We start from the raw sequence: 72089 nt of genomic DNA on the forward strand, positions 1-72089 counted from the left end.
GCATATCACAGGTTGTTAATTAGTCTTCCTCCAATCCTGACACTGTGTTCTTCTTCATATAGTCCAGCTTCTTGGATTATTTGCTTAGCATTCAGATTGAACAACTATGCTGAAAGGTTATAACCCAGACGCACACCTTTTCTGACTTTAAACCATGTGGTATCCCCTTATTCTGTTTGCACAACTGCCTCTTGGTCTATATACAGGTTCTTCAGGGGCACAATAAAGTGTGCTGGAATTCCCATTCTTCTCAATGTTATCCGTAATTTGTTATGATCCCCACAGTTGAATGCCTTTGCATAGTCAAAAAAAAAAACAAAACACAGGTAAATGTCTTTCTCCTACAATGCTATAGAATTAGGAATTGATGTTAATGGAAGCTCCACTTTGGATAATTTAGATATAATCTACAATGCCTGAGCTAGTGCTGAGCTAGTGGTAGAGATTTCAGACTCATGAGCCATAGGAGTATATGAGCTTGATCACTCAGTGTATGTAAAATGGAAAAAGATCAAAGTTGAGGCTGAGACTTGGGGTACAGAAGGACTAGTCAGCAAAAGAAACTGGGGCAAGGTCAGAGGGAAAGGTGGTAAGCTAGAGGAGACCAGTGAAGGTAATGGTCAAGAGAAGTCAAATAAGTAGTGAAGGTTTATGGGGTTGCAATCAGCATGATCTTACTGATACAGGTTCAGTACCTTGAACAGACAGAACCTATATTTCAGTGTCTTATGACCAAACCAAAGCTGAAGAAGCAGAGGCAAGGAGTGGAAACATTTTTTTTAAAAAAAGCTTTGCTCTGAGACTTGTAGTTCTGGTCAAAAGGAAGAAACAGGAACTGAATTTACCCTCTCATCTGAAACAACTAAAAAAACTGGAAAATATATGCTAAACAATGGCACTCAAGGCACTGGACATCAGGCAACATGGGACAGCTATCTCCTAAAGGAGGGGAACAAATGAGGGGAGTCCTGTAATGGTCCCAGCTTACTGCCTGAAGAAATTTTCCAGGCTGTAGTGCACAAGGGGAGGAATCAACACAAAGAATGGCAGCTCAGTTGAAGAGATGGAGCTAGGAGTCTGGGGAAGCCAGGGCAGCTAGAGCTCTCAGGTAGAATACAGGATTGGAGAGAGCTGCAGAGAGAGAGAACTCTGGAGATCTGCAGAGGGTTCCTCTCTAGTAATCAGTTGATTACAGATCAGATCATACATGGTCGAAAACTACCCAAGACAGGGAAAGAACAAAAGAATTAAAGGAAACAGGGCCCAGTGTTCACACAAGGCCAGGAATAGTGCCTGTTCCAACAGTCAGAGTGGAAAACTGCACCATTCAGGAGGCGACAGTTAAAGTAAGAAAAGTCTTGCCTCAATAATGGGGAACTATTAACCTTGGACTAAATTCAGCTCTGATCCCATCTAACAAAACTTAAAAGGAAGAACCAAATGTGTCAAATTGTTCCCAGGTTTTTAACTGCATCCCAGGACAAAAATTAAGAATATTTGTAGGAATACAAAAATATCCAACAGACAACATGGTAGAATTACAATGTCTGCCTTCGTATAAAAAAATACAAGACATACAAAGAAGGAAAAGTATAAGCTATAATTAGAAGAATTAATAATCAAGTTACTATTAATTTTTATTCAAGAAGCTAGAGAAAAGATCAAGCATACTAAGCAGAGACACGAAAGATACTAAAAAAAAATCCAAATTGAACTTCTAGAGATGAAAACTACATGCTCTGAGGTATAAAATGCACTGGATAAGATCAACACCAATTAGCCATTGCAGAAGAAAAGATTAGTGAACTTAAAGATAGGAATGGAAACTATAAAAAATAAAATACATAGGAAACAAAACAAAGAACAGACAATTTGTGAACTGTGGGGCAACATACCAGCTACAATACGTCCCAGCTATTCCACCCCTAAGTATTTTCCCAAAAGAAATGAAAGAACATACCCATGCACAGACTTGTAAATGAACGTTTATAGCAGCTTTATTCGTAAAAGTGAAAACTGGAAACAACCCAAAGTCTGTGAGCAGGTAAATGGATTAAAAAACAAAACAAAACTGAGGTATAGTCATACAATGGAACACTACCCAGTAATAAAGGAACAAACCATCGATACATGCAACAAAGCGCCCAGTGCCGTCGAGTCGAACATGGGTGGATCTACAATAACGACGCTGAGTGAAAGAAGGCAGCTGCCTCCGACAGAAGAGTACGTACTGTGGGATTATAAAAAACAAAAACCTATATTTATATACAATTCTAGAAAATGAAAATGCATTTATAGTGACAGAAAGCAGATAAGAGGTTGCCTGGAGGAAGGGGTTGGAGAGAGGTTGGAGGGAAGAATTACAAAAGAACCTGCGGAAACTATTGGGGGTGATGCACACGTTCATTATCTTGATGATGATGATGGCTTTATGAACACGCAAAACCCAAACCCATTGCTGTTGAGTTAATTCTGATTCCTGGTGACCACAGTATATGTGTAATATATGTCAGAATTTATAAAATTGAATATTTAAACATTTGTAGCTTATTGCATCCCAACTGTACCTCAATAAGGCTGAATAAATAAATAACATGCAAACATACATACATAAATGCAAGCTTAACTTTGAAACAAAGTAGAGAAATGGTTCAGCAGCTTAAAGGAGATGCTGAGTTGAGAGACAGTTGTTTTTGTTTGTTTGGGGTGGTAGCTTTGCTTTGTTTCTTTTACAGTGTAAACCCAAGCAAATTTTTAAGCTGAAGGAGGTGAAAAGTATAGGAAAGAAAGGAGGCAATTGACGGAACAAGGTCCTAAGAGAGAAGGAGAATATTCAGTGCCCATGGTGGTGAGGGGGTGCGTTTTGGACTGGAGAGAAAGGAATAAAGATGTTTGTAAGATACATGTGGAGCACATCACTTCTTGTTTTTTATTTTCTCAATGCTGCCCCCTGAGAATGGATTCTTATTCTTGGGTGCCAGTGACATTATCTGCAGCTAAATCGTCAAATTTCCCTAGTGCTCCCCACTGAAGGCTGGCACAAATCCTTAGAAGTAATTTCTCCCGAATTCAGTGGCTCCTTCTATGAGGTTTTAAATGATAGGAATTTGTGATACACTCTAAAAATTAGATTATTTTATTGAAAAGTAGATGGTGTCTTTCCTCTTTTCTAGAAAGGGCTCTAAATTAGACAATGTTTTGCTCTTTTACCGAAGATGTTTTCACATGAGCACTCTCTGAGCAAAGCTGAGAGCCCTGATACATGTGTGCTCTGGGCATGTTATTTCTGTAACATGGAAAGAGGAACAAAGTGGAAGGGATATGGGTTTTCGGAATTCATAACCTGCTTATTGATTGCATTTGTGTGTGTGTATTAGGGTTGCTTAAGTAATTGATATTTAATTGAATGCTGTCAAAACATTTTAACAGAATCACTTGTCATTTTGGCATTCAAGCAACTTGTAACTTAACGTTTTTATTCCCTAACGTGCCATTTTAATCAGTAACATTCAGACTTCTAGGCTTATTCATTCAGGGAACTTTAAGATTGCAGTCCACTACATAAAACCCTGATCTTTTAAGAATAGTATGTGGTCTATTTTTCATATACACTCAACAGGTTTAACGCGATGTGCAAATTAATGTTGATCATTTTCTGAAAGCCTGTTTTTATTTCAGTCAGAACACAATTAATTAATTCTCAGCTAATGTTAATTGAACACACGTAACCAAACTAAAACCAAACCCGTTGAGGTAGAGTCGATTCCGACTCACAGTGACCCTATAGTACAGAGTAGAACTGCCCCCAAGGAGCGCCTGGGGGATTCGAACTGCCGACCTTTTGGTTAGCAACCGTAGATCTTAATTACTACCCCACCTGTATACAAAGGGCCAGGAGATAAACGGAGAAACTGCAGTTCTTTTATACCGGCCACCTTGGACCAAACTTTTTTGTTTGATCGCGCTTTAAGGAGTCTTCAGACACTGGAAAGGTGGCACTTTTCCAGCAAATGGTGGAATTGGATTTACCGTATTCCGCCCCTGAAGAGTTTTAGCAGCCACAGTCTTTCAGGTCCTCACCTAGCCGGGCTCGCAGCATTTGGGCAAGTCTTTGGGAAGGGCTAATCTCCCAGAAAAACAAGCTGGGGAAGGGGGCCAAAGCCATGGAAGTCCGTTCTTAGCTCATTAGGGAGCGGTGTTTGTGATTCTCTAGCTGGGTAGGTCCGTCAGCCGCCTCCGACCTGCCGGATAAATGAGGGACAATGTGCGCCAAGTTGCTTCCCTCCGAAAGCGCACAAAGTTGTGCCCGGCGCGGGTCCCGAAGATGCTCCATCCAAGTAGGGGACTCAAGTGTCTCTTACCCCGGCGCCTGCTGGTGGTCCCGAGGACAGGCGACAAAGGTGACCTGGGCTATGTCTTGCCCAAAGATCTTGGCAAAACTAGGCCGGTCGTAAAGGGAAGCGGAGTTGAGGCGCCGCGGGAGCGCAGGGCTAGCTTTGGCGTCCTCTGCGCCCTCGGACCGCGTGCGCTCGCCCAGCTCGCCTTTCCTGGACCTGGCCTGGAGCCGGGGCGTTGGGGCGTGGGCGGCTCCGGAGGCCAACGCTCGTGCGGCTGCGGCTCCAGCCCCCTCCTTCCGCGACTCGAAGTCGGCGGCGGGGGGGGGGGGGGGAGTGGCGGAGTGGGAGTCACTGGAGCGTGATTGCCCGAGGCCCCTCCTGCCGCGACGAGGGAGTGCCATAAAAGCCCTGTTGCGACCCGCTCTCGACACCCCACCAGACAGCTCTCATCCCGCGGAGAGGCGAGCCCGACTGCAGAGCACTCACCGCCTGGCCACGCCCGACCGCCCGCCAGCCCGCCACCGTGAGTACCACCACCTGCTCGGCCCGCACCCGAGGGTAGAGAGCGCGGGCGAACTTGTCCGGGGTGCGCTCTCAACCTCCGCGATCCCTGGAGTCCTGGGAGGGTCGCGCCCGGGTCCCCAGCTCTGCGCGCCGCGCTCTGCCCTCTCCGCGCCGCTCTCGGCGGCTAAACTCCACTTGCTCCTCTTCTGGGTCCCCTGTGATTGTCCATCCTCCCTTCTTCCGGGCCCTTCAGGCTGGGTGGTCCCTCTGGGTTAGTTTTTGGAGAAAACGGAGAACACAGGACCCCCAACCCAGAGCAGCCGGCGGTCTGCTCCAGGGTCGCCTCGTGGAAGCCCAGAGGGTGGTTCGCGAGAGGGAGGTTTGCTGGGTAGCGCCCTAACAGAGGAATCCCGGGCACTGGGGAGCCCTTTCACCCCCGGGACCCTCGGGATCCGAATTGAGACCTGCTGTGCCAGCCAGTGGTTAAGAACTCGGCTGCTAACCAAAAAGGTCGGCAGTTGGAAACCATCTGGGCTCCTTGGAAACCCTACGGGGCAGTTCTACTCTATCCTGTAGGGTCGCTTTGAGTCGAAATCGACTTGAAGGCAATGACTTTGGTGCCAGCAAGCAATTCTCTCCCTTCCACCCCCACCATTTACCAAAACAAAAACAAAAACAAAAACCCTGCCTCCCCATGGTGATCTCAGCCACCACTGTCGAGGACGCCTCCTGCAGACCAAAAGTTAGAGAAAAGAAAGTTTTCTCCGACAGAGATTTGGAGTAGTAGAGGGTAGGAAAATGATAGTTTTTCACCTAGCAGGGAGAACTTTTCTTTCTGTTTAAAAGCGTCTAACGGGCACGGGGGGCCCTCCAACTTACTTCTCTCGCCACACGACTCGTCGCCCTGCGCTTTGCGGCTAAGTTGCGCGGAGTTTTCGGACGGAGTAGAGGGGCCAGGCCAGGGCAGATTGTTCTCTGAGCCGGCAGGGTGGTGCTCGCCACGCTCGGGTTCCCTCTGCGGGGCTGGGTCGAGGAGGAATTGCGGGTCGCAGTTGCTAGCAGCGGGAGGTGCGGGAAGGCAGAGGAAGGAGGTGCTGTGGATAGTGTCCCCCAGTTCTGAAGCCCCTCCCCCGCACCTTCTGTGCCCGCAGATGCTGGGTAGCAAGCGACTGGGGCTGTCCGGACTGACCCTTGCCCTGTCCTTGCTCGTGTGCCTGGGCGCGCTGGTCGAGGCGTACCCCTCCAAGCCGGACAACCCCGGCGAGGACGCGCCGGCGGAGGACTTGGCCAGATACTACTCGGCTCTGCGGCACTACATCAACCTCATCACCAGGCAGAGGTGGGTGAGCTCGACGGGACCCGACTCGGGGCCTGCCCGGTCTGTATTCCTGGGACCCTGGAGATCTTAAGGGACAGGGACCGTTTCTTTTACCTCGCAGCGTACTAAGGCCAGGGCAGTATCAGACAAATCCTCAGCGCTCAGTAAATGTTTGTGCAGGAAACTGGGTACTTCCAGGCTGCAACTACAGTCACAGATTCATTACCCACAGATTCCAGTTCCCCAGGCTGTGTGGCTGGCGGTCTCCTCCCACCCACTCCCTCGTCTTTTATTGTTCTTAGAGCCGTTGGGGGTCTGTCTAGAAACCTGGATGGGAAAATGACCCGTGAAAGGAGGCAGGAGTGCTCTAGGGAAGTGCGGAAGGGAGAGGGTGACCAGAGTGGGTGACCAGAGTGTCTAGAAAGCAGCAAACACATGAACAAACAAATAAAGCACAAGGATACAGCTTGCTGCCAAAGACACTCCCTGATGTTCCGACCTGCCTGGGCCAAATTGAATGACAATACTTAGGAAAGGACCAAGAGAGGTATCATTTTTTCCTTCTGTACAGTGTTTTTTTGCAGTCTCAGATCCTTACTTGAGCATTTCAGTCCCTATAACTAGAGATTTAGCATATAACCAGTGGATCTGAGGTGCAGAAACTTTGCTTATTTTACAGCAGGTGACTTCTGTAAAGAACGTGCTCACCTGATAGTTTATTAAGGAGAAACTTACATAGATCTACTCACTCTAGGATGAATCCGGGTTTCCAAGGAATCTGAGAAATCCTAAGATTTTCCTAAGAACCCCCAGAAAGCCAAAATTGAATACCACCTTTTCACTCTCAGCATTGAATATTAAGCAAGATGGCAAAGCCAAACTATTTTACAGATAATATACCAAAACCAAACCCACTGCCCTCGAGGTGATTGCGACTCATCTTCACACTATAGGACAGAGTAGAACTGCCCCATAGGGTTTCCAAGGCTGTAATCTTCACGGAAGCAGACTGCGTGGGACATCTTTCTCCCACAGAGCAGCTGGTGGAAACCCATTGACCTTTTGGTTAACTGCTGAACACTTTAACCAGTGGGCCACCAGGGTTCCTACAGATAATATAGAATTTAAAAATTGTTTCCACAATTGGTACCCCTTACAGATAAATCGTTTAATATCTTATTTTAACGCCTTAATAAGCTATGTGGGATAAACCCTTCAAAGCATTAGTGTTACTTAATATGTTTAGATTATGTTTTATAAAGTTTTTTTTTTTTAACTTTCGGTACCAAAATTTCACTGTTTACAAATCAGGGAATATTTGGAAAGGATCCAAACGGGGGAGAATTTATTTTATTTAAATAAAAATTTCTTTTCTTCTGTTTCATCAAAAAGGAGTATGACATCCCAAAAAGGTTTAGAAAAAGCTTTATATATTTATATAGTTATTAGGAATACACAGAAATGCCAGAATTAAATAGTGTTGGTTTGTGACCTGTTGAAATCTGATCATTTTAATCAGGGAAAAGCAATAACATTGTGTACCCTAATAGACTTTCCAGAAAAGCTCCTTGCTTCAAATTCTTGCTTATGCTATCATACAAAACAAACTTTGACAAATAACAAGATTTGTCTTTTAAATCACTGCCTTATTTTTTTCTAGGCTAAACCTTTATTGGTTATTTCAGCTACCGCACTATATACAATGGAACTTATTTTTTCCAAGGTGATGCCCATTTCCCATTGTTTAAAGCTCTACCATTTCAAAATATTTTCTTAGGCATTATCTCATTTAGTTTTTACCCAGAACTTTGAGGTGTGTATAATTATGTCCATTTTACAGATCATGAAACTAAGGGCATTTCATGACTGCTTTTGCTTTAGGGGTGATGGAACTGGAGCCATCCTATTAATTTTCCTTGAATATTGTCATCACCATCAATGATGTGATCTCTTCAACACCTTTGATAAGGAAAAAATAAGGAGAAAGGAACTTGAGTTTCACGGGAAGGGATGCAGGTTAGATGGGAACAAGTCCCCCCTACCCCCTCCCCGAGGCAGTTTCCTGTCTAGAGTGCCTTCACCCAGAGCAAATGTTAGGTTGCGAATAGATAGTGTACCATGTTCCCTTTGTTTCCTCCAGGAAATTAGATGATGGTTTCTTTATGTACAGCCCCACCAGAAAGTGGAGGGCTGGCCTCAGGAATTTCTTGATTTATTTTTTTCCTAATGTCACACACAAAAATACCCCTCACTTAGCAGAGATGTGTGGGCTTAACTGTCTCATTGTCCTTATAAGTTCCTTCTTAAAACCCGTGAGATGCTCACAGTCTGTACCCTTCCTTTCCTTTCTGCGCTTTCAGTGCCTTCGAATCACAGACACCCACTCAACGTGTTTGGCGTATATTCTTGAGTATGTATGTGCTGTGGAAAATTACTGTGTCACTTTGTGAATATATGTTTTAATTTGGTAAAAAACTCTCGTAAGATGTCATTTCCCTTCTTCCTTTTCTCTACTTAATAATTATTTTAAGCTATATTCATTGGCTGCCTATACCACTGATTTTCTAGAGTGTGAATCTACCATATTTTGCGTACACGTTCCTCAAAAAACCAGGAGCCATGAAGCCATAGAGTTGACTTCTACTCATGGTGACCCCATGTATTTCAGAGTAGAACTGTGCTCTCTAGGGTTTTCCATGTCTGATTTTTTGGAATTAGATTGCCAGGCCTTTCTTCCAAGGTGTCTCTGAGTGGATTTGAATTTGCAACCTTTTGGTCAGCAACTGAGCATTTTTAACCATTTGCACCACCCAGGGACTCCTACACAGTCCTATAGATCAGTTTTTCTCAACCAGGGGCAATTTTACCACTCCTCTGGGGGTGGGGGCATTTAGTATTGTCTGGAGACATTTCTGCTTGTCACACCTGGAGGGGTACTATTGACATGTAGTGGGTAGAGGGGAGGGATGCTACAGTGCACAGGACAGCTGCCTACAGCAAAGAATTATGTGGCCCAAAATGTCAGTAGGGCCAAAGTTGAGAAACCCTGCCCTTGATGAGTGTTTCTCCACCCTGGCTGAACGTTAGAATCACCTGGGGAGCTTTTAAAATATACTGATGCTGGGCTCCACCCCTGATGAATTAAGTCAGAATCGCTAGGGGGTGGGCTGAGCTTTGGCAATTTTTAAAAAAGCTCCCCAGGCGATTCTAACGTGCAGTCAGGTTGAGAATCATTGTCCTTGAGACTCAATCTTTGAAAGTTAGAGCATAGTGGAGAAACAGGGCAATCCAGAATTAGAGAAGGAGGAATAGTGAACGCTGCTCTGGATGCTACTTGTTTTATGATTGAGCAAATCTTGCTATTATAGATTTAGTTTCTTGACTGGTAAATTGGAGATAATATTTGCCACTTCTTTCACTTACTGGAGCACAATGAAGATAAATGAGTTAAGGGTGCCCAAGATTTTAATTGAAACCCTCATGGCGTAGTGGTTAAGTGCTACGGCTGCTAACCAAAAGGCTGGCAGTTCGAATCCACCAGGTGCTCCTTGGAGACTTTATGGGGCAGTTCTACCCTGTCCTATAGGCTCACTATGAGTCGGAATCAACGCAACGGGTTTTTCTTTTTAAGATTTTAATATTAGTAAAATCAACTGGGCAGAGTAAGTATAAGCAGCTGCTTACAGTTTGATATCACAACCCCAGAAAACCTTTGAGAAAATCTTACAAATGATGGGGTGCCAGCAGAGTTTGTTTTGCTTTTGCTTTCCACGAGCCTCAGCAAAGGAGCAAGAACAGGAAAATGCTTACCAAAAATTTAGAGTTAACTGTGTTGGTTATGCAGTTAGAGTGCACCTCCTGTCAGCTTTGTGCAGCTATTTTGCCTGTTAATCTGTCCCTGCTAGGCTAGTTTTTCATCTGTGAAAGGTCCTGCTGCTGGTGACCAATGCCTTTTTAGGGAATGGGGGGAAAAAAACCTCTTCAAAAAGTGCAGCTTGGTAAAGAAGGGTCAACCTTTAGCAATCCATATGTGTTTGTGTGTGTGTGTGCGCATGCGTGTATGTGTGTATGTGTGTATGTGTGTGCATGTGTGCATATCTGCACGTGAGAGAGAGAGAGAGAGATTGAGACTGAGATAGAAAAACCAGTTACTCACCTGGAACGGAGCATGTAGCATACACCAGCAGGGTAGGTAAACATAACCTTGCATTCCTTTATTCTATCCATATCTTGCCACAGGAGAAAAAGATCAAGCATATTTCCATGGACCAGTAAGATTCTTTTATATTTACAGGACAGGTGAAAACCACAGATAGTATCAGAGAATGCTCTTAGCTTTGCGAACCCCAAATAAACATGGAATATAGGAGACCCAGAATCTCTAAGATTCCGTAACAATGGATGCATGTCAACGGTAGTAGCTTGCATCTGTGTATCACTTTATCATTTTCAAAGCATTGTGACACACATTTCTTATTGGGTCTTCCCAAAACCCTGATTTAAGCAGGAATTATGATTTTGTTTTTACAAATGAGGACCCTGAGATTTAGAGACACAGGTGCCTCTAGAGAGAGCGTCAGTCTGCTGATTTCCTTTTTAGCGCTGATTCTAAAACCCCACCTGATCTCTTCATTAAGATTTAAACTGCTCTGTGAACCAGGACTGTGTCTAATTTACTTATAGTAGAAATTTAAAAAATCATACTCAGATGCATTTTTATTTCCTGCCACTTAGTTATGAAATTACATCTGTATGTGTTTATGATAATGTATGTTCCATATACCTAGTAGATTATTTGTTGGCAAAGATCACCTGAAAATAAATTTTAGGTTTAATAATCCAGATGGGAAACTCCTTTTTTCTATAGATTTTAATGGCTATTCCAAATTTGCTTTAACAGACTTTTCTTCCCCTTAATTTTAAGGTACGGAAAACGATCTAGCCCTGATACACTGATTTCAGACCTCTTGATGAGGGAGAGCACAGAAAACGTCCCCAGAACTAGGTAAGCAAAAGCTTGTGATGCAGACATTAGTGCAGATCCTGAGTTGCTAAGCGAAGGGAAATTAGAGATACCGTCACAGTGGGGAGGCATTGGGATGGCGTCTCAAGACTAGGTAGGATTTGGGCAGGCAGAAATGGGGAACTGGAGTGGGGAGGACCTGTCTTTTCATGTACTCACTTGTGATTCTCTAAACATCTGTGGGGAGATGTTTTCAAGCCAAATTATTAGGTGCCCTTTTGAAAATGTTAAATTTGAGCAACTTTTGTCTCAGAAATTACTCTTTATAGCATTTCTAACTTTGTTAGAATTGGAGGAGTCCCTAACTCTTAAACTGAAATGACAAATTGTCCAGCTTTAGCTGGAATCATCTTTTTTTATACTCTGAGCTGAATGTCTAGATGTCTTAGGAAGTGTCCCTGATGGGTCTTCCTCCAGTCTCCGTGGCTGTACCTGAAACTGTAGATGAATCATGGGGTGCTCTTGTTTACGTTTTGACTTATATTTTAGCTCAGTTGATTTCATACAGTAATATATTGCATTCAATGAATGCATGTTGAATGAAGTATTATCCTTAGGAGCTTGTCTGTAACCTTGGGGCTTTCTTCGGAGTGTGGCACTATCTTAGCAAGAGGTACTTGCCAGTATCTAAGCGTTACGCGTTGGGCTAGGATTCGCTGGTGCCTCCTGGATAAAGAGTACTGCTCAAAAGGAGCGTGCTTCTCCTCAATTTTCATAACCCTCCTGGGTCCTCTGTCCTCTGCCCCTGGCAAGGTCACACTGCACATGGTCTGTCCACTTCTGTGGTAGCTTGCCTGCCTTTAACTCAAAGCTCTACAACGTGAAGGACCAAGTTCCCCAGAAGAGGTCACTAGAACACTTGCTCACTGACTGTGACTTGGGTGTCACTCTTCATTGGGGTCTTCCCTAGAGAATACTAGGACCCACTGAGCCATCTGCCTTCCATCCTACCCACCCTCCCTCAGTACTCGAATGAAATGGTCAGCTTGGGAAAAGGATGCAAGTGTAGAGTTCTCTGATGTTTTCTCTGAGGGAAATTATGATTTAGACTGGAGTAAAACTCCAGTACTCTTGCCCCTGGAGGTACCAGCCTAGACTTAAATGGCAAATGTTTACAGATTCTTGGACTACAACAAAGTACAAGAGAAACAGGTGGAAAATTCATAAGGGTTGTTTTTAAACACTGAAACAATAATTGACATGCATATCATGTTTGTCACAGTAAAAAGTTTAGGTTCAGCTATATCTACTCAGGCTTAGGAGAATAACAATCCAGCCCTACTTAGAACCTCGCTGGTTTTTGTTTTATGGCTTTAAATCACATGGCTAGTTCATGAAATAAAGTTAATTGCACTTTGATTGACAGCCTCAACTATGTACAGTTAGAATGAGACAAAACTTGACAAGCTTGAAGTTGCCTGTGAATGCTATTTTATTAAAAAGGGTTCTTTATAAATAAATAGCATCTTACTACATAAAAAGGCTCATGGCAAAACAAGGCAGTGTATTCAAAGGATGGAGTAACAAGAACTTTCTTGTTACAGTTTTGAGTTATTCCTGTAGTTTTGGTCTTCAGAAAGATTACAGAGTTCTTTGCCTTGTTTGATACATACAAAGCCTTTTTAAATGCTCCCTCAGAGATTTGCCTGAGACTGATTTATGTAGTGAAACTACACATGCTATGCCCCCGTCTCACATCTTGACATTCTAACGGCCTCCTGTTTAGAACGCCCACCTGCTGCACAGCTGTCGAGTCCATTCCCACTCATAGTAACTGTGTAGGACAGAATACAGCTGCCCCATAGGGTTTCCAAGGCTGTAATCTTTACGGAAGCAGACTGCCACATCTCTCTCCCATGGAGCAGCTGGTGGGTTCTAACCATTGACCTTTTGGTTAGCAGTTGAGCACTTAACCATTGCACCACCAGGGCTCCTATTTAGAATGCCAACAGGAGCTTTATCAACACCTTCTGGTCATCTTTCAGTTCAGAACTGAATGTCTCACTCTTGCTAGCCTCCCTGGAGGTTGGGAAGCCTCTCTTACATGTTTTGCTTCTTATGTTTTACAGGCTTGAAGATCCTTCTATGTGGTGATGGGAAGTGAAACTTGCTCTCTGGTCTTTTCTTCTTTTGCAACCCATATTTCATACTATGAAACCAGAGTCTGCCCACCCTACCAATGCATGCAGCCACTGTGCTGAACTCTGCAGCATTTTCCTTTGTCAACATTGTATATATGTGTGTTTAAATAAAGTACCATGCAGTCAAAAGTGTATCCTCCTTGGTGGAAAATCTGTCATTGCAATAGTGAACACCGTTTGAAGTTAGTCATTAAGTTACAGTCACCTTCAAGTGGCAGATTCAGGATTCGTTTCACCAATATTAAGGCAGTCGCTATGAAAGATATAAAGATATGATTATTTCTCATGACCAAGACTCAGCTGTGTGTGTGTGTGTTTGTGTATGTGTGTGTGTAAGATATAGAAGTATTTAGAAACAGAGCAAGAGAATGCTAATTTGGGAAATTTTTCTGAACTCTTTTCCCCTGCACATGGAATCCTTCTTAACCTTGTTGACCTATGCTAACAAGAGAAGGAATTGCTGTCTAATAGAACTTTCTGCAAAACGTCCCATATCTGCTCTGTCCAATATAGTAGCCACTGGCCACATGTGGCTTTTCAGCATGTGAAATGTGGCTAGTGCAAGTGTAAAGCTGAGTTTTATATTTTATTTCATTTTAATTAATTTAAATACAAATAGCCACATGTGGCTAGTGGCTACCGTATCTGACAGCACAGGTCTATACATCTGTTTAGGCCACTACTCTTAGAACCTGCATCATACACAGAAATACACCAAGCAGGATGATTACCTTTCACACAACATGGGGCATATTAATTAATTTTGCTAAAGGTTATTAAACTTCTTCATCCTTCAAGTACCTATTTGCATGTGCTTAAATAAAATTAATGTTATTAGATACATGTAAGTTCTAAATCAAAATGGGTCTCATCCCACATTGGTACTTTAAATCACATTGTAAAAAACATGTATGAGTATTTTTATATGACATTTTAAAACTGCTTACAAAAAACCATAAATAATATACATCATGGCTTACAAAATTTTATAGTATATAAAATACATTGTTTAAATTCTAGTGTATCTTCGGCCAGTGATGTCAATAATGCTACAAAATACACCTACTCCTCACTTATCAACTATCTAGTTATCTGACATTTCTCGTTTATGACAATGGTAAAAAAATCTGTTGTTAGGTGCTGTCAAGTGGTTCTGAGTCATAGTGACCCTATGTACAACAGAATGAAACACTGCTCAGTCCTGCACCTTCCTCGCAATCTTTTGAGCCCATTGTTGTAGTCACTGTGCCAATCCATCTCATTGAGAGTGTTACTCTTTTTTGCTAACTCTTTACTTTACCAACCATGATGTCCTTCTCCAGGGACTCACTGATCCCTCCTGATAACATGTCCAAAGTGCATAGGATGAAGTCTTGCCAGCCTCAGTTCTAAGGAGCATTCTGGCTGTACTTCGAAGACAGATTTGTTCGTCTTTCTGGCAGTCCATGGTATATTCAGTATTCTTTGTCAACACCATAATTCAAAGATGTCAGTTCTTTGGTCGTCCTTATTCATTATCCAGCTTTCTCATGCATGTAAAACCCAAGCCCAGCCCGTTGTCCTTGAGTCTAATCCGACTCATAGTGACCCTAAAGGACGGAGTAGAACTGCCCCATTGGGTTTCCAAGGAGCGCCTGCCGATTTGAAATGCTGACCTTTTGGTTAGCAGTCATAGCTTTTCACCACTATGCCACCAGGGTTTCCCATGCATGTAAGGCGATTGAAAACACCATAGCTTGGGTCAGGCACAACTTAGTCCTCAAAGTGACATCTTTGCTTTTTAACACTTTAAAGAGATCTTTCGCAGCAGATTTGCCCAATACAATGTATTGTTTGATTTCTTGAATGCTGCTTCCATGGGCATTGATTGTGGATTCAAGTAAAATGAAATCCTTGATAACTTCAATCTTTTCTCCATTTATCGTGATGTTGCTTATTGGTCCAGTTGTGAGGATTTTTGTTTTCTTTATGTTGAGGTGTAATCCGTACTGAAGGCTGTGGTCTTTGGTCTTCATCAGTAAGTGCTTCAAGTCCTCTTCACTTTCAGCAAGCAAGGTTGTGTCATCTGCTTGTCACAGGTTGTTAATGATTCTTCCTCCAACCAGGCTGCGCCACTTAGTCCAGCATCTCAGATTATGTGCTCAGCATACAGGTTAATAAGTATAGTGAAAGGATACAACCCTAACGCACACTTTTCCTGACTTTAAACCATGCACTATCCCCTTGTTCTGTTCTAACGACTGCCTCTTGGTCTAGGTACAGGTTCCTTAGGGGTACAATGAAGTGTTCTGGAATTCCCATCCTTTGCAATCTTATCCACAATTTGTTATGATCTACACAGTTGAATGCCTTTGCATAGTCAATATAACAAACGTCTTTCTGGTATTCTCTGCTTTCAGCCAAGGTACATCTGACATCAGCAATGACATCCCTCATTCCACATCCTCTTCTGAGTCCATCTTGAATTTCAGGCAGTTCCTTGTCGATGTATTGCTACAACCGGTTTTGAAAGATCTTCAGCAAAATTTTACTTGTGTGAGATATTAATGATATTGTTTAATAATTTCCTCATTCTGTTGGATCACCTTTCTTTGGAATGGGCACAAATATGAATCACTTCCACTTGGTTGGCCAGGTAGCTGTCTTCCAAATTTCCTGGCATAGATAAGTGAGTGTTTCCAGTGTTGCGTTCATTTCTTGAACCATCTCAATTGGTATTCCATCAATTCCAGGAGCCTTGTTTATTCCCAGTGTCTTTGGTGAAGGTTGGACTTTTTCCTTCAGTACCATTGGTTCTTGATCATATGCTTCCTCCCGAAATGGTTGAAAGTCAACCAGTTCTTTTTGGTGCTGTGACTCTGTATATTCCTTACATCTTTTTTTGATGCTTACTCTGTCCTTCCACGTTTTGCCCATAGAATCCTTCAATATTGCATCTCAAGGACTGAATTTTTTTCTTCAGTTCATTCAGCTTGAGAAATGCTGACCGTGTTCTTCCCTTTTGGTTTTCTAACTCCAGTTCTTTGTGCACTTCATTATAAGACTTTACTTTGTCTTCTCAAGCTGCCTTTTGAAATCTGTTCAGCTCTTCTATGTCATCATTTCTTCCATTTGCTTTAACGACTTTATGTTCAAGAGAAAGTTTTAGAGTCCCTTCTGACGTCCATTTTAATCTTTTCTTTTTAATGTCTTTTGCTTTCTTCAGGTACGAAGTCCTTGATATCATTCCGCAACTCATCTGGTCTCCTGTTTTTAGTATTAAGTGTATCAAATCTGTTCTTGAAAGGGTGTTTAAATTCAGGTGGAATATACTCAAGGCTGTACTTTGGCTCTTGTGGACTTGTTTTAATTTTCTTCAGTTTCAACTTGCTCTTGCATATGAGCAATTGATGGTCTGTTCTGCGGTTGGCCCCTGGCCTTGTTCTGACCGATGATGTTGAGCTTATCCATTATCTCCTTCCACTGATGTAGTCAATTTGATTCTTGTATATTCCATCTGGTGAGGTCCATGTGTATAGTTACTGTTTATGTTGTTGAAAAAGGTATTTCCAATGAATGGATCTTTGGTCTTGCAAAATTCTATCATGCAGTCTCTGGTATCATTTCTATCATCAAGGCCATCTTTTCCAACCACCAAGCCTTCTTCTTTGTTGCCAACTTTAGCATTCCAATCACCGGTAGTTACCAATCCATCTTGATAGCATATTTGATCAATTTCAGACTGCAAAAACCATTGCTGTTGAGTTGATTCTGTCTCACACTGCTCCTATAGGACAGGGTAGATCTGTCCCACATGGTTTCCAAGGCTATTACCTTTAAGGAAGCAGACTGCCACATCTTTCTCCTGTGGAGTAGCTGGTGGGTTAGAACCACCAACCTGTGAGTTATCAGCTGAGTTCTTTAACCACTGTGCCACTAGGGCTCTTTAGCCACAGAAGCTGGTAAATATCTTCAATTTTTAAATCTTTAGCATTAGTGGTTGGTGCATAAACTGAATAATAGTTTTCCTCGTAGGTGTATGGAAACCCTGGTGGCTCAGTGGTTCAATTCTATGGCTGCTAACCAAAAGCTTGGTAGTTCAAACCCACCAGGAGCTCCTTGGAAACTCTATGGGCAGTTCTACTCTGTCCTATAGCGTCTCTTCGAGTCGGAATCGACTCGATAGCAGTGGGTTTAGTGGGTGTAGGTGTGTGAATATTATCGTATCAATGACAGCATTGTACATCAGGATAGATCTTGAAATGTTCATTTTGACAATGAATGCAGTGCTGTTCCTCTTCAAATTATCCTTCCCAGAATAGTAGACCATATGATTGTCTGATTCAAATCGGCCAATACCGGTCCATTTCAGCTCACTAATGCCTAGGATTTATGACAATAGTAAAAAAAAATTACTATCTGACTATTTCAATCATTAATGATCTACCTCTGGCAGTAATGAACGCCAAGGTGCAAAGCAAGAGTAACACTGGCTACGACAGCTAAGGTTGTGTGTCACCTTGGCTGAGTCATGATTCTCAGTGGTTTGTCAGTTATATAATAATGTATTTTATTGCGTTATTTAATGATGTAATTTGGCAGTTACATTAAGATATAGTCATCCTCCATTTTGTAATCTGATGTGGTCATCCTCCATTTTTGCGTAATGCCAATTTTCACATAATGATCTGGTCTTTGGAACCTAACTGTTATGGATTGAACTGTGTTCCACCCCGCCCAAATGTATGTCAGCTTGGCTCGGCCATGATTTCCAGTATTGTGTAGTTATCCACCATTTTGTGATCTGATGTAATCGTCCTAAGTATTGTAAATCCTATTGCTAAGATGTTAATGAGGCAGGATTAGAGGCAGTTATGTTAATGAGGCAGGATACAATCTACAGGATTAGGTTATATCTTGAGTCAATCTCTTTTGAGCTATAAAAAAATCGAGCAGAGAGGAGAGGGACATCATACCATGAAGAAAGAAGCACCGGGAGCAGAGAGAATCCTTTGGACTTGGGGTCCTTGAGCTGAGAAGCTCCTAGATCAGGGGAAGATTGATGACAAGGACCTTCCCCCAGAACTGAGACAGAAAGCCTTCCCCTGGAGCTGGCACTCTGAATTCAGACTTCTAGCCTCCTAGACTATAAGAGAATAATTTCTCTTTGTTAAAGCCAACCACTTTTGGTATTTCTGTTGTGGCAGCACTAGATAAGTAAGACACTAACCATGTCGATATGAATGGGTGTATAATTTTTTAAATGACACTCATATAAAACTATTATGCCATTTGTTTAAAATCCCCCCTCGTTTTTGTTTGTGCTTTGAACAAGCACTTATATAAAAAGTGTTTTTGTAATCTTAAAAAGTTGACTAAGTTACAATTTATTATCACACAATGTCAGAGCTCTTTATTAACCTGGTGTATTTGGAGATTTTCTTTAGTAAAATTAGTATTATGCCAAGAAAGTTAACTCATGATCCATTTGGTAGCATAGGCAGGCTAAACATTCATTACCATATACAGAATTCTTGGTTATACAGATTAGAGCGAATGGGGAAATGTATATGAATACTGATGTATAATACCAGAATTTCATTTTAAACAAAAATTTAAACCTTTTAGCTCACCAAATCTAAAGACCTGAAAAGCTAAACATTAAATGGCCTACATTTGACATATACTCCAATCCGCAATCTCTCTGCCTCTTCACTTCATCTTTTATACCTTGGAGCTCTATGGTTCTGATTCAGTGACTTCCAAGTTCTGGGACTTTCAAACTCATTAAAGTGATTTCTCACCCATAAAATGGGGATAATAATTCCTGCCCTGCTTTTCCTGTAAATCTATACCAAAAAACCAAACCTGTTGCCATCAAATTGATTCCGACTCATTGGGATCCCATAGGATGGAGTAGAACTGCCCCCCCCACATGGTTTACAAGGAGCAGCTGGTGAACTCAAACTGCTGACTTTTTGGTTAGCAGTCAAGCTCTTAAACATTGTGCCACCAGGGCTCCTGTAAATCTCTAAAAAAAAAAAAAAGCTAGTGTACTGGGATCAAAATTCAAGTTAAGATAATGTTACAAGTTAGGTAATAGAAGGGAAGTGAATAAGAATGTAATTTTTGATGATTTCTGAGAGGGATAATGTATTATTTTCCTAAGGCTGGTGTGACAAAATATCACAAAGTAAGTGGCTTAAAATGACGGAAATTTATTGTCTCACAGTTCTGGAAGTTAGAAGTTCAAAATCAGAATGTTGGCCGTGTTGATCCCTTCTGAGGGCTCTGAGGTAGAGTCTATTCCATGCCTCCCTGCAGCTTCTGGTGACAGCTGGTGGTCCTTGGCATTCCTTGATTTGTAGGTGCATCACTTCAACCTTTGTCTCCGTTGTCAGATGGTGTTCTTCCTGTGTGTGAGCCTGTGTCTCTTCATGTCTTTTACGGGGACACCATTCATGTTGGAGCAGTTCCACCCTACTTCAGTGCGACCTCATGTTAACTGAGAGCATCTTCAAAGACCCTAATTTCCAAACAAGATCACATTCACGGGTATGTGGGACATAATTCAATCCATAATGAATTATAAAACCTTAACAAACAAGAATTAGTTTAAGAAACACAATGACAATAAGTTTACCAAAAAAAAATTGCAAAACTGTATTCCAAGAGGTTCTCTACAGCAGTATTTATCAAACATTTGCTGACTGTTCATCCCCCTTGGTACAGGCTCCAGATCACCTACTTGTCACTGCAAAAAATAATGGTAATTTTCATTAGAATTAAAATAAGAACAATTCATCCTTCACTAATGAGATGCCTATAAGCAACATAACCATTATCAAATAAATCTAAAAGTATTTATGAAGCTCTCCACTGATCCTAATTCTAGTACAACCAGAATGCTCTCATACTTTGGACATGTTGTCAGGAAGGATCAGTCCCTGGAGAAGAGCATCATGCTTGGTAAAGTTGAGGGTCAGTGAAAAAGAGGAAGACCCTCAATGGGATGAATTGACACAGTGGCTGTAACAGTGGGCTTAAGCTAAACAATGGTTTTGAGGATGGCGCAGGACCAGGCAGTGTTTCATTCTGTTGTATATAGGGTCATTATGAGTTGGAACTGACTCAATGGCACCTAACAACAACCACCACCTCTGATCTTGGCTCTATTCTACACTCCATAAGGTACGAATTATGCATAATGTTTTGCAGATGTCATCTTTGTTTTTATTTGGGTCCTTACAATGCTCATGATACGGTTGAGCAGGTACTATGCCCTCCATTTTCACAGATGAGAAGACTGAGGCCTAGGAAAAGAAAATGACTTACCCCACCTCCTATTAAGTTAGCAGGACTAGATGGCAGCTCTCCTACTTGCCGTCTTTTTCCTGCCTGATGATGTCTTCCAAAAGAAGTAAGTAGAGATCAGGTTGTAGATGGTCTAGTTAAGAGCATAACTCTGGCACATTTAAAACAGATTCGAGAATAACAAAATACTAAAATAATTGTGCAACAGTATTTAGAAAAGAAAGTGTGGCTAAAGCTAATTGGAAAAGGCTTAACAGAGAATAAGGGATGGAGGACATTCTAGGTGAGGTAACTACCTGGGCTAAACACTAACGTGAATCTGGCATAGGAACAGATTGTGTAGGGCATAGTCAGGCATTTAGACAGGAATGGAAGAAACGTGACCAGAGGTTGGATTGATGAAGTAGGTCTAAGAATGGCCAAACTCAATTCATTTGCTTATCTTTTTGTTTGTTTGTTTGAGCACCTAATATGTATTGGGGAATCTCTGGGTAGTGTAAACGGTTAATGTGTTCAGCTGCTAACCAAAAGGTTGGAGATTCGACTCTACTCAGAGGTACCTCAGAAGAAAGACCTGGCAATCTACTTCTGAAAAATTAGCCACTGAAAACCTTATGAAGCACAGTTCTACTCTGACATACATGAGGTCACCACAGGTTGGAATCAACGTGATGGCGCTGGCGGTGGTGGTGGGATATGTACTGGACATTGGGAAGACGAAGATTCATAATAGTTTCTGAGAGTATTTACCACTTAAGATGGCAATTAATTGCCCTTCTATTTTCTAATGCACATGCATTACCTTTATATGGTTATTTGTTACTATGTGCGCAATTAAAAGAAAAACTTTTGTCTTCTTTGCAAGACATTGGAATCAGTTACAATGTCATCATAATGAAACAAATACCTTTTCCATTATCATAAAAGGAAACAGCCTTTTGAATGCGGTGTTTCAGTAGACTCTTCTTTTACTGTGGTTCTTTTAGGTAGGAATATTATGATATTGTCACAACTAAATTATTACCTTTTTCTTCTGCCTATTGGGAAAATTAGCTCAGTGTGAAATCACACAGAATCTCTTTCCCTTTTTAAAATCTGAATGGAATAACATAATCAATCGTATGTGTCATCTGAGCTCATTTTTTAATGTGCTAGGAAACAGATATCAACTTAAGCTCGTCTTAACGCTGTAGGACTGAACCACTCTGCAATTACAGGACGGCGGTGATTGATGCAGTGAATCCCATGTGAAATTGTGCACTACAGATTAGTAAGTGAGCACAAGTAAGTTTACTGGGTAATCCTTCCCTAACAGGGACTGTAAATTTGAAAAGAGACTTTCACTTTGTAGGAAGGTGCTGTAGGGTTGGGAGAGAGACAGATGCCAGCCATACCTAGAAGCAGAATCTTTGATGTGGTGAAAAAATGTGAAATTGTTCACTATGGGTGATCTGGTAAGCAAGGTAAACACTTTGCTGACCTTGCCTATTGGATAATCCGCCTCTGGGTGATTATGTGTGTTCCGATGTCTACCTGGTGCCTGGCACAAAGTAGGTGCTCAGCAAGAGCTACTTTAGGCTGGAAATGATTGTGCCAGCTGGGAGAGATCCCAGAGGAGCCAGCACAAATGTCATGTTTGGTTAGGAACTTCGTGAAAGTTCTTTGTGATTCTTTCAAGAGGCACAGGTACCAAGGACGCAGAGCCTTGTCAAAAGGGCAAGAGTTTGTTTACCCATAGCTTTCCGGAGTGTTGAAAAGTGTTGATTGAATAGACTGCTCTCTCCCACCACCTCAGAAGTTTGATTCACCTTGGGCTACTTTTAGTTTCAAGTTCATAAAGAACATTTTTTTTTTTCACTCTTGATAATTGTGGTAACACAATCCTCTGGAATGCCTTTTGGATCATTAATAATTTTTCCAGGACTTTGAATAAATATAATGATAACTTTGGAATTCTCACCTATCGTTACCATTTATACTGGACACTAATGTATTCACTCTGATTTGGGGCACATCTTACAACTGTTTTTGCCCCTAGATAAATTATTTTTATAGCTAAACTTAGAAAGGGTTTGAGTCTCTTTACAAAAAATAAATAACTTTTTTTCTGCAAGATACTGATTCTCTTAATTCCCAAACTATCCCTAATTTCAAGATTCTTGGTTTTCTTAGAAGTTAATTGAACTTGAAACTTGATTTTTTCAGTGTATTTATTTGAAGTTTGGCTCGACTTACTATTTTGGCTGCTCTAGTATAGTATAGTATAGTATTATGGAGCAATTTACAGCTAAAGTGAGGGCCTTGGAGAAGAATATAAAAGTGATATTTTACCATTCTTCTCACTATGTAACACCTTGCTATTTGGAAATTATCTACTAGAGAGAATAGCATCATTCAAATGATTTTTCAATGAAAGTTGCCTGACATAATTTGAATTTTACTTATTCTAATACCTACATCTTTTCTTTCACTGCCAAATCTTTTCAAACCATAGCGACCTACTAGATTAACTGGTCTATGAATTTTAGTACAAGAATAAGCAATATTGACAAAATATGTTTGATATAGTAATTCTTCCTAAAAGACTGAATTATTGACCAAGTTATATTATAAATGGAACCAGCTGATCTCTGGTGGTTTTCTGGAGTCCCCAGGATGTTATCAATTCCTGAAACATTCACTGAGTAGTTTCTCTGTTACAAGTACTGCTCGAGGTTCTAAGGGTGGCATAAAGATGAGTGAGACTGTTTTCACGCTCTTAAAGACCTAATAATTTATGAAGGCGAGAGACCCATGCTTAAGTGACTATAATACAAAGTACATCGTGATTGAGATTAAAACAGAAGCATAAAGCAAGTACTATGGGAGAACAGGGGAGGCTGAAATCATTTCCACTGGTGTGTGGGGGAGTGGGAGATGCCAACTGACTTGGACCTTGATGAACGGCAATTGTTCAATAGGCTGCTCTTCGCTTTTGTAGATCTGAAGGTCAGCAATTGTCCTCGTTCTCAACTATATTATATATTATAGTCCTTGAAAAAAGGCTGTGCAGGTGCCTAGGCAAGCTCAAATCGGGATCTGAGATGGCTGTCCGGAGAAGTGGTGCTGGCCATCCATGCCAGAAGGAAAACAACAACAAAACAAACCCTGTTGATGCCCAGTCAATTCCAACTCATGGTGACCCCAGGTGATGAAGCAGGACTGCGCTCCATGGGACTTTCTTGGCTATAATCTTTACAGAAGCAGATTGTCAGGCTTTTCTTCCTGTGCCTCTGGATGGGCTCCAGCCACCAACCTTTAGGTTAATTAAACCCCAAACCCAAATCCACTGCTGTGGAGTCAGTTGCAACTCATAGCAACCCGATAGGGCTCCCAAGGTTGTAAATCTCTGTGGAAGCAGGCCATCACGTCTTTCTCCTGCAGAGCCGCTGGTAGTTTGAAACCACCGCCTTTGTGGTTAGCAGTAGATGGCTTTCACCACGGCAAACCGTTTGTGCACCCCCCCTCCCCGACCTATCCATCCGTTCCAGAGCAAGGATCTACTGTCTGCGTTGATCTGCACGGGAGGTGGGATGAGAAGGACCACGGAGGGAATGAACGGCATTTGTCTGCTCTTGCCGCTCATTCCTCCACCCTAAAAATGAATGACTGCTTTTGGGCCCCAATATGAGAAGGGTTAGTACTCAAAGCTGAAAACACCGTGTTTTTAAAAGATGTGACATTCTGGGCATTGGATATGCTGCTTTGGAATCTAAGTGACAAAGCGACAGGGAGGAGATACTTCTGTCCTCACAGAGCCGCGGAGTAATTCCAGAACCTGGACACTGTGCCCGGCCGCGCAGCTGGAGAGACCCTGACGCTTGGTGGAGCAGCGCCAGGAAGGGAGAACTCAGCGGTTGTGGCTGAGGCAGGCAGATCAGTTTTGGGGTGTTGGTCTCGTAGGGTGATCAACCATCCTGGTCTTCCCAGGACTATCCCAGTTTCCGAGTCCCTGGGAGCTGTAAATGATTAACGTGCTCAGCTGCTAACCAAAAGGTTGGAGGTTCAAGTCCACTCAGAGGCTCCCCAAAAGAAAGGCCTGGCGATCTGTTTCTGAATTATCAGCCATTGAAAACCCTGTGGAGAACAGTTCCACTCTGACACACAAGGGGTCACCTTGAGTTGGAACTGACCTGAGGGAAGCTGAGAACTGGTATCCCAGTTTTAGCACTGAAAGCTCCACATCCCAGGAAACCCCTCAGTCTGAGGCAAACCAGGACAGTTAGTCCCCCCCCACCTGGACGACAACCACCCATTTCTAACTTTATTTTAAGGGGAAATACGCTCTGAGTGCCATACTCCTTACAAGTGAGGATCTCAACCAGCAGTGAGCATTTACACACCTGAATATAAATGTCCAATCGCATGCCATTTCCCTAGTTGACCTTATGGTACACTATTTGCTTTAAAAAAAAAATTGTAAAACCTAATGTCAAAAAACTCCCATGATAGAGAAACAGCAGCTGTGAAGATGTTAAGAATACCTTATAATTTCTAGACCAGCCATTTTCATGTTCTAACATTATAAATACATTGGTTCTATGAATGCATAAATTTTTAATTTCATGGGTAATTAACTCTTCATAAGAAAAATGATTTCAACTTGAAATCCTACATAGTGATTTGCCTTCTGAAGTTATAAGTAAGTTTTGCAGGTTTTGTTTTGTAGTAAGAAAGGGTATAAGGAAGCTAACATTTGTTCAGAAGTTAGTATAAACTGAACCTACATTTAATTCTTTTAATCCTCACATAAACCGTTAGAGACAGGTATTACTAGTCACATTTTACAAATGAGGAAACTGAGGCACAGAGAGGTGAAATGAAGCAAGGTAATACCACTAGTAAGTGGTAGAGCTGGACCTCCAACCTGGGCCAGTTTGACTATGGCCCCCCATTTTTTGTCTTACATTTTTCTACCTATACCAACTGCTGTCAAATTGATTCCGACTCATAGCAACCCTATAGTACAGAGTAGAACTGCCCCATAGGGTTTCCAAGGCTGTAAATGTTTTCAGAAGGAGACTGCCACATCTTTCCTCTGAGGAGCAGCTGGTGGGTTCGAACTGCCGACACTTCAGTTAGCAACTGAGCTCTTCAACCACTGCGTCACCACGGCTCTGCCTATGGGGATTTAAAATCATTGTGTTCTTATCAGTAGAGTCCTAATCCATGGTTTGGTGATATATCATGGACTATGGTCATGACAGGAGTCCCTGGATGGTGCAAACGGGTAAGCACTCAACTACCAGTTGAAGGGTTGGCAGTTCCAACCAACCCAGCTCCGCTTTGGAAGACAGTCCTGGCGATCTGCTTCTGAAAGGTTGTAGCCTTGAAAATCCTATGGAGTAGTTCTACTCTGCACACATGGGGTTACACGGGGTTGTCACGAGTCACAATTGACTTGCTGGCAACTAACAAAAACATGGTCATAAGCAGAGAACTGCTTTTGTCCTCTCTTGCCAACATGTAGACTTTGGTGCCAGAAAGACCTAGGTTCTTTTATCATTCTGAAATGATCTTCTTTATCACCAATAATGCATTTTGCCTAACTGTCTAGTGTGTCTAATACTAACGTAGCTACACTAGGATTTTTTTGTATTTACCCTACCTTGTTTATCCATTTAATGTCAACATTTTTGAGCCATTTTTAGTGGAATCTCTTGTCACCGAATATAGCTATTTAAAAATATAAACAGTGAGCTCTTTTAATTACCAAGCTTAGGCTACATTTATTATGACTACTAATGTATTTAGATTTATTTCTACCATCTTATTTTGTTCTTTCTGTGTACCATGCTTTTACTTTTTTCTTTTTCTTGCCTTCCGTTGAATAAAGTTTCCTTATTTCTCTTCTTTCCTCTACTAGTTTGGATATATTTTTTACCCTTCTCCTGAACAAAACAAAGATATTAGAATGTGTTCAATTTCAATAACCCTCTTTAGCTATTTTGTTTGTTTGCCCTCCTGAGTTAGACCTTATTATTTTCCCCCTGTCCAAGTTGTATGCTGTTTTTCCTATTTCCCATTTATTTATCTATGCTGTATTCTGAATAATTTCTTCAAATGTGTCTTCTAATTTGTGATTTTCCCTTCAGCATGTCTAACCTGCTGCTTAATTCATCCATTAAATTTTTTATTTTAATAGCTATAATTTTTAAAATGATTATTTTTGGAATTTCTATTGTTATTTTTTATCTTTTTCTATTATAGTGCTTTATTCTTTTCTTAGGACTTTGATTCACTTTTATGCTTCTAATTATTTTAAGTGTATCTATAGTGGTGGCATAGATTCCGTCTTCACAGTAACATGCAAGCCACCACAGTACAACAAACTGACAGACAAGTGTTGGGCAAAGGTGCTGTAAAAGATCTCTTCAAAGTGTTAAAAAGCAAAAATGTCACCTTGAGGACTAAGGTGCCCTTGATCTAAGCCATGTAAATAAAAAAAAAAATTTTTTTTCCATATGCATGTGAAAGCTGGATAATGAATAAGGAAGACTGAAGAGGAATTGATGCATTCGAATTAGTGTGGGTGAAGAATATTGACTATACCATGGACTGCCTGAAGAACAAACAAACCTGTCTTGGAACAAGTATAGCCTGAATGTTTCTTAGAAGCAGGCAAGACTTCGTTTCACATATTTTGAACATGTTATCAGGAGGGAACAGTTCCTGGAGAAGGTCATCATGCTTGGTAAAGTAGAGAGTCAGCAAAAAAGAGGAAGACCATCAACGCAATGAACTGACACAGTGGCTGCAACCATGGGCTGAACATATCAACCATTTTGAGGATGGTTACAGGACCAGGCAGTGTTTCGATCTCTTGTACCTAGAGTCACTATGAGTTGGAACCGAATCGACGGCTCCTAACAACATTTTCTGTAGAAGGAGCCCTGGTGGCACAGTGGTTAAGCACTTGGCTGCTAACAGAAAGGTGGACAATTTGAACCCACCAGTCACTCTTCAGGAGAAAAGACCTCATGATCTTCTCCTGTAAAAGTTACAATGCTTAGAGTTTTGGTCTTTATTTGCTTGTTTTGTTCTTTATTTCAAGGCAAGATTTACTGCTTTACGAACACACACGATGCTTAATCTTAACAGAAAAATGACATCAGATAATCAGAATACCTTTAGCATTGAGATAGCTGCTAGTTTGGCACAAAATATAAGTTATCAGAAGCAGGGAGACATTAAAATAAACTATATTTTATATTTGAGTACATCTGGAGCACTTGTTCAAATATTTTGCTTGAATTAAGCCCATTAATACTCTTTAAACGTAAAATTTTAATACTTATCCTGGGTTCTGACCCTAGTGTTTGATCTAAATGACATTTCATAAGTAAATGTCTTTGGCAAGTACAATTACAGGAACCTTGGTGGCATAGTGGCTAGGAGTTCAGGGAAGAATATTGACTATACCATGGACTACCAAAAGAATGAACAAATCTGTCCTAGAAGAAGTATGGCCAGAATGGTCCTTAGAAGCAAGGATGGAGAGACTACATCTCAGATACTTTGGACATGTTGTCAGGAGGGATCAGTCCCTGGAGAGGGACATCATGCTTGGTAAAGTAGAGAATCAGTGAAAAAGAGGAAGACCCTCAATGAGATGGATTGACACAGTGGCTGAAACAATGAGCTTAAGCATGACAACGATTGTGGGGATGGCTCAGGACCAGGCAGTTTTTCGTTCTGTTGTACATAGGGTTCCTGTGAGTCGGAACTGACTTGATGGCACCTAACAACAACACAACAGTACAATTACTGGTACATATAGAATTTTAAAACATGTTGGTTTGAGTATAAAATTTGGTTTGATACATGATATAAACTTTTCAAAGTTGTATACTTAAATTCAAGGAAAGGTTTTTTTGTGAATTATTTCTACTGGAGAATGTATTTAAACATAAACCGAACATGAAGCAGTGATCTGTTAACGGGACAGGTCAGTTATCTGAGCTGTGTGAATCACTGTCTGGCACTACAGTTGAATAATTTTGCCACTGAGCTCAGAAGCATAACGTTTCAAAAGCATTTTGTAATGAAACAAGGTGGTAACTTCAAGAGTAGAGCTGGAACTATGCAAGTAGTTCGTAAAGAAGCTGCCAGCCCTGTTCTAAAGGAAGATCTCATTACATGAAAAGTAGGCCTTTCGTGGTTTGTTGCTGAATTCCAAATAGCCTCAGATCCAGAAATGCCAGGATGGTACCTTTCAAATGCATTGAGTGTGAATTGCACCTTGAACTTGACCATTCCTTCTTCTGTTAAATCTTTTCACATAGCTGCTACTGCTGGAAGCTGTCCATCTTCTTGTCAGACAGCCCTCTCAGGACCCGGAGCAGAGCTGTAGGGATCTGCCATCTCTTATGGCAGATGTGGCCCATCACAATATACCTCCTGCAGGTTTAAATTCTGGACATGGCTTATTGCAACCAGAGGGGTGTAGGGCCATTATGTGAACGCAGAAGAAAAATCCATCAGGAGTGATGTACAGGTGGCCCATCTTGTATAGCCTGTAGCGGTCCACCAGCAGTCACCAGCAGGATCCCTTTGCTGTGCATGTGCACATCACGCATGATTCCGTTCACTGCAAATTCGTTCCCGCAGTGGGACTGGAGCTCACTGAGGTCCACCCTGCAGGCACGCACTCAGGGCTCTACATCTCTCCAGAGCTTTGGTTTTTAGTTACCTTTTTCATTTCCGGTACCAAATAATTCTCCTTTCTTGTGAGCTCTGGTTTGCATTTTAAAAATTACGTATTTTATTCAGCATTTCTAGTTTATTTTCATCATCTTAGTTCTTCATTTTTACAGAATTGGAATCTCGCAAACGCCAATTCTCTCGTTGCTAAGTCCTGTGTGTGCACAAAACGGCAGTCACCCGTTGGCATGTATGTAAGGGAGTTATACAAATATATCTAGGCTAGTGTATCAGCAGCCATCACAGGGAAAAGAAGAGGACCTGATGGAGTAGTAAGAAAATCCACTTCCACCAAGGAAGTATGGGGTAGATGGAAAAACAAACTTTGAAGTTATATCCATCTCTTACTACCTGAATGACCTCAAGCAAGTTACAGTCTCTTTCTCCTTTCAGTTCAGTTTCTGGAAGAATGAATAATAATACCAACCTTGCACAACTGTTAGAATTAAATGAAAGAATGCAGCAAATACTTGGCAAAATACCTGGCACACAGTGAGTGCTCAATAAATTATAGTTCCCTCCCTCCATCAAAACAGCCGAGAGAATAGGCTTGTATGTTGTCATATCATTAATTAGAAATTGCTATACAGAAAGATGGGAACCCTGGTGGTGTAGTGGTTAAGAGCTATGTCTGCTAACCACAAGGTCAGCAGTTCAAATCCACCAGGAGCTCCTTGGCAAGCCCTATGGGTCGGTTCTACACTGTCCTATAGGGTCGCTGTGAGTTGGAACGAGTATAATGAGTAGTTTACAGGAAGACATTTTAGCAACTAATTTTGGTGCATAATCAACTTGGCCTTTTGAAATTTGGAGTCCTTTAGGATCCAACTGGAAACAAAGGTTAATAAAGTTGCAAAGCCTGACTTATCCCTCATTCACACTCCCCCCACACTGGTGACTTGCAGCCTCTGAGTCTCAAATTATGGGATCTTTCCAACACTGTCACCATCTTTGAAAGATCTGAATGGGGTCATTGGTTTACGCTCCTGTTCATCTGATCTTATTGAGGAGAAATGACATCTGTGTAAAACGGTAGAACATTTCCCCTTGCTGTATCCTTCCCCCCCCTACATCTCAGCTGTGAATGAATGAGGGGAGGCACTAAGTGGAAAAGACGACCAAGTCCCTGGCTACTCCTTCATACTGATAAAATCTATGTCAGTGTTCCGTGAGGATTGAGAGTTTGAAGGAACTTCAGAAATCATTAACTTGTTGGGAATTGTCAAACCTTCTTCCTGGTATCAGTCTCTAGCAGACTTAGGTGGTTTTTTGTAACAAAATGACGAATATTAATTATACCCTGGAAGATAATGATGAAGTTGTTACAGAGAACTGCTTATGCTAGAGAACTAAAAATGATCTTCTACATTATTAAGGATGTATGGTCTAAGATTGGGATTGGCCGGAATGTTAAAGATGGGCTACTTCTCCCCACTTTAGTAAAAAACAAATAAATAAATTTGTGACACATACTGTGTCACAGATTTTTTTTTTTTAGGTAACTTTCCTTAGTCCACTCTCATGAAACTAAACGTCCTTGTAAGGTGCCTTTCCTATTAATGGTGAGAGGAGTTAAATTTGCCAGTTAATTATAACGAAATCTCCTCTGCCTCATGCTAGAGAGATACCAAGTTTAAACTCCATATCTGGACAGTTTCTCTCCTTCAAATGTTTCCCTTCCTCCTCCCATGATATAATCTAAATGCAGGGAGAATCTTGGTGTTGGGGTAAGGAATCTTGACTCAAATGCCATCCATCTCTGGAGACTTCTTGCCCCCAAATAAGCAGCAATTTATCTCCATTGGTGTTTGGGTAACAGTAGGCCCTGCCCTCACTGTGTCCACTGCTAGAATGTTCTTGGCTAGAATAACTTGTGATTTCTTCTCCCAGGGGGTCCCCGGTGATTGAGCTTTAACACTCACTGTTTTGTGGGCCCACTGAGCACTGACTTGAGTCCCATTCGACTGGCAGCTCGAACAACCTACATTCTGCCCTCTGCCACAGGACCTGTCGTCCTTCCTCTTAGCACATGCTTCCCAACCAGCACTCTGCTCTGCCTTCCCAGCAGTTGGAGAACCTCCAGGTCCCTTCCTTTTCCCATGTTCTGAGAAGAGGGCATTGTTTTATCCTTTTTCCCACCTAAATAATTTATATTACCACTTCTCTTCTACTTCTGTGTACCCATGTTTGAGAAGGGCACCTTATAAACCTGTTCAATCTCTCTGGATTTTTTATATTCTCACCGTTCCCTTCAGATACACACCAAGTTAACTCCAAAGAACAACAGCACCTTAATGCTAATCTTACCTCATCAGATCTCCCTGTCTTCCTGACAAAAGGGCTTCCACTTTCCCTTCCTATCTGATGCCTTGTGCCATATCCCCTTTTGTCCTACCTTCTTTGTTCTAGGCAGCACTCACCCTCTCCTTCCCTAAAGCCATAAAACAGCATTAATGGGTGAAAAGTTTACAGGAGGAAGAGAAAAAAAAAAAAAAAAGAATTCCTAAGAGGTGAAATGCCTCAAATATGTCACCCCTGTGTGTGTTCAAGGACAAGCCAAAGTAAAACAGGTAACAACTATAAGTACAGAAGAGAGCCATTACCAGTATCGGCTAGTGGCAGAGCTTGTCTCTGCAGCTCATATGCACCAGAGAATCTCCTGGGACCCCAGGGACCAGCAGTGTGAAGCCCAGGGTCGGGGAGGCAATGAGTTCTTGGCTTCACAATGAGTTCTTGGCTTCACCCTTGGACCATCTCCAACTACAAGTCCCTCTAGCCACAGAATTTTGACACAAGTGCTGTTTTAAATGACACTGAGATTTTTATGCCTTTGGTCCCTTTAGTCACCTTGCAAAGTGACACATTAATCCAATTCCTCACTTAAGAGGGGAGAAGGCTGAGGCAGAAAGTGAAGTGTCTGCTCAAGAGCAGCGGCTCATCACAGTCCTTTGACTCCAGGCCCACGGCTCTGTGTGATTAATGCTTCATTGGTAGATCAGTAAAATAGCATGAATGGGGGACACAGCCACAGGTGGAAAGACCCTCTTTCTCCAAAATACCTTCCTCATTAACCTGTTCCATATTCCAATACTATGTAAAAACCAAAATCCAAACCCATTGCCGTCAAGTCAATTCTGACTGTTGAAATCGACTTGAGTGCAGTGGGGTAATACAGTAAGTTAAAATATAGATGATATATATCTGGGAATGGGCATAGAGGGCAGTTTATTTCCCATTGTTGAGCACTGATAGCTTGGTATGAAATAGTTAGAGTCTCTTTCCCAGGAACAACCAGCTGTAAGCAGGTTTTAATAAAGATAAGTAGAGGAATCTTCCCAGGAAGGAAAATCTTGGTTGGAGAGAGTGGGTGCTTAGGGTGCAGTAACAGAGAAAGAGTGTGTGACCTGGACTGGGTGAAGGTGGGGGTGGAGCTGAGAAGGAGAGAATTGAGGCAGGGGAGGTAGAAGGTTCCAGAGACAATTCTGGCTGCAGCATCCATGGGCTAGTGCTGGCTCCGGGCTGGAGCCTGCTTGTTAAGATGACTGATGTGTCCTTGAGTAGGTAGGTGACTTAATTTCTCTGAGCCTCAGATTCTTCATAATAATTTCTGCCTCTCATAAGACTGCAGCAAATTGATGGTGTGAAAGTATTTTGTAAACTCTAAAGCATCATAGAAATGATAGCCATCATTATTATTGATGTTGTTGCTGTTATTGTTGAAGATCATAGGAATAATTTCACAAGATATTTTGACTCATTGCAACGTGCTGTGGTTCATAATTTTTTTTCCATAAAACAGATGCAAAATGCCAAGGGACCATGACAAAGTGTTAGTTCATTGGCTGTATAACTGACTTATAATAGTCAATTTTTTTCTCATTTATCTGAAAAACATATTTTGGGGTTTTGGTAAAAAAACATAATTCTGCAACCATTGTTTCCAGATATTTGGCTTGTAAATTTTGGTGATGTGTTCAGAAGGTATAGAATGTTACTTCTATGTCACATGAAGTTTTTACATGAAAACTTAAATACAAAAGCTCATAGAAATGCTGAGTGGTACAAGGAAAGAAAGGTGAACTCCCTGTAGGGGATCCTGGAATGCATTGCCCAGATCCCCTTCAGGAGAGAGACCCTTATTCCCTTAGGTGCTGAAACTCTCCACGGATGATGACTCTCAGCAGGGTCTCTCTCTGGGAATTACTGTCAGGTAAACAGAGCTGTTGGGCAGACTGCATCCAGTGACTGCTTGATGTGGGAGTATAAAGCCCCAGCCGCTTGCTTGCTTAATTTGACACAACTCTGAAGGGCCATCCCAGCTCCAGAGCAGCACTCACTGCAGGACAGGTAGATGAGACCTTGAGACCTCGGCTGTGACTGCACAGTGGTTCCGTTTCTCCCTCTGTGGAGTCGCAAGCCCCGCCCCCCCCCCAAAAAACCCTTCCTGCTTCCAAATTTCCATCACAGAGCCTGTGTCCCGGGGAATCCAACCTAAGACACTCCTACTCTGTTGAGACTCCCTAGTGGTATAAGGTGAAGCGTAGCAGAGGAGGGAAGAGAGGCTAAAGCAGGGGCTAGTTATTAAGAGTGAGCAGACAGGAGCTGGAAACGCAGCCACTCCCTGCTGCCCTTTGCAGGGCATGCCTGCCTGACGACCAGGGTTACTTGTACTTCTTCACTCGGCACGCAGCAAATTAAAAATAATTTTGGCAACAGGAAGTGGTGGAGGCTTTTGGAGCAGTGATGTTGAGTCTATCTACAAGGGGGATGTTTGCTAAAGATCTTATTTTAGGGATCAATGTCTTTCAGTCGACCAATTGTTAAATTGGTCTATGGCATAGAAAACTGCATTGCTGATAATGTAGTAAAAATTCTGCCTTTTGCATCTGCCCCTTGCAGAGAGATGCTCGTTTTAACTAGTGGGAAGAAAAAGCAGAGGAAAAAATAAAAATAAGCTAAAAATACCTACTTTATCTATCATTAATTATTAGAATAAAACTCCATTATGGTCTACCAATTGGCAAAGATGAAAAAATGATAACCTTTGTTGTGGGTAAGGCCATGAGGAAGCAGTCACTGTCATAGAATATTGTAAAGATTTCAACTCTCTCCCAAATTAAAGTCAGTGAAATCTTAATTAAAAACCTCATTGGGATCTTTACAAGCAAATTCTAAAATTCAACAGAAGGAGAAAACAAAAAAGGAATATAAAAAATATTTTTCAAAAAGAGCAAATAAGGATTTGTCCTACCAAACACAAAAACTTAAACTGTAAAACAGCAGGAAGAAAAAAAAAAAAGAAAAGCTGTAAAACTAAAGAAATGAGGTGTGGTATTAATGCAGGAAGAGATAATTGGATTAGTGGTACAGAACAAAGCCTGAATAAATGGTATTTTAAATTAGTAGAGAAAATTAGTTGCTATGAGTCGGAATCGACTCGATGGCACTGGGTTTTTTGGGTAGAGAAAATATAAAATAGTCATTGAATGGCTTTGAGTGAATGGCTAAAGTTAAATTCCTGCCTCACACAGACAAACAAACAATAAACAAAATAAATTCTAGGCTGGGGTTAGTATTTCTATAAAGGGTCATATAGAAAAATTTTAGTCTTGGTGGGCCATATGTTATTTGTCATAATTACTCAACTCACCATTGTAGCATAAAACAACCATAGGAAATATGTAAAAGAATGAGTGTGACTGTGTTCTAAGAAAATAGGCATTGGGTCAGATTTGGCTCATAGGCAGTAATTTGCTGACCCCTGGGTTAAAGAATCATCCACATGGGGGAAAAAAAAAAACTATAATGGCAAATATAGGGAAATTTGTTATAATGTTAGTGTGAGGTAGGTCTTCCTAAGCAAGACACGAATTGAAAGGATTAATTGAAAACAGCCAGTTTAGGCAAAAGTGTGGAGAAAGATTTTCTTAATGCATTCTTTTTGGGCCATTAATTTCATTACAAAGAATTTATCCTATAGAATAGATTGTATCCATACACAATGATATATCTACCTTTCTGTGGACCTGTGTATGGAAGAAGTTGAAAATAAGCTACGTGTTCATTAATAGATGATTGATGAAATTATGGTACCACTGTACTATATGTAGCAGTTAAAAAGCATAAAGTAGTTCTACATATACTGACCCCCCACATGTCTGTCAGTTTATCATACTGTGGGGGCTTGTGTGTTGCTGTGATGCTGGAAGCTATGCCACTGGTATTCAGATACCAGCAAGGTCACCCATGGAGGACAGGTTTCAGCTGAGCTTCCAGACTAAGACTAGGAAGAAGGACTCAGCAGTCTACTTCTGAAGAGCATTAGCCAGTGAAAACCTTACGAATAGCAGCAGAACATTGTCTGACATAGTGCTGGAAGATGAGCCCCCCAGGTTGGAAGGCACTCAAAAGATGACTGGGGAAGAGCTGCCTCCTCAAAGTAGAGTTCACCTTAATGACGTGGATGGAGTAAAGCTTTCGGGACCTTCATTTGCTGATGTGGCACGACTCAAAATGAGAAGAAACAGCTGGAAACATCCATTAATAATTGGAACCTGGAATGTACCAAGTATGAATCTAGGAAAATTGGAAACCATCAAAAATGAAATGGAATGCATAAACATCAATATCCTAGGCATTAGTGAGCTGAAATGGACTGGTATTGGCCATTTTGAATTGGACAATCATATAGTCTACTATGCTGGGAATGACAACTCGAAGAGGAATGGTGTTGCATTCATCATCGAAAATAACATTTCAAGATCTATCCTGAAGTACAACGCTGTCAGTGATAGGATAATATCCATACGCCTACAAGGAAGACCAGTTAATACGACTATTATTCAAATGTACGCACCAACCACTAGGGCCAAAGATGAAGAAATAGAAGATTTTTATCAGCTGCTACAGTCTGAAATTGATAGAACATGCAATCAAGATGCATTGATAATTACTGGCGATTGGAATGCAAAAGTTGGAAACAAAGAAGAAGGATCAGTAGTTGGAAAATATGGCCTTGGTGATAAAAACAATGCCGGAGATCGAATGATAGACTTTTGCAAGACCAACGACTTCTTCATTGCAAATACCTTCTTTCACCAACATAAACGGCGACTATATTTTATACACATGGACCTCGCCAGATGGAACACACAGAAATCAAATTGACTACATCTGTAGAAAGAGACGATGGAAAACCTCAATATCATCAGTCAGAACAAGGCCAGGGGCCGACTGTGGAAGAGACCATCAATTGCTCACATGTGAGTTCAAGCTGAAACTGAAGAAAATTAGAGCAAGTCCACAAGAGCTAAAATATGACCTTGAGTATATCCCACTTGAATTTAGAAACCATCTGAAGAATAGATTTGACGCATTGAACACTAGTGACCAAAGACCAGACGAGTTGTGGAATGACATCAAGGACATCATCCACAAAGAAAGCAAGAGGTCACTGAAAAGATAGGAAAGAAAGAAAAGACCAAGGTTGATGTCAGAGGAGACTCTGAAACTTGCTCTTGAGCGTCGAGCAGCTAAAGCAAAAGGAAGAATTCGTGAAGTAAAAGAACTGAACAGAAGATTTCAAAGGACCTCTCGAGAAGACAAAGTAAAGTATTATAATGACATGTGCTGGAGATGGAAAACCAAAAGGGAAGAACACGCTCAGCGTTTCTCAAGCCGAAAGAACTGAAGAAAAAATTCAAGCCTCAAGTTGCAATAGTGACGGATTCCATGGGGAAAATATTAAATGACGCAGGAAGCATCAAAAGAAGATGGAAGGAACACACAGAATCATTATACCAAAAAGAATTAGTCGATATTCAACCATTTCAAGAGGTGGCATATGATCAGGAACCGATGGTACTGAAGGAAGAAGTTCAAGCTGCTGTGAAGGCATTGGCGAAAAACAAGGCTCCAGGAATTGATGGAATATCAATTGAGATGTTTCAACAAACAGATGCAACACTGGAGGTGCTCACTCGTCTATGCCAAGAAATATGGAAGACCGCTTCCTGGCCAACTGACTGGAAGAGATCCAAATTTATGCCTATTCCCAAGAAAGGTGATCCAACCAAATGTGGAAATTATAGAACAATATCATTAATATCACACGCAAGCAAAATTTTGCTGAAGATCATTCAAAAGCTGCTGCAGCAGTATATCCACAGGGAACTGCCAGAAATTCAGGCTGGTTTCAGAAGAGGACATGGAACCAGGGATATCATTGCTGATGTCAGATGGATTGTGGCTGAAAGCAGAGAATACCAGAAGGATGTTTACCTGTGTTTTATTGACTATGCAAAGGCATTCAACTCTGTGGGTCACGACAAACTATGGATAACACTGAGAAGAATGGGAATTCCAGAACACTTAATTGTGCTCATGAGGAACCTTTACATAGATCAAGAGGCAGTTGTTCGGACGGAACAAGGGGATACTGATTGGTTTAAAGTCAGGAAAGGTGTGTGTCAGGGTTGTATTCCTTCATCATACCTATTTAATCTGTATGCTGAACAAATAATCAGAGAAGCTGGACTATATGAAGAAGAACGGGGCATCAGGATTGGAGGAAGACTCATTAACGACCTGCGTTATGCAGATGACACAACCTTGCTTGCTGCAAGTGAAGAGGACTTGAAGCACTTACTTATAAAGATCAAAGACCACAGCTTTCAGTATGGATTACACCTCAACATAAAGAAAAATCCTCACAACTGGACCAATGAGCACCATCATGATAAACGGAGAAAAGATTGAACAGTTCAAGGATTTCATTTTACTTGGATCCACAATCAACAGCCATGGAAGCAGCAGTCAAGAAATCAAAACACACATTGCATTGGGCAAATCTGCTGCAAAGGACCTCTTCAAAAAAGTGTTGAAGAGCAAAGATGTCACCCTGAAGACTAAGGTGTGCCTGACTCAGGCCATGGTATTTTCAATTGCATCATATGCATGTGAAAGCTGGACAATGAATAAGACATACCGAAGAAGAGTTGACGCCTTTGAATTGTGGTGTTGGCGAAGAATATTGAATATACCATGGACTGCCAAGAGAAGGAACAAATCTGTCTAGGAAGAGGTGTGGCCAGAATGCTCCTTAGAGGCAAGAATGGTGAGACTGCATCTTACGTACGTTGGACATGTTGTCAGGAGGGATCAGTCCCTGGAGAAGGACGTCATGTTTGGCAGTGTACAGGGTCAGCAGAAAAGAGGAAGACCCTCAACAAGGTGGATTGACACAGTAGCTGCAACAATGAGCTCAAGCATAATAACGATTGTAAGGATGGTGCAAGACCAGGCAGTATTTCATTCTGTTGTGCATAGGGTCGCTGTGAGTTGCAACCGACTCGATGGCACCTAACAACAACAACACATATACTGACATGAAAAGATATCCTTGGTATATTAAGTTAAAGAGAGAAAAAAAAAAGCAAGTTACCTTACAGAATATAAGTAAAATCTCATTTTTGTTATAAGTACGGTGTATGTATGTGTGTAGAAACATTTCTAGAAAGATAGACATCACATTGGCTACTTCTGAGAATAGGGTGGAGTGAGTAGTGGACTTTCCCAAGTTTACTGTCTACCCTTGTATATTGTTTGAGCGCTTTATAGCGTACACATATTAGGAACATGTTAAAAAAGAAAAAAGAAAAGATCTTGTAAGTTGCTGTACTCAGAACTCTGAGAAGAGCATCAGTGGAATTCAGAAACTCTGTGGCCACTTTTCTGGACATAGGGACTGGAGGAAGGTGGAGGTGTAACATAATTGTCCTATGGATTGTTGTGGAAACAGGCACAGTGTAAGCCATACTTAAGGCTGTGTCGTAGACTTCTGTCAGGAGACAAAGCAGGCACCCACATGGCCGATGTTATCACATGGATGGGAGAAAGTGAGGACGAAATGGGAAGAGCACACCTTGGACTACAAGTGCAGGCCTCATCACTGTTATTCCCAGGGCAGTTAGCCTTCAGTCCACTGAAAAGATTTGTGGCTGGGGTTAAATAATAGATGTGTAACCCAAATACAGCTGTCGCCCTCATGGTCCATGCTCAGTGTAGTTTCTTATTCAAATAACCAGTGGTTTAATTTAAGAAGTCTTGAGATCTAATAGAGAACTTTCTTTTGTGGGTTTTACAAAAAAAGACTTCCCAGAAATCCTGTTTTCCTCATCTCACCTTCTTTCATTCACTGCAGTTGCTAAGGTATCTCCTGCTCTGTCTCATTTATGTAATACCCTCACAGACACATGGTTCCCACATTTTCTTCATCCCCCCCGCAGCAATCCTGCTTGCACATGACGTCTATGCACAGGTCTTCGGAACATGTAATCTGTCTTCTGCTCAGCCTGCTTTTCTAATGAGAATGACTTCTCAACGGAATGTGGTGAACAATAATCTCCACTTCGTTATATTTCTGGAACCTACCACCCAGTAGGCATTCAACACGTATTAGTTGGAAGTGTTTTTCCCATATTATAACAATTTTGGATTTTCGGTGACAGAGGTATATCAGCACAGGTTAGGGGAACTGCGTTTCACCCAGAATATAACTAAACTCACGAACTTGATTAAGGTGCTTCCTGCCTTGGTTTACTGAATGTCCCTTATTTTATGTGTTCAAGTCTGGCACAACTTTCAACTTAAAGGGCCCAAGTGTTTTTCCTACCATCTTCTAATGCGAGATGTTTCTATGATAGATTGGACAGGTAGCTTTTTGTTATATTAGAAAAGCCTCTTGGTTTTGCGTGTGTGTGTCTGTGTGTGAAAAAGTTAAAACCTTTACGTGCCTTCATAACTAACATCCTGTTTGTACTTCTAGCCTTATCTTTTTTCCCCTCATACTACTTGCAATTCCCCAAACTCACATGCTCATTTTTCTATTTTTTTTGTTATGTTTTGTTTTTGGTGGTAAATATATATGTACAAAAAAAAAAAAGCCATTTCAATATTCTTCACATGTACAATTCAGTGACATTAATTATGTTTATCATGTTGTTCAGCTATCACCATTATCCATTTCCAAATGTTTCCATCACCCATGACAGCTTCTTAACAGAAGTTCAGTGTCCCCTAAGCAATGAGTACCCCTCCCTGCCACCCCTGGTAACCACTAATAAACTTTGGTCTCTATATACTTGCCTTTTCTAGATGTTTCATATAAGTGGCTGGTCCCTCTATTTTGAACACTACCCCTCTTTCACCCAGATAGGTTAGCTGGCATTTCTTCCAGGGACCCTTCTGCGTGCCCCTCTCTTTCTTTATGGCACCCTGCCTGACATGTCTCTTCCACTGCGTTATAATTGCCTTTTGTGCCTGCAGGTCACCCCACCAAAGAGTTAGTTTTCTGAGGATCAGGACCATGTCTATCTTGTCCATCACTATACCCCCAACAACGAGCATAATGCCTGGTACATAAAAGACAATTGACAAGTGTTTGCTAAATGCTTGAAGACAGAGGACTCCAGTTTGAATGGCTCAGGAAATCATTATAGGCCCTTCTTTACACCCAAGAATATCAAGAACTTTCTCATATATCTGCCTTTTCCCCTTCATTTTCAGCCTGTATTTCAGATCAGAAATTATTTTCACAGCAGAAGCTCTCTAGTTTATCCCCTGTGAAACACTGAAAATGTGCTGAATATCTACCAATAGAAAAATGATTGGATAACATATGGAGCATTCATGCTGAGGAATATCCTACAACTCCTGTGGAAAAAAAGAACTACACGTACAGACCTGGAGGAGCAATAAATGAAAAAGGCAGATTGCGAAGCCATGTGTGTATTGGGATATGGTCTCATTTTTGCAACAATAACAACAACAAAAAGTGGAAAGAAGGAACAGAAAAAAAACCTGTCTAGGAGTACATGTGTTTGTGTATGTGTGAACAAACACAGATTGGTGCAAAGGGATTCCTGTCACTGTTAACCTCAGCTACCCCTGAAGGTTGGGACTGGAGAGGAGGAAAGATGAGCTTTAAACATCTTTGTAGCATTTGACCTGTAACAATGAACATATATAAGATTTTATTTTTTAACCTAATAATTAAATGCAGTGGCAAGTACATCCAGGTTAGGTAAACCAGTATCAGTCGCCGTTGAGTCAGTTCCAATCCATGGTGACCTCAGGTGTTTCAGAGTAGAACTGTGTTCCATGGGGTTGTTGATGACAGATTTTTTGGAATTAGACCACCCAGCCTTTCTTTCGAGGTGCCTCTGGGTGATTCTAACAACCAGCTTTTCAGTTAGCAACCAAGTGTGTTAACCATTTGTACCACCCAGGGACTTTGAGGTCAGCACAGCCTCCTGAAAATTTTCACAAAATACTATATATCCGTGTTTCACAACTTTCTTGTGCATAAGACTCCTCTGGAAGAGCTTGTTAGACCAGGTTACCTAGCCCCACCCACGGAGTTTCAGATCCAGTAGGTCTGGACTGGGACCCAAGAATGTGCATATTTAACAAGTCTCCAGGAGATTCTGATGCTGCTGGTCCACAGGCTTCACTTTGAGTAGCACTGCTGTTGTGTCCAAATCCCCCAAATAGAGAGATGTCAAGGGAACCTTCAATGGGGTCTAAGAAGGACTGAGGCTACAACACTTTTCAAATATGATGTTTGAATACCATCAGTGATGAGGAAAATGTAGTTATTCTGTTAAATGGTACTTAAAAAGCAGCCCCCTCAGAACCTGCACTGTGACTCCTGGAGCAGAAGTCCTCCTATGCGTTACTTGAGGACATAATGTGTAGGGCTGATGATTTTTTTTTTTTTTTTACATTTTTTTTGTTGTGTTTTAGGTGAAAGTTTATAGTACATGTTAGTTTCTCATTAAAAAATTTATACACAAATTGTTTATTGACAGTGGTTGTAATCCCTGCAATATGTCAGCACTCTCCCCCTTTCCCTTTATGCTCCGGGATCCCTGCGTCCATTCATCCAGTTTTCCTGTCCCTTCCTGCCTTCTTGCTTTGCTTTTGGGCAGGCGTTACCCATCAGGTCTCACATACTTGATTGAACTAAAAAGCACGGTCCTCACCTGTGTCATTGTTTTATAGGCCTGTCTAATCTTTGGCTGAAAGGTGGACTTTGGGAGTGGCTTCAGTTCTGAATTAGCAGGGTGTCCAGGGGCCATAGTCTTGGGGGTCCCTCCAGTCTCTGTAAGACCAGTAAGTCAGTAAGTCTTGTCTATTTTTGTGAACTTGAATTTTGCTCTACAATTTTCTCCCGCTCTGTCTGGAACCCTCTATTGTGATTCCTGTCAGAGAGGTTGGTGGTGATAGCCAGGTACCATCTATTTCTTCTGGTCTCAGGCTGGTGGAGACTGTGGTTCACGTGGTCCACTAACCCTTTGGACTATTAGTTTCCTCGCGTCTTTGGTTTTCTTCATTCTCCTTTGCTCTAAATGTGATGGAGCCGATAGATGTATCTCAGAGGACGGCTTGCAAACTTTTAAGACTCCAGACGCCACTCACGAAAGTAGGATTTAAAACATTTTCTTTAGGACTATGTTATGCCGATTGGCTTAGCTGTCCCCCAAGACCGTCGTACCCAGTAACTCAGCTCCTTGAGCTGTTTGGAAACCCTGGTGGCATAGTGGTTAAGTGCTATGGTTGCTAACCAAAGGGTTGGCAGTTCAAATCTGCCAGGCACTTCTGGGAAACTCTATGGGGCAGTTCCATTCTGTCCTGTAGGGTTGCTATGAGTCTGAATCGACTCGTCAGCACTGGGTTCGGTTTGGGTTTTTTTTGAGCTGTTTGGATGTGTCTAAGAAGCTTCTGTGACTATGCCTTGGTAAAGTTGAGCTGACTTCCCCTATATTGTGTGTTCTCTTTCCTTTTACGAAAGTTAACACTTGTCTACTATCTAGTTAGTGATTTCCTCTTGCCATACCTCCCCTCCCTTGTAATCATCAAAGATTGTTTTTTTCTGTGTGTAAACCTTTTCTTGAATTTTTATAATAGTGGTCTCATACAATATTTGTCCTTTTGTGATTGACTTATTTCACTCAGCATAATACCCTCCAGAGTCAACCATGTTGTGAGATGTTTTGCTGATTCATCATTCTTCTTTTCCATTGCTTAGTATTCCATTGTGGGTATGCACCATAATTTATTTATCCATTCATCTGTTGATGGGCACTTAGGTTGTTTCCATCTTTTTGCTATTACAAATAATGCTGCATTGAACATGGGTGTGCATATGTCTGTTTGTGTGATGGCTCTTATTTCTCTAGGATATATTCTTAGGAGTAGAATTGCTGGATTGTATGGTATTTTTATTTCTACCTTTTAAAGGATGCGCTGTATCATTTTCCATAGTGGTTGTAACATTTTATGTTCCCATCAGCAGTGCATAAGAGTTCCAATCTCCCTGCAACCTCTCCAACATTTGTTATTTTCTGTTTTTTTGATTCATGCCAGTAACGTTAGGGTGAGATGATATCTCATTGTGGTTTTGATTTGCATTTCTCTAATGGCTAATGATCATGAGCATTTCCTCATGTGTCTGTTAGCTGCCTGAGTTATCTTCTTTGGTAAAACGTCTGTTCATACCCTTTGCCCATTTTTTAATTGGATTATTTGTCTTTTTGTTATTGAGGTGTTGAAACATTCTGTACCTCTTAGAGATCAGACCCTTGACAGATACATCGTAGCCAAATTTTTTTTCCCAGCCTGTAGGTTCTCTTTTTATTCTTTTGGTGAAGTCTTTTGATGAGCATTAAAGTTTAATTTTCAGGAGCACCCAGTTATCTAGTTTATCTTCTGGTGTTTATGCATCATTACTTATGGTTCGTATTGAACTGATGCCATGTATTAGGGCCCCTAGCATTGTTCCTAATTTTTCTTCCACAATCTTTATCGTTTTAGGTTTTATATTTAGGTCTTTGATTCATTTTGAGTTAGTTTCTGTGTATGGGGTGAGGCATGGGTGCTGTTTCATTTTTTTACAGATGGGCATCCAGTTTTGTCAGCATGATTTCTTAAAAAGAGTGTATTTTTCCCACTGGTCCTTTGTCAAAGATCAGTTGACCCTAGGTGGATGGATTTACATCTGTGCTCTCGATTGTCATTGTACCAGTACGAGGCTGTTCGGACTACTGTGGCTGTATAGTAAGCTCTGAGATCAGGTAGTGTGAGGCCTCCTACTTTGTTCTTTTTCTTCAATAATGCTTTGCTCATCTGGGGCCTCTTTACTTTCCATATAAAATTGGTGATTAGTTTTTCCATCTCAATAAGGAATGCTGTTTGTATTTGGATGGGAATTCTATTATATCTGTAGATTGCTTTGGGTAGGATTGACATTTCCATAATGTTGAGTCTTCCTATCCATGAGCATGGTATGTTTTTGTATTTATGTATATCTCCTTTGGTTTCTTGCAGTACTGCCATGTAGTTTTCTTTGTATAGGTCTTTTACATCCCTTGTTATATTTATTCCTAAGTATTTTATCTTTTTAGGGGCTTTTTTTTTTGTTTTCTTGATTTCCTTTTCAAAGTTCCCTTTGTTGATGTAAAGGAATCCAACTGATTTTTGTATGTCAATCTTATATCCTGCTACTCTGCTGAATCTGTTAGTTTCACTAGTTTTCTTGTAAAATCTTTGAGATTCTTTGTGTATAGGACCATATCATCTGTGAATAGGGATAGTTTTAATTTTTCCTTTACAATTTGGATGCCCTTTGTTTCTTTTTCTTGCCTTACAGCTTTAACTAGGAGTTCTAGCACAATGCTAAATAGGAGTGGTGATAAAGGGCGTTCTTGCTTTGTTTCCATTCTCAGGGGAAATGCTTTTGGCCTCTCTCCATTGAGAATGATGTTGGTGATTGGTTTTGTATAGATGCCCTTTATTATATTGAGGAATTTCCCTTCTATTCTTATTTTATTGAGAGTTTATCTGGAATGGACATTGGACTTTATCAAATGCCTTTTCTGCATTGATTGAGATGATCATGTAATTCATTTTTCTTTTGTTCTATGTATGTGGTGGATTACGTTGGTTGACTTTCTATTGTTGAACCATCCTTGCATACCTGGTATGAATCCCACTTGATCATGGTGAATTATTATTTTTTATTATGATGTTGAATTCTATTCACCAGAATTTCATTGAGAATTTTTTGCATCTATATTCATGAGAGATATTGGTCTGTAATTTTCTTTTTTTTGTGGTTTCTTAGTCTGGCTTTGGTGTCAGGTTTTGCTGGCTATATAGAATGAATTTGGGAGCATTCTTTCCTTTTTTATACTCTGAAATAGTTTTAGTAGTACTGGAGTGAGGCTCTTCTCTAAATGTTTGGTATACTTCTCCAGTGAAGCCATCTGGGCCAGGGCTTTTATTGTTGTTTTTTTTTTTTTTTACTATCTCTTCAAACTTTTATCTCGTTATGGGTCTGTTCAGATTTTCTATCTCAGTTTGTATTAGTTTAGGTAGGTAGTGTGTTTTTAGAAATTTGTCCATTTCCTCTAGGTTTTCAAATTTGTTGGAGTATAATTTTCGTGGTATTCTGTTATGATCCTTTTTTTTTTTCCAGTTTTGTCTGTTATAATGTTCCCCAACTCATTTCATTTTTCAGTTTTTGAAATAAGCAATATTTATTAATGGTTCAAAAAACCTTTTGAGTGTTTAAGTTTTGGAAAGCCGGGTGTAGCATTTTGTGTTAGTGATGGAAAGAATTCTCCTCAGCAGTCATGACTATAAGGAGCTGTGAGGGTACATGAAGTGAATAAAACCACATGCAGCTTGCTCTATGATGTGTAAGGAATCTAGTGAGAGGCCTTTCTGCTCTGTCCCATCAGGTCCTATCCCACCAGGTAGAAATTTGGTTTGTGGAAGGTTTTCTGCAGCAAAGCATGCCAAGGCACAATGGAACTTGGTGTCCTAGTTCTGAATGAGGGCCTTTCTATAGTGGTTCCTGTTAATAGGCATGATGTTTTCTTTTCTGTCTTTTGTGCATGTGTGTGTGTGTGCGTGTGTGTGTGCGCTTTAGGTGAAAGTTTACAGCTCAAGTTAATTCCTCATTCAAAAATTTATGTACATATTGTTTTGTGACATTGGCTGCAATCCCCACAATGTGATAGCATGCTCCTCCTTTCCATCCCAAGTTCTCTGTGTCCATTGGTCCAGTTCCTGTTCCTTCCTGCCTTCTCATCCTGCTTTTGGACAGGAACTGCTTATTTGGTCTCGTATAGTTGACTGAACTAAGATGCATGTTCCTCATGTGTGTTATTTTTTGTTTTATAGGCCGGTCTAGTCTTTGTCTGAAAATTGGACTTTGGGAATGGTTTCAGTTCTGGCTTAACAAAGCTTCCAGGGGTCATAGTTTTGGGGGTTCCTCCAGTTTCTGTCAGACCAGTAAGTCTGGTCTTTTTACATGAATTTGAATTCTGTTCTACATTTTTTCCCCACTCTGTCCAGAGCTGTCCATTGTGATCCCTATCAGGGCAGTTGTTGGCAGTAGCCAGACACCATCTAGTTCTTCTGGTCTCAGGCTGGTGGAGTCTCTGGGTCATGTGGTCCTTTAGCTCTTTGGGCTAATATTTTCTTTGTCTCTTTGGTTTTCTTTGTTCTCCTTTTCTCTGTGTGGGATGCAACCAATAGGTGTATCTTAGATACCTGCTCACAAGCTCTTAAGACCCCAGATGCTACTCACCAAAGTGGGATGTAGAACATTTTCGTTATGAACGATGTTATACCAATTGACCTAGATGTCCCCCAAGACTATGGTCTCCAGGCCCCAGCACCAGCTACTCAGTCCCTCAAGTGTTTGGATATGTCTAGGAAGCCTCTATGCTTTTGGTTTGGCCCAGTTGTGATCCTTTTTATATCAGTTTGGTCTGTTGTAATGTCCGCAATCCCATTTCTTATTTGGGTTATTTGCTTTCTCTCCTATTTTCTTTTGTCAGTTTGCCCAATGGTTTGTCGATTTTGTTGATCTTTTCAAAGAACCAACTTTTGGTCTTGTTGATTCTTCCTATTGTTTTTCTGTTATCTTTTCATTTTTTTCTAGTTTAATCTTTATTATTTCATTTCTTTGGGTGCTTGTGGGCTTCTTTTGCTGTTCTTTTTCTATTTGTTCAAGTTGCAGGGCTAAGGCTTTGATTTTGGCATGTACTTTTTTTTTTTTTTAAATGTTTGCATTCATTGCTATAAATTGAACTCTGAGCACTGCTTTTGCTGTGTTCCAAAGGATTTTCTATAATGTGTTTTCATTCTCATTTGATCTAGAATTTTTTAATTCTTTCTTTGACTTCTACTATTACCCAGTTGTTTTTAAGCAAGGTGTTATGCAGTTTTCATGAATTTAATTTTTTTTCCTTGGTCTTCATGTTATTGATTACTACTTTACAGCATTGTGATCAGAAGATGCTTTGTGTTATTTCAATGTTTTGGATTCTATTAATGGCTCCCTTGTGGCCTAAAATGTGGTTTATTCTGGAGAATGTTCCATGTACATTGGAAAAAAAAGTACACTTTGCTGCTGTTGGGTGGAGTGTTCTATATATATCTATGAGGCCAATTTGGCTGATTTTGGCCTTTAGATCATCTGTGTCTTTGTTCAGTTTCCTTCTAGATGTTCTGTACATTACTGACAGTGGTGTGTTGAAGTCTCCTACTATTATTGTGGAACTGTCTACTACTTTTTTCGGTGTTATTAGAATTTGTTTTTATGTATTTTGGAGTCCTGTTGTTGGGTGCATAGATATTTATTAAGATTATGTCTTTTTGGTAGGTTGTTCCTTTAATCATTATATAATATCCTTCCTTGTCTTTTATGGCTGATTTTGCCTTAAAATCTATTTTATTAGAGATTATTATTGCTACTCTTACCCTTTTTTGGTTACTGTTTGCTTGATATGTTTTTTTCCATCCTTTGATTTTTAATATATTTATCCCTTTGTTTCTAAGGTGTGTCTCTTGTAGACAGCATATTGATCATATTGATAGGTCCTTTTTATTTGATCCATTCTGCCAGTCTCTGTCTCTTTACAGATGCATTTAAGGCATTTACATTCAGTGTGGTTATCAATAGGTATGAGTTTATTGCTGTTATATTGTTGTGTGTGTGTGTGTGTGTGTGTGTGTGTGTGTGGTGCTGACATTTTCTTTGTTCTTCTTACTCTCCTGTGCTGGGTTTCTGTTGTTTGTGGATTTTCTTTTCTTTCACTTTTTATAGATTTTGTGTTTACAGAGACTTTATTTATTTATTTTATTCTGATGAGCAGGTTAGCTTTCTTTGTGATTACCTTGAAATTTACCCTTAACTTCCTAAGTTTGAGCTAGTCTTTTATTACTTGATATCATCTTGACTTTCTTTCCATTCAAAAGTTCTATGCCCATGCATTTATTCCTGCTTTTATTGTTTTGACATTTTCATCATTTACAGATTTACGTCCCTGTTTCCCTGTTTCAAGTCTTTCAGTTTTGTTTTATTACTGAGAGTTCTTTCCCTAGGTTGGTATCTGGCTGCTGCCGTCTTGTATCTTAGACTCTACTTTTTGTCTGATATTGTTGGTTCTTTAACTGAAGGATTCCCTTTAATATTTCTTGTAAGTTTGGTTTGGTTTTTATGAATTCCTTTGACTCCTGCTTATTTGGAAATGTCCTCATTTCACCATCATATTTGAGAGAGTTTTGCAAGATATATTATTCTTGGTTGGCATTTTTTCTTTCAGGGTTTTATATATGTCATCCCATTGCCTTCTTGCCTGAATGGTTTCTGCTGAGTAATCAGATCTTAGTCTAATTGTTTCCCCTTTGTAAATGATTTTTTTGTTTTTCTTGAGCTGCTTTCAGGATTCTATCTTTGTTTTTGGTTTTGGCAAATGTGATTATGAAAAATCTTGGTGACTTTTTTTGGTTTTTATCCTATAAGAGGCTTATTGAGCTTCTTGGATGGTCAGCTTTCGTCTTTCATGATATTTGGGAAGTTTTCTGCCAGCAAATCTTCAACAATCTCTGCATTTTCTATTTTCTCCCTCTGTTCTGTAACTCCGACGACATGCGAATTTTTGCTTTGGATTGTGTCCCACATAATTTTTAGGTTTTCTTCATTTTTTTCTCTGCTTTTTCCTCAAAGTGGTGTCCCTGAATTTGTCTTCAATCTCACTGATTCTGTTTTCCAGTGTTTCAAATTTACTCCTAAAACTTTCTATTGAGTTGTCCATTTCTGAAATATTGTTGTTTATCCTTTGGATTTTTAGTTGCTGTATTTGTATGACTTCTAATTGTTTATATATTTTGATGTTTTGTTCTTGTATTATTTTCCTGAATTCTTCTATTGCTTAGTCTGTGTTAAACCTGATTTTGTTCTTGTTGGTTTTGTCTGTGTTTTCCATGACTTTGTCTGTTTTTTCCTTTGTTTTCCATGTGCTTTCCTTGATCTCTTTCCTAATTTCTTGGAAAGCCCTAAATATTAGTCTTTTGAATTACATTTCAGGTAGTTCCACTGCCTTTTCTTCTACTGGAAGGTCATCTCTTTCCTTATTTTGGTCACTTGCTGGAGCCATCTTGTCCTGTTTTTTATATGTTTTGACATTGTCTATTGTCTCTGAGACATTAAGGTATTATTTTCCATATTTATTGATTGTGTATTCATTTGTTTTTTCCTGCTCGTTTTGTTTTGATATGTCAGGGCGGTTGGGCCGGGTGTGCTTTGCTACCTGCTCATCTGTGGGCACAATAACTCTCACCACTTTGTCTGGGTGGGAAGGGCAGCAGTAGGTATGGTGAGCTCACTTCACTCTACACTGGTTTGGCAAAGTGTCTGAGGTAGGACTGGCGGTGCTGTCTGCCTCCTGGTGTTGGTCTAGCTGTGTGGGAGAATTCAAAGTCCCTTGCCAGAGAGGCAGCTGTGTCAGATGAGGAGTGGAATGAGCTCTCTTCTCTCTGCTCAGCGGCTGGTCGAGTGGTGGGAAGGGTAAGGCAGTGCAAGCCCAGTGCGGCAGTGGGCTTGAGCTGAGGATGCTTTAGCCACAGCTGCACCATGAGAGCTGACAGGAAGGGGAAGAGGTGGTGTATGCAACTAGGTAGGGGGAATAAAGTAAAGAAAAGGAGAGAAAGAGAAAAAAAGTGTAGCTGGCAGGTGGGGGTGGTACGGACCTGGGGCCAGTAACAGGCTAGGTGGGAGGGGAAAGAAAACGAAGAAAGAGGAAAAAAATAACATGGCAGGAGTTGGTGGGTGGGGGTGTGGGGGGCCTGCGATGATGGCGGGCCAGTAGTTCTCTACCCGCTATGTCATTTTTCCCCCACTTTCTTCCCTTTCTTTCTCCTGTAGTAAAGCCTGGTGGGAAGAGGTAGAGATGGTATACAGGGCTAGGTGGGAAGGAGAAAGAAATGGAAGAACAGAGAAAAAGAGAAAAATACAGCATGATGGGAGCTGGTGGGTGGGGGCATTGTGAACCTGGGGTGACAGTGGGCTGGTGGCTCTCTAGCTAAGGTGACATGGTGTGGCCCAGCAAGAAGGGGTAGAGGTGGGGTATGGGGTTAGGTGACAGGGAGAAAGAAAAGGAGGAAAGGGAAAAAATGGCACAACAGGAGCTGGTGGGTGGGGGTGGGTCAGACCCGGATGATGGCAGCCAGTAGCTCTCTAGCTGAGCAGCACAGCTTGGCCCATCAGGAAGGGCTGGGGGTGGTGTACAGAGCAGAAGGATGAGGGATGGGAAAGCATGTTTCTCTGGTTACTGGGTGCTCTGTCTCCTATTGGGAGCTTCATGGAGTTGCCTTCCCATGCTCCCTTTCTGGGGTTGTTTCTGGCTGTGCACCAATATGGTGAAGCTGTGACATGTTAGTTGACAGGTGACCTCCACTCAATATTTCTCCTTGTTCTCATTTTCATTCAGTTTCTTCTTCCATTCAGTGTTCGACCTGGTTCTTTATCCCTTCGTTTGATGCTTAGGGTCCCAGGATTGACTTTTGTATCTGTTTTACTAAGTTTTTAGGGTCTTTACTGCAGTGGGATGGAATGATAAGTCTGTCTAGAATGCCACATTGGCCAGAAGATCTTGGGATCATGGTTTTTGATGTTTTGAACCTTGCCATGTCTTTCTGCAGCCCTGTTGTTGCAGTTGCCATTGACTTAGCCCCAGGCTCAAGGTGATCCCAAGCACAACGAGATGAAATGCTGCCTGCTGTGGCACCATCCCCATGATCAGTTGCAGATTGGCCTGTTGTGATCCACAGGATTGTCACTGGCTTATTTTTTGAAGTAGATTGCCAGGCCTTTCTTCCTAGTTCATCTTAATCTGGAAGTTCTTCTGAAACCTGTCCAGAATCCTAGTAACACACAAGCCTCCACTGACAGACAGGTGGGGGCTGTGCATGAGGTGCATTGGCCGAGAATTGAACCTGAGTCTCCACAAGGAAGGTGAGAATTCTACCACTGAACCACCAATGCCCCCACAGAAGTATATCCACCAAAAGAAAAATACTATTCAGCACTTAAAATGAATTAACTACAGCCACATACAGCCACATGAATGAATAGATTTATATTCAAAATTTGGCAAAATTATTCCATGATGTTAGAAGTCAGGACAGTGGTTATCTTTGGGCAGAGGAGACGGGGAAGTGTTTGGGAGGGACATGAGAGGGGTCATAGGTTGCTGGCAATTTTCTGTGTCTTGACCTAGGTGATGGCTACATGTGTGTGCTCTCTGTGAATTAATTGAGCTGTATACTTATTTGCACAATTTTTCCATTTGTGAATCATAAATCAATAAAGAAATTTTAGAAACAAAAAGCTTTATAAAATCCTGTAGGAATCAGATGTAAGAGAAGAGACTTGTTAAACCTGATTTGGGGAAGAGAAAAGCTGGGATTGTTGTAAAATGAAATTCTATTTTAACCCTCCCAGAGCACTGGATATAATGGGTCGTTGTGTGTTGCCTTTCAACCCAAATCTGGAAAATCATGCCCTAAAAATAAATTGTTATAGACCTAAAATTTCACTCTGTCATCCCCTGCCCCTTTTCAACCAGGCCAAAATTAAAGCTGTACTAAAAAGTGAATGCATTTAATGTAACTTAAATTGACTCGCTTATCTGTCGAAGCCAGAACTACATTTCACCTCCCTTCACATAGCAGCAAGTGCATACAAAACACTTTGTTCTTTGCTGTTTCCAAGGTCTAAAGAGCCTGCACATGAACAAAGCAAATTCACAAATTATGGATATGGATAATATAAAATCAATGAACCAAATTTATATATTCTAGCAATTTCTAAATAATGCGCTATACCTAATAGTATAATTTGAGAAACTCAACAAAGCAACAAAATCCATTAACAATCCTATTAGTCCAACACAGCCTCCCTCTCTTCAGGACACCTAACACATCTCAGCAGCATTTTACAGTCACAGCAGTGTGAAGGGCAAAGTTTCCAAAACTCTGGATACCAACCAGGGTCTTATCAGGATTCAACTCTGTCAAAATTTCACATACTGATAAGCATTTTCTTTTATGCCTAAATCAGAAAATTACCCCCCTGTGAAAAGGTGGGAGTAGCAGTAGTAGTGTCAGAACCTGTTTAACTTCAGGGGGTCTGATAACCAGGATCAGCCCAAAGCTGATTCCCATGAGGTGGAGGTCAGACATACCACCACCCTCCAAACTTTTTATCAATTCTGACACCAGCTGTCCCTCTCACAGCACTCCCTACTTCTCTGCTGGGTTCAATAATCCATTGCAATAGCCACACAGGACTCACAGACCATACTTACCGTTAAGTGGTTTAATTATTAAGGAAGTATCAAGGTACAACTTGGCATCAGGATCAACCAGCTACAACTCAGGATCAGGATTAGGAAGCATGCAGGCAAAGTTTCCCTTCTTCAGCACAGGATGGCTCTCTCAGCTTCTCTCAATCAGCCCCCTGAGGAAAGGCTCCACTTGGCCCTGGCATCTGTCACCACCAACTTTGCTGCAGGGCTCCTGTTATGGGTTGAATTGTGTCCCCCCAAAATATGTGTCAACTTGGCTAGACCATGATTCCCAGTATTGTGTCATTGTTCTCCATTTTGTGATCTGATATAATTTTCCTATGTGTTGTAGATCCTAACCTCTATGATGTTACAGAGGCAGGATTAGAAGCAGTTATGTTAATGAGGCAGGATACAATCTACAGGATTAAGTTGTATCTTGAGTCAATCTCTTTTCAGACATAAAAGAGAAGTGAGCAGAGAGATGGAAGGACCTCCTACAACTAAGAATGAAGAATCAGGAGGGGAGCATGTCCCTTAGATCCAGTGTCCCTGTGCCGAGAAGGTCCTAGACCAGGGGAAGATTGATGACAAGGACCTTCCCTACAGCTGACAGAGAGAGTATGATTTCCTCTAGGGCTGGTAGCCTAAAATCAGACTTCTAGCCTCCTAGACTATGAGAAAATAAATTTCTGTTTGTTATAACAGCACTTGGTAACTAAGACAGCCCCTTCTGGGCCTCTTGCTATCTTTGTTTTACAGGCCTTGACCCATATTACAGCTCTTTCAAGAGGTTCCTTGCCTCCTCTCTCTTTCTGCTTCTTCTCTCTGCTTTTTTCCTTCTGCTTCTCTTCCTGGTTCTTTCTGTCTGAAAAACTGGGGTTGGCTGCATATATACACAGCTCCTTGTCAATTTCAAGGCATGGCCCCTCCCAGCAGGGGCTACAAATTGGCCAACCCCCTCTTGGTAGGCCACAGACTCTTCATTTGTATAGTAGGTATAGTCACCTCATTTGCATAGTCCATAATCACTTCATTTACATAGTATATTGACCAATTCCTGAAAGGTGCATATCAATTACAGGGCAGGCTACATCCCGGGCCAGACAAAAAGTATGAAACCAAGTTGTTTACAGATTTACGCAGGAAATGTCAATCAACCTGAACGAAAGTAACGAACCATCTGGGGTAGAAAACTAAGGCAAGGGTAACTCCCCAGGGCTTAGGGGAAAAATATCTCAAGCTTTTTTTCCAAAGAATCAAGGCAAAAGGCCACATAAAAGACCTCATTTCACTACACCCACCCAGCACACTCAGACACACCAGCCAATAAAATAAATGAAGATAGTGTATATACCTCAGCTCCAATCACACAGATACTGGGAATGTGCCATCCAAGCCTGTGGTCATTGGAAATTGCAGGCCATTCTCTGGGTCAACAACTCCCTCCTGAGGGCCCACTTTTTACCCAGCACCAGGCTGGAAGCTGCAATGACAAAGAAGAATAAATCACAGTTCCTGTGACTTATGGGCATTCTAAGGAATTTAGATATTACAAATAAACAAAATGAGTTAGATTTCATCCAATCTAATCTAATCTAATCATCTCCATTTTACCACCTAGAGATAACGTTTTGATATTCTTCCAATTACAGACAAACACATACACGCACACACACAAACACTAACACAGGCAAGCACTTTTTTTCTTTTTTAAATTGAAGAATGCTCATACTCTACATACCATTTTGTAACCTGCTTTTTTCAAATAATATTGTGTAAACAACTTTCTATCATACTAGAAGGTGCACGTCAATAGAACCAGGCCTATTTTGCTCATGATTGAACCTTTAGCAGCTGTAAGGAGCTCAAGCATTCAGTGGTATTCTCTCCAGTTTCTCTCTGTCTCTTTTAACAAACGCTTTAAAGACAAAATGAGAAAGACTGTACATTTTACTTCTGTTAGGAGTGGGAAACTTCACATTTTCTTCAAAAGCTTTCTACTGTTCTAAAGTCTTTTAAAAATGTTCCATAAATTTACTGTAAAAAATACCCTTCCCTACATACTTGTTTAAATTAAAAAAAAAAAATTTGTTTGTCAGCCCTCATTTGCTCAAGAGGCAGGTGGCCATGGTTAAGGGCTTGGGCAGTAGAGGCAAATGGGCTGGGCTCACATTTAGGGTTGGTCCTCACTATCTCTGTGATCTCGTTACCAAACCCAGAAAGGTGGGTCTTTGTATGGCACGCTCAGACTTGCCAATTATCTGCACACTGGTCTTTGAGAAAGAGAAAGTAACTTTATTGTAATACCCAGGGCAAGGAGCAATGAGGAAGTTCCTCAGATCTGGCTCCCCAAGCTGTAGGGAAGCAGGGCTCGTATGTGATTTGGACAGCAAGATGGCAGCCACACAGGCATACTGGGGAGGGAAAATTCTAAAAGGTGGCCAGGAAACAGGAGGTGACATGGTTCTTGTCAGACCTCTCTCTTCGGAATAGGGTCTGGGTGATGATTTTCCTTCTGATTCATTCCTCCTGTTGCTGTGTCCTCTGTTGAGGTCAATTAGTGTTCACAGTGGCCCTTCTGCACATGCAGGGTAGACCAACTCTGACTTGGGCTAGCTTAAGGACTACTGGAAATTTACTGGCATTCATAGGGTCAAGTTACAATCCCCCCTTGAGTTGTAGCAATTCCTTACTCTTAAGGGATAATGGCCAGTGACTCAGCTGGCTGCTTCCTGCTGACATGGGACAGAGTTTTAGGGACCTAAAACAGGCAAGGAATGATAGCTCCTGGGGGTAATAAGCAAAGAAAACTTAAAACCAAAGACACAAGGGAAAGATTAGTTCAAAGGGCTAATGGACCACAAACACCACAGCCTCCACCAAACTGAGTCCAGCACAACTAGATGGTGCCTGGCTACTACCACTGACTGCTCTGACAGAGACCATGACAGAGGGTCCCGGACAGAGCTGGATAAAAATGTAAGTCACTCTTGAGGTTCACCCTTCAGCCAAAGATTAGACAGGCCCATAAAACAAAATGGGAAGTCATACACAATACTGGGGAAGCCAGCACAACTTGTTCAAGGCAAAGTCGTGAAAGCTCTATAGACATACCCAAACTCCTTGAGGGAACAAATCACTGGGTTGAGGGCTGTGGGGACCATGGTCTCAGGGAACTTCCAGCTCAATTGGCATTAACATAGTTTATAAAGAATATATGCCAGGCAATGAGCTAAGTGGTTTTCAGTTTATCAGCTGCTGTTGTTTATCTCTATTTTGCAGATAAGGAAACTGAACTACCTGGAAATGAAGCCCTTTGACCCAAAAATCAAAAGCTAGCAAAGCCAAGATTTGAACCCAGGCAGATGGTCTCCAGGACCCTTCTGTTATACTGCCACCAGAAGCTTTATTGACATCCTCCTGCTGCCAGGCCCTTTCATACACTCAGAGGTTTTCCCTTCAATCCAACTAACAATGAACCTCCCCATAAACACTGTACACACACTGATGGCTTCCAACTTCTGGGCACCAGCGCTATTTGTCAGCTTCTGCCACTTTGCTCCGCCCCTAAGATTTTGGAGGGCCAAGAGAATGGTCAATCTTAAGTGTTAAACCACTGAAATGCAAGTCAGCCTCATTCCCAGCCCAGGAGACTGAAATAAAAATGGAGCAGGGAATGGGGAGCCAGGATGCAGAAGTGTTTAAGCTAAGGTTACCTAAGATACCGGGAAACACTTAAGTTCCTGGGGACTACTTAAGGATCATCTGAAGCACTACATCCCCAGACTACCTTAAGGAAAGATTTCCCACACAGCATCATAGGGGCTCAATTGGAGCCTGCTTCTAGGGGCCACCTGGACTCTCAACAGGGCAATGTAGCAGCTTGATCCAGGGCAGGTTGGTCTCTCAGAATACAGGTATTCATCATTAGCTTATACCACTTTTGTAGGTTTTTATTTTGCCAGAGAGACATCCTTCTCTTTTGTCATAGTTAAGATTCACACACACACACACACACACACACTCAGAAATAGAACCAGAACCTGAGCTTAACCAAAGTCAACAACCATAAACTAGGCTGCCCATTCTCTGCTGTCGGCTAGGAGGAATAGTGGGGCAAGATAACGAAGATGATCTTAGTAGGGCTTCAATCCCCCCTAATGGGGATGTCTTAGTCCTACCTCAATCCTTCAGATACCTCCCCACCTCCAATCCCAAGCACTTACACTTAACGAGAGAAATTCCTAGGGCACTTACCTAGTGGACGTCCATCCCAAGTTAGTTTCTAATTCTCAAAGTAAAAGCACCTCTGGCCAGTCTTTGTCTAGGTTAAGGTTAGGAGACCCACCGAATCCTCCCAAACAAGAGGCTCAGTGTGTGCTGACGGTTTGTGGAATTTCTCCCTCGCTGTCAGGGGGTTTTGGCCTCCAGACGGAGGCCCCATGTTGGGCACCAAAATTGTTACCGAACTCTAGAAGGTGGGTCCTTGTCTGGTGCTGAACTGAACGGAAACATACCGCCAATCTTGAAGATGGTCCAGGACTAGGTGATATTTCATTTTGTTACACATGGGGTCGCCATGAGTCAGAGCCAACCTGATGGCAACCAACGACAACCTCATAGGGCTGTGATAAGGTTAAATGAACTAATGCTTACAGTATACCTAATGGTGCCTCACATAGGTAAGTACTCAATACCTATGAGATATTTTTTTCTTAGTTGTTGCCACCACACCTGAAGACACTAAAATTTCCAGTATTGATTTCTGCACTGAAGCCAATTCTATACAAAAGTTTTGTTCTAAAAGTACTTCCTTTTGAGTTATTTCTATATTGCAAAATTGTTTTCAGTGGAACGTATAGAACTAATAATATGCATGGTAGGTTCTTGGTTTTCTTGATCTATTATTTGACATTTAATTTTCCTTGTAGGGCTCTTGAGGTTCATGTCAATCCATTACTTGTGAATGAACTCACCAACTGGTTGCTTACCTGGAGAAGGTACCGGGCTGACCACTGATCTTCCTTGCCTAAACCTGTCCTGGTTGCCATTCCTTATGATCGTACAGCTAGTGATTCTGTGAAATGCTAAAAATGTTGTTTCTTTCTAAAAAAAAAAAAAAATGTATCAAGTGTGTGGAAGAATAAGGCAATGCGCTCCTTATTTTACCATTATTAGTAAAATTTCATTCAGCCCTTTGTCCATTTCTGTCAGTAAAACTGAACTGTTTTGGCCTGCTATTTCTGCTTAAAATGCCAACTCATGAAATTTCAGTGCCTGGCCTTAAAAATCCAAGTCTTCATAATTAACAAAAGGAGTCTCAGGAAGGAATGAAAGAGATGCCCCTGCTCCCCTTCTACAGATGGAGAGTGATTTCTCCCATTAAACTACTTCAAATAATCTAATTGGATAAAATGCTAAATTGAGAGTAGTCACAAGAATATCAATTGTGTTTTTGTGTGTAAATGACTCTTACCAATTTATTTTTCTTCTTTTTTCAAAAAGTCATCCTTAAAAAATTATATGAACAAAGGTGTTATGTAAGGACTTTAGAAATTTTTTGTTGCCAGGACCTGTGAAAATAATGAGGCTTGTTATTCTCCATTACTCTCCCTGTCCCCCAAATCAATACTCTTCCTTTCTTGGTTCTTCTCTGCACCCCAGGAGGCCGAGTGCCACAGAATGCCTCACCCAGCCTCCCTTGTAGATGGCCTTCTTTTTGGCTTTGGCTAGTAGGAGAGTTGGGACTTACGTGAGACAAGCAAAGTACCTGGGCACAAAATGTAGGGAGGCACTCACTCTCAGGTGTGGACTCTGCTCTGCCTGGGCCTGTGAGTGAGTCCTCCCTTTCCTCATCCAGGAGATAAAGGGCACGGTATTCAGTCACCAGGTCCCTGGGTGGCACAAACAGTTTGTTCTTGGCCACTAACTGAAAGATTGGCTGTTTGAAACCACCCAGTGGCACTGTCAGGAGCCCTGGTGGCACAGTGGTTAACAGCTACGGAGAGATTTGGCTGCTAACCAAAAGGTCGCCAGTTTGAATCCATCAGCCATACCTTGGAAACCCTGTGGGGGCAGTTCTACTCTGTCTCGTAGGGTAGCTATGAGTTGGAATCTTAGTGGCACTGTGGAAGAAAGTCTTTGCAATCTGCTCCTGTAAAGATTAAGCCAAGAAAATCCTATGGAGCTCAGTTATACTATGTAACATATGGGGTAGCCTTGAGTCAGAATTTATTCCATGGTAACAAGTTTGGGTTTTTTTTTTTGTTGTTGTTGTTTATTCAGTCATCGCTCCCTTCCTACTTTGGGCTGTGTTACTAGCTGCCTAGCTGTGGCTATGTCCGCCATCTGCCAAGGGAGAGGAAAATAGAGGAGACTTCTCTAGGCTGCAGCTGTCAGTGGGGCTCCCTTTACCCCCAGGCCTAAAGACAAAAATGGTTTCTCGTTGTTATTAGTCTATTAGTCTCTGGGTGCCCCAGCATCTCTTATGGTTCCCTTAACCGTGCCCTGTTAAAACCCATTGCCCTGGAGTTGATACTAACTCATAGCAATCCTATAGGACACAGTGAAACTGCCCCATAGAGTTTCCAAGGAGTAGCTGGTGAATGTGAACTGCTGACCTTTTGGTTAAGCAGCTGAGTTCTTAACCACTGTGCTACCAGGGCTGCTAACCATGCCCATGTGTTTATAAGTAGTTCCTTTATTAAAGGTTCTTGAATCTACAAGAATCCTGGTTTATCTGATAACCTAAAAAAAGAAAAAAATTGTCTTGATATTTCATTGACTATACTTTGTTGTAATAATGCTGTGATTAAGACCTTCTAGCATAAATAAACTATCACTCTGTCAAATCAGAATCAAAAAAGAATTTAAAGCCCATGCATCTTTGCCATCTCTTATTTGAATTCTAGAAATTGAGGATTTCATTCCATTTAAATAAGTGAGAGAGAAAACTTCAGTGAGAGTTGGAAAGTGTGGCTTGGGAAGAGTTCAGGAAGCAGGTGTACTGAGGCCTGCACAAAAATTGCCATAATGGTAAGTTTGGGGGACTTTTGAGAGTCTCTGGCCCTGACTTTCCAAGGTCTACCCTATTATAAAGGGACAAAGAGCCATCCTTATCCCTGGACGTTCAAGTGCACGCCTTCAGTTAACGCTGTGCAAAGCATATTTGGGAAGATGCATTAGGTTGTTGTATAGAAATTCCGTGGGGCCAGAGGGAGGGGGCAGCAACCCCTATGCTGACACAACTCCTACCCAATTGCATTGCACTCAGGGGAGTGATTTAACAGGTTGGGACCATCAACTAGCAAAGCACAGCAAATCTACTCTTGTGTGATTTAGTTTCACATGATTGAAAGGGGCAAGGGGTATAGGTGAAGAAACCATCACTCTAGTCTTGTGGTCGACACCTCTGCCCTGTAGACTCGTCTGCCTAAGCTCTAGAGGCTCTTGTTTCACCACTCAACTTGGTATTTTCCAACCAAAGGGCGGTCTGCTATGAAGTTCAAATTTATCACTTGTCTCTCAGAACATGGTTTTGACCTGTTAGGACACTGTTTTAGATAAAGAGGCTTTCAGAATCCATCATTTCTATGAGCTCTCAGTTCTATTTCTATAGCAAAATAATTGCAATTTTCCGGTGTGAAGCTCTGTGCACTCAGAGGTGCTGATGTCTTGATTTACACATGTACAGAACTGGACTATCTGCTGATGTGAAAATGTTAATTAGTGTTATAACTGCTCTTTAATTTGCATATTCTGTTAATTAATGGTCTCGGGGCCAGATTTGGAAAATGAGAATGAAAGAACTATGGAAACTTAGAGCTGAAAAGGATTTTATATTTTTTTCCCAACTTACCCATCTGATACTGAATCTTGTCCCCTAGTTTGTACCTACCAGGGAGTCTTTCTACCTCTGCCTGCACACCTTCAGTGATTGCATGGAGGAGGAGGTGGGACTGGGCACTAATACCCAACCATTTGCTGGGTGTGCCAGGCGGAAACCCTGGTGGTGCAGTGGTTACGGCTGCTAACCAAAGGGTCGGCAGTTCGAATCCACCAGGCGCTCCTGGAAACTCTATGGGGCAGTTCTACTCTGTCCTATAGGGTCGCTATGAGTTGGAATAGACTTGACGGCACTGGGTTTGGTTTTGTTTTATGTACCAGCCACTTTGCATTTTCTTCTTTATTTCCCATAATCACCCTAGATGGTAGGTGTTGTTATTCCCACTTTATAAATGTTGAAACTGAGGTTCAACAAGTTAAGGAAACTGAAGTTTTTTAAGTATGGTCAATTCCAACATGTAAAGAGTTTGGAAGTCATCACTTCTATCCTTAAAATGAGAAAAAGGCTGAACAAATTAAAAATCAACTCTTCTTCTTGGACCCACAGATAACTGAGGTCACAGGGCAAACTGGCTGACTAAAATCTGGACAGACAGGCTCATCTAGAGAGTTATAGCCAAGACCTGCTTACCTGGAGCAGAAGCTGCTGGAGGCATAAACTGGTAGGCACAGTTAAATGGTAAACTGGATGAATTTCTGGAGGCTGAAATGTGGACAAGCTTGAGAGTAGATATGCCTGAGGGCTCTAGAATTAAAGGGCCCCCAGACTTCCATGGGTTTACCCTCAGGAACCCCACTAGATCTTCATGAAGTATACCAGAGTCTTTTCCATAACACTCCAGGTTTTTCCTGAGCCTTATCTCAGTTGGAAGTAGGACATTCCTTCCATTACAGCCCCATCTAGCCTTCCTCTCTCACCTAACGGAGAAAAATTAATATAGCCAATAGGCTAAAGGCTTCAAGGAAATAGATTTGGAGTGCTGCTGCAGCCAGGGAAAGGAATAGTAAGTAAGGAGAAACACTATATAAGCTGAATATTACGGAACACCCCCTCCTCTGTACCTTTCTCCCATACCAACAAGGTTCCAGTATAATAACAGTGAATCATAGCTGAAAGAGCTTCAAGACATTGACTTTATTTAAGAAGGAGTACTAAGGGAAGTCAAAGTCAAGAGGGGATTCAAAAGCAAGGAGACACTAGGGAAATTTTAAGTCTCTGACACCCATACCCATTGCCATCGAGTTGATTCCAACTCATAGCGACCCTATAGCACAGAGTAGAGCTGCCCCATAGGGTTTCCAAGGCTGTAATCTTTACAGGAGCAGACTGCCACAGTTTTTTCCTGCAGAGTGGCTGGTGGGTTTGAACTATCAACCTTTTGGTTAGAAGCTGAACACTTTTAACTACTGTACCACCAGGGCTCTTTCTGGCACCTACATCAAACATTAAATACAGCCTAATTCCTTGCCAGATTAACATAAATTCTCACACTAATGGTCTATTTACCTCAGTTCCTATAACCTGATACAATGTGTTTGACTTTTAACAAGAAGTTCTAAGGCATGCCAGACGGTAAGAAAGCATACAGTTTGAAAAAACAAAGTGGTCATCGAAACTAGATGCAGATATGACACTTGCTGAAATTACCAGATAGGGAATTAAAAAAAAGAAAAAAAAGAAAAAAAAAACCCAAAACTATGATTAATATGTTAAGGGCTCTCCGGGAAAAAGTAAACAACATGTAAGAACAGGTGGGTAATATAAGCAGGAAGATGGAAATTCTAAGAAAGAACCAAAAGGAAATGCTAGAAATCCAAAACACTGTAACAGAAACATAGGACACCTTTGATGGGCTCATCAGGAGACTCGATATGGTCAAGGAAAAAATCAGTGAGTTTCAAGGTATGTCAATAGAAACTTTCCAAGCTGAAATGCAAAGAAACAAAGAATGAAAAAAACAAACAAAAGACCAGAAGCAAGTATCTAAGAATTCAGGGACAATATCAATAGGCCTAACATGTATACCACTGGAACACCAGATGGAGAAGAAAGAGAGAAAAGAACAGAAGAAATATATGAAGTGATAGTGGCCAAGAATTTTCCAAAATGAATGGCAGACACCAAACTACTGACCCAGGAAGCACAAAGAAACCAAGCAGGATAAAGTAAAACAAACAAAAACAAACAAACAAAAAACCACCTAGGCACACCATATTCAAATTGAAGAAAGCCAAAGACAAACAGAAAGTCTTGAAAGAGGCGAAGGACTAAAAACACCTTGCCTATATAAAAACAAGCATAAAAAATCACAGCAGATTTATTTTCAGAAACCATGCAAGCAAGAAGAGAGTAGAGTGACATCTTTAAAGAGTTGAAAGAAAAAAAAACTACCAACTTAGGATTCTATATCTTATGAAACCACCTTTTAAAAATGAAGGAGAAATAAAGGCCTTTTCAGAAAAATAAAAACCGAGGAAACTCATCAGCAGCAGACTTGTTTTGCAAGAAATGTCAAAAGATTCTTCAGGCAGAAAGAAAATGATATAAATCAGAAGCTGGGATCTACATAAAGTAAGAAAGAACATTAGAGAACTGATTGATCTAAAAGACAGCTTTTTCTTTAAAACAATAATAGTCAGAGGATGAATGGATAAATAAATTATGGTATATTCACACAATGGAATACTACTCATTGATAAAGAACAGTGAAGAATCTGTGAAACATTTTATAACATGGAGGAACCTGGGAGGCATTATGCTGAGTGAAGTTAGTTGGTTGCAAAAGGACAAATATCGTATAAGACCACTATTATAAGAACTTGAGAAATAGTTTAAACTGAGAAGAAAACATTCTTTTGTGGTTACGAGGGGGGGAGGGAGGGTGGGAGAGGGGCATTCACTAATTAGATAGTAGATAAGAACTACTTTCGGTAAAGGGAAAGACAGCACACAATATAGGGGAGGTCAGCACAACTGGACTAACCCAAAAGCAAGAACGTTTCCTGAATAAACTGAATGCTTCGAAGGCCAGTGTAGCAGTGGCAAGGGTCTGGAGACCATGGTTTCAGGGGACATCTAAGTCAATTGGCATAATAAAATCTATTAAGAAAACACTCTGCATCCCACTTTGAAGAGTGGCGTCTGGGGTCTTAAACACTAGCAAGCAGCCATCTAAGATGCATCAATTGGTCTCAACCCACCTGGATCAAAGGAGAATGAAGAATACCAAAGACACAAGGTGATTATGAGCCCAAGAGACCAAAAAGGCCACATGAACCAGAGACTACATCATCCTGAGACCAGAAGAACTAGATGGTGCCCGACTACAACCAATGACTGCCCTGACAGGGAACACAACAGAGAACCCCTGAGGGAGCAGGAGAGCAGTGGGATGCAGACCCCAAATTCTCATAAAAAGACCAGGCTTAATGGTCTGACTGAGACTAGAAGGACCCTGGTGGTCATGGCCCCCAGACCTTCTGTTGGCCCAGGACAGGAACCATTCCCGAAGCCAACTCTTCAAACATGGATTGGACTGGACAATGGGTTGGAGAGGGATGCTGGTGAGGAGTGAGCTTCTTGGATCAGGTGGACACTTGAGACTATGTTGGCATCTCCTGCCTGGAGGGGAGATGAGAGGGTAGAGGGGGTTAGAAGCTGGTGAAATGGACACAGAAAGAGAGAGTGGAGGGAGAGAGCAGGCTGTCTCATTAGGGGGAGAGTAATTGGGAGTGTGTAGCAAGGTGTATATGGGTTTTTGTGTGAGAGACTGACTTGATTTGTAAACGTTCACTTAAAGCACAATAAAAACTATAAAAAAAAAAAAAAAGCCAATAATAGTAATGTATTGAGTGACTATAGTATACAGATAACTGAAGTCAGTGATAACAGTGTCACAAGGACTGCTATCGTTAGGTGCCGTCAAGTTGGTTCCAACTCATAGCTACCCTATGTACAACAGAACGAAACACTGGCTAGTCCTGTGCCATCCTCACAATTGTTGCTATGTTTCAGCCCATTGTTGCAGCTACTGTGTCAATCCATATTGCTGAGGGTCTTTGTCTTTTTTGATGGCCCTCTACTTTACCAATCATGACGTCCTTCTCCAAGGATTGGTCCTTTCTCTCGTAACATGTTCAAAGTACATGAGACAAAGTCTCACCATCCTTACTTCAAGGAGCACCCTGGCTGTATCTCTTCCAATACAGATTTGTTTGTTCTTCTGGCAGTTCACAGTATATTCAGTATTCTTCGCCAATGCCATAATTCAAATGCATCAATTCTTCTTCAGTCTTCCTCATTCGTTGTCCAGATTTCATGTGCATATGAGGCAATTGAAAATATCTTGGCTTACGTCAAGCGCACCTTAGTCCTTAAAGTGGCATCTTTCCTTTTCAATACTTTAAAAAGGTCTTTTGCAGCAGATTTGCTGCAAGGATTGGGTGGGAGGGATTGGGAATACTCTGTTACAAACTACTTGTACATGGGCAGGTATAGTGTTACTTAAAATGGACTTAGATTAGTTAAAAGTATATATTGTACATTCTAGACAACTAATGAAGAAGCTTTTTAAAAAAGTATAATTGTTATGCTGAGAGGAAATAAAATGGAATCATAAAATGCATATAGATTAAAGCCAGAGAAGGCAGAAAAAGAGGGAAAAAAAAAAAAAACCCAAAACAAAAAAACAAGCAGGTAATAGCCCTAACTGTGCTCCAGGCTCCGTTCTAACCATTTAACAAATATGAACTCATTTAATCTTCGTGGCAACCCCATGAGGCAAAGTAGTATCATTATCCTCATTTTACAGATAAGGAAACTAAGGCACAGAGAGGTTAAATGGTGAAGCTGAAGCTGGGATTCAAACTCCAGACAGTCCTTGCTCTTAAGCATTATGTTAAACGGCCTTATGAATGTTAGATCCAGAATTTGAAACCCAATCTCTCTGGTTACAATGTCTGTGCTCTTGTCCACTATGCCAGAAATAAACTCTTGCTACCTCCCTCTGCAGATTTTTTCACCTTCAGACAGCCCTGAGCTTCTATTTTTAAAGATGTTTTCAATGACATATTTACGTTTGTAGGGGTTTTGTCATTTGTTTTATGAAAATAAAATCATATTTTATACAGTTCTTGAGGTCTTGCTTTTTGCACTTAACACATCATAGAAATTCTTCAAATAAAAAAAAATAGGCTGGTATAATTCTAATGATTGTTTAGTACACTAACGTGTGGCCAAAGCACGGGTAACTCCATAATTCCCTTAATCAGAGGGCATTCTTGAGTTAAAAAATTTTGGCCTCTACGAAAATGCTGCAATAAAAATCTTACACAGAGCTTCTAGTTAAACATTCAGGTTTAGCCTCTGTTTCCTTGCCAAACCCCATTAAAATCACAGTAAATGGATTGTTTTAAAGGTGTAAACACACAAGGACAAAGCGAATAGGAGAGACGTCAGCAACAAAGTGAACAAATGGCATCTAACTCAGCAGACCTGAGAACACTGAATGTTTAGCTGGCAGTGAAGAAACGCAAGACGTAATCTGACTTATACTGCAGAACTCAAAGTCTCAGGAAGTAGTGGCATCAGATACCTCTGAAGTGGGAGGAAAAGTGGGCCTAAAAAAAAAATTGAATTTCTATCTAAGAAGCAGTTAGACATTCTGATTCCCTCCCCAATTTTATGCAGCTGAGCGACTGCCAATTGCCTATTCAGCTAAAAACTCGAAGTACATTCCCTTGGGAGGACCAAACCAAGGGTCTTCAGACACAGGCATGCTAAGAGCAGTTTAGGGCAGAGGTATATATTGAAAACAAGAGAATTAAGTAAAATTTACATACGAAATGGCCCATTTCCTGCAATAGGTTCTGATAATACTAGAAGCTGGCTGTATTTTAACCAATCAAGCAACTAAAAGTGTTCTCTCTGGGGAATGTAATTAGCCTGAGAAAAAGATACCAATATCAATGTTTCCTCAAACGAAATAGCCCTGCCATATCATCCTGTGAAGAAGACCACGTATGATAAGCTCAAGTGCATACAGCTTTCAATTAACTTCAATGAGGTAATAGCCAAAAAATCATCAGATATTTGAGAAAAATTTTTAATATGGTAGAGAGAGACCAAAAGCAACTGGGAGGAAACAAAAGGCCACGAAAAAAGGAAAAAGTGAAAAACAAAGTCAATCTTCAGATATTTCATTCATGAAACAAGAATGGGGTAATATTTTTAAAAAGATCATTCAGGGAACAAAAAAGGAACCTTGAAGTTGAAATATACAATAAACTAAAAACTCAAAAGAAGGTCTGAAATCTCCAAAGTACAGCAAAATTTAAAGAAATGGAAAATAAGAAAGACAATAATATTTCTAGAAAGAGAAAATGAGGTGAATAAACAAAGTAATTCAAGAAAATTTCTCAGAACTGAAAGCATGAGTGTCCGTATTGAACACACCATGAAAATACGCCCCCTCCAAAGCATATTATTGTGAAATTTTAGAACTCTGGAACAATGAGAAGAAACATTCAGAAAGAGAAAAAAAAAGGGGGGGTTTTGTACAAAGGGTCAAGAATCCAAACACCACTGGACTTAACAGCAATAATGGGAACCAGAAGACAATGGCTAGAATACCTTCAAAATTCTAAAGAAAACCATTTCCAACCTAAAATTTCCTACTCAGCCAACCAAATAAGTCTGAGGGTAGAATAATGACTTTTCAAGAAATTAAATATCTCAAAAATTTTCTTGCCATTTATTCTCAAGAAGTTGCTTGAGGACATGCTCCCCCAAAAAGAGTGAGAAACCTTTACAAAAAAAGACTTTCTGGACCTACTCCTCCTCCCCGCCACCCCAACCTCTGCCATTCTATGGCCAATTGAGTCTTGATTATCTTTCTGTTTCTGCAACCTAAGATCCCACTGCAACTTGGCAGCACATCATACTCTCTAAACTAACTTTCAACACAATTCTTCAAACCTTTGCACATCTACTACTGCTGAACTACTCTCCTCCCAAAACACATGCACCAGGTACCCGCACTTAATTATCCCAAACTTGGATACATAACAATAAGTTCCCTAGAATGAACTTATGGGTTTATTTAATCTAAGCACAGGATCTTCTACCTATTGCTGTTAAAATCCATCTTACTAGATTTTTCCCATTGCTCCAGCCTGTCAAGGTCTTTTTTGATCATAATTCTATCACTGAAGGCATTTGCTATCCTTTCCAGACTCCTGTCATCCACAAATTAAGTCAACGTGTCTTCTAAACTTTCATCCAAGACATGGGTACAAATGCCAAACAAGGAAGGGCTACATTCATCCAGGAGTTCATCAATCAATGCCAACAGCTATTCTACGACACTATGAACCGACCTAGATGCCATGGGAGATGCTCCTGGAGATAGAACCAGATATGTGGACAAAAATTTTATAATGTCATTAATATGGGGCATCTGGTTTCTCTGCCCCTAACACAACTCATGAGCAGTATATGATTTTGAGCTCAAATAAGTGAATTCTTTGGAGAAGCAGTGGATACTTTCCTCTCAGCCTGAGTTCACGAAAACTGGCTGCAGAAAAAAATACAGGAGAGAAGTATCTTACAAAAGGGCTTGGTTCTAAAGACAATATAAGGTGAGTGTTGCCTGTAGTCACCATTACTCTTAAACACACTTTAGGAAAGAGCCACGTTTGAAACCGTATCCGTCTTTCAGTAAGCTCACCAACACCAGCTTTTCTTTCAGCATTGGAGCAGATTGCTGTCTCTTTCATTGAGCATCAATGAGGTGTTGTTGTTTGTTGCTGTTGAGTTCGCCCTGACTCATGGTGACCCCATGAACAACAGAATGAGACATTGCCCGGTCCTGTGCCATCTTCATGATTGTTGGTATGCCATTGCTGCAGCCACTGGGGGATACATTCCTGCATGATAAATTGTTACTGTCCAGTCGATTCTGACTCATGTGTGTCGGAGTAGAACTGTGCTGTATAAGGTTTTCAATGGCTGTTTTTTTTTGGTAGACTGGGCAATATTCTATTGTGATCCATAGGGTTTCCATTGGCTAATTTTCAGAAGTAGATCGCCAGGACTTTCTTATCAATGAAGTAGCTGGCTTAATTTTGGCAGCCATAGTCAAAGAAAAATATGACTCCTTTAAATACTAGAATCACAGTTAGTGTGGCAATATGCTCCCACTGTTGGAGAGGGAACTGAAACCACTGAGAGAATAAGCAGGCTTTCATCTCCTCCTGACTCCCAGGGCATGTACTCAATGAGTGAACTAGGTGGAAATAATTGCAGTCTCTCTCTCTCTCTTTTTTTTTATCTCTCCCCTCCACCAACTCCCCAGAATAGAATTTACTAAGTTAAACCTGGGTATGATGGCTGCTTAGTTGCCCCACATTTAGAAAAAGGGCCAAGAATGTACAGATATCTGAAACCTCATGTCAGAAAGTTAAGGTGTTGTTGTTGTTAGGTGCTGTCAAGTTGGTTCCCACTCATGGTGGCCCTATGCACAACAGACTGAAACACTCCCCGGCCCTGTGCCATCCTCACAATTGTTGCTATGCTTGAGCCCATTGTTGCAGCCACTGTGTCAATCCATCTTGTTGAGGGTCTTCCTCTTTTTTGCTGACCCTCTACAGTGTTTAGAGGGAGACTATCCATTGAAATAAGGTTGATTACCTTACAATCTGCTATCTTCAGGGATTCAAAGCTGCCCGTATCGGCAAAAGGGTAAGTGTCCATTGTAATCCAGGTCAACTACTGTTTAATTACATGTCTACCTTGAGGAATGATTTGGTACCAAGATCTACTCTTTGTTGTTATTATGTATCATTGACCTGTGCCTCATGGAGTTCAAGAAAAGCCAGGATACCAGGAAGCTCAGATTTTAGAATCCGCTAAAGGTCCTTGATGGTGCCCTGGTGGCACAGTGGTTAAGAGCCCAGGCTGCTAATCGAAATGTCGGCAGTTCGAATCCACCAGCCACTCTTTGGAAACCCTATGAGGCAGTTCTACTCTGTCCTATACGGTTGCTATGAGTTGGAATCGACTTGATAGCAATGGGTTTAGTTTGTTTTTGTTTTGTTTTTTTAAAAGGTCCTTGATAGGGAGCCCTGGTGGTACAATGGTTAAGGGCTCGGCTGCTAACTGAAAGGCGAGCAGTTTGCATTCACCAGCTGCTCCATGGGAGGAAGATGTGGCAATTTGCTTCTGTAAAGATTACAGCCTTGGAAAACCTATGGGGCAGTTCTATCCTGTCCTATATGGTTGCTATGAGTCGCAATAGACCTGACAACAATGTTTTTGTTTTTTTTCCCAAAGTCTTTGGGTGGTGCAAATGATTGTGCTCAGCTACTAACTTAAATGTTGGTGGTTCAAACCCACCCAGAGGAGCTTCAAAGGAAAGGCTTGGTGATCTGCTTCGAAGAGGTCACAATCCTGAAAACCCTGTGGAGAAGTTCTACTCTGCCACACGTGGGGTTGCCATGAGTTGGAACTGATTCCATGGCAACTGGCTTGTTTGTTTGTTTGTTTAATATAAATAATGCCAAGGGGAAGTTATTGCTCTCCCATGGCTTCTCCTAGCACACAAGTCTTAGGAGCAGAACTCACCTTGAGTAGAAGAATCAGGAGACTTGTCTTCCATAAGAGAAAACTGCAAAAAGAAAGACAGAGGGTACTGAGGAGTGTGACAGTTAGTGCTAATACCAAGTTCTTTGAAAGAGATGTGGGCAACTGCAGCAGGCATGAGAGTATCGTGTCAGATTGAGGACCTCATTACCTAATTTCTTGGAGGTTGGTAGACACTGCCAATATCCTTTACCCAAAGGGGAGGTAGAGCTTGTTGGTCTTTCAATATACTCATCACCACATGAAGAAAACAACAATATAATGTAGGAATTCCTTTGGGCCAGGGCCTGAACCAAATATAGCTTTATGTAATAATGACCTAGCCCTCAGACCTCCACACAGTATGTACCTGGAGATGCTCGCTATTGAAAAAGCACTGCCTGTCTCTAAATGAATACTTGGACTCATCCTTTCTTTGGCTGGCATGATAAAAGGCCTTAAATAGGTTCGGTAATTTATGGAATTAAATGGCTGCCAATATTGAAGAGCTTTTTATAGAAATGGTACAATTAGATGACCAGTGTTTCAGCAAAATATTATTTTAAACTTCACTCATAATTCAATTTGACCTGTTTAGTAAAATTATTTAGCAGATAAAACTTGGCCTACCACCAGATAAAACAATAAAATAAAATCACACTTGTGATTTCTCAGATGTGAATATTAACTTCTTTCATATATTTTAAGTTACGGGAGTAGATTTTATACTGGAATCAAAGTCTACATTTAAAAAAAATTTATTATTACTGTACTTTAGGTAAAGGTTTATGGAACAAACTTGCTTCTTATTAAACAATTAGTACACATATTGTTTTGTGTACTAATTAACACTCTCCCCTTCTCTACCTTGGGTTCCCTATTACCAGCTTTCCTGTCGCCTCCTGCCTACTAGTCCTTCCCCCTAGGCTGTTGTGCTCCTTTAGTCTCATTTTGTTTTATGTGTCTGTCAGATTTTTGGGTGAAGGGTAAACCTCAGGAGTGACTTCATTACTGACTTAAAAGGGTGTCCAGAGGACATATCCTGGTGGTTTCTTCAGCCTCTCTTAGGCCAGTGAGTCTGGTCTTTTTTTGTGAGTTAGAATTTTGTCTACATTTTTCTCTAGCTCTGTCCGGACCTTCTATTGTGATTCCTGTCAGAGCAGTCAATGGTGGTAGCCGGGCACTGTCTAGTTGTGCTAGATTCAGTCTGGTGGAGGGTATGGTAGTTGTGGTCCACTAGTCCTTTGGACTAATCTTTCCCCTGTGTCTTTGGTTTGTTCATTCTCCCTTGATCCATATGGGGTGAGACCAGTGGAGTATCATCTTAGATTAACTAATCTTTCTCTTGTGTCTTTGGTTTTCTTAATTCTCCCTTGCTCCAGATGGAGTGAGGCCAGTGGAGTATCTTAGATGGCTGCTCACAAACTTTAATACCCCAGACACTACTCACCAAAGTAGAATATAGAACATTTTCATTACAAACTATGGTATGCCAATTGAGATAGATGTTCCCCGAGACCATGGCCCTATAGGCCTCAGCCTAGCAATTTGGTCCCTTGGGG

At 41.1% G+C, this 72089-nt stretch overlaps 1 protein-coding gene and 1 pseudogene across 1 annotated transcript; one reads left to right on the top strand and one right to left on the bottom strand.

The window, feature by feature from the left end:
- Positions 1–4737: 4737 nt before the first annotated feature.
- NPY (neuropeptide Y) lies at positions 4738–13427 on the top strand. Its single transcript, XM_049893832.1, has 4 exons — positions 4738–4860; positions 5993–6180; positions 11084–11164; positions 13252–13427. The coding sequence occupies exons 2-4, from the start codon at positions 5993–5995 to the stop codon at positions 13274–13276; spliced, it is 294 nt and encodes a 97-aa protein (XP_049749789.1). The 5' UTR covers positions 4738–4860; the 3' UTR covers positions 13277–13427.
- Positions 13428–28870: 15443 nt separating this feature from the next.
- LOC126081764 (UPF0450 protein C17orf58-like) lies at positions 28871–29161 on the bottom strand (annotated as a pseudogene).
- Positions 29162–72089: the final 42928 nt, after the last annotated feature.

The sequence above is a fragment of the Elephas maximus genome, chromosome 8 (genome assembly GCF_024166365.1).
Source record: "Elephas maximus indicus isolate mEleMax1 chromosome 8, mEleMax1 primary haplotype, whole genome shotgun sequence".
Taxonomy (NCBI): Eukaryota; Metazoa; Chordata; class Mammalia; order Proboscidea; family Elephantidae; genus Elephas; species Elephas maximus.

Coding starts and splice junctions, on each gene's coding strand:
- NPY (XM_049893832.1), top strand. CDS start 5,993: ATGCTGGGTAGCAAGCGACTGGGGCTGTCCGGACTGACCCTTGCCCTG. Junction 6,181..11,083: donor AACCTCATCACCAGGCAGAG/GTGGGTGAGCTC, acceptor CTTAATTTTAAG/GTACGGAAAACGATCTAGCC. Junction 11,165..13,251: donor GAAAACGTCCCCAGAACTAG/GTAAGCAAAAGC, acceptor TATGTTTTACAG/GCTTGAAGATCCTTCTATGT.